Below are 72089 nucleotides of genomic sequence, written 5' to 3' on the forward strand. Positions count from 1 at the left end.
TCAGAGGGATTCATTCACCTGCTAGACTTTCCTCCTCCTACGAGCATGTGACAACCCTGTGAATCTGTTTCTTATCCTTAAAGTGGAGGTCATCCCTACACCATACATACACAGGAGTGTGGTAGGGATTTTAAAGAATGCATGTAAAACGCATAGTCACGGCCAGGCACGTGGCACGTCCGCAAGAGGGAATTTAGTGAATGATAGTTAAGCAGATGCTATGTTTGTGTATGTCTGAATGTTTGTATCCCCCCAAATTTGTATGTTGAAATTCTAATGTCTTATGTGCTGGTATGGGAGGTGGGGCCTTCGGGAGGTGCTCAGGTCGTGAGGGTGGAGCCCACATGAATGGGATTTAATGTTCTTATGAAACAGGCCTCACAGAGTTCTGTAGCCCCTGCCACCATGTGAGGCCACAAGACGTCAGGGACCCAGAAGGGGGCCCTCACCCAACCACGATCATGCTGGCACACTGATCTCCGACTGCTAGCCTCCGGAACGGTGAGAAATGCATTTTTATTTTTTGTAAGCTACGCCATCAGTGGTATTTTGTTACAGCAGTCCAAATGGACAAAGACGCTGAGCATAGCCATTTTTGTTTTCAAAATTCTTTCTGACTAATTTAGATTTTCCTAGAGGTGAACTAGATGCTACTTTGAGTCGTGATGCTTACATTCATTCAAGTAAACTTTAATAAATGTAGGAAGCGATCCCTTTCCTGTAAACAGTAGTTTCAAAACACAGTTTCCAGCTCAAACTAGGAAGAGGATCCAGAGCCGAGGAACCCAGCAGGCTGCCACATGCCGGGCATGTCCCTGGTGTCAAGGACCCTTCTTAACCCCATTCCGCACACATGCACTGCTCTACGGATGCCTGCCATGGGTCACACCTTGGCCGGAGAACTAATGTTTGGAAGATTCCCTGCAAATCGTTCCCCCTGACGGGAAAGACAATAATCATCCTTACAAATGTGCTACACAGCTGCATCATACTCGATCCTTTGTGGGGAGTCATGCACAGTAAAGCACTGAGAGCAAGCTGACAGACCTGAATTGCCCTTCCGGCTCTGCATCTTCAGCTGTGTGACTTCAGACAAGGCACTCGGGGTCTGGATCCCAGCTGACTTACAGTGATAAAGCAGATCTCTGCGGTCTTTCCAGATCTAAAAAGTCTTCTCCATCTGTGGAGTGTCACACACACATGCACTTTAAGGGAACAGGTGACTGACTATATGCTAATCTAAAATGTCTGCTTTCTCATTTGGGGCAAGTTTCTTAGACACTTACACCCTGAGACGTCCCGTATTTCCTATTTTCTGAATTGCTAAGATTTGGCCCTTGCAATTATCTGGTCTCCAGAGGTATGGAACACAATAACTTAGTAGTCCCCAGATGGCGTCTCCTTACTCTCCTCTCCCTATGTAAAGACTCAGAAACAATCCCTTAGTCACCTAGTCTAGAACCTTGCCAGAGGTTGGTGTCATTCTAATTGGTTTACTCTTTACAGAAATCACTTTTATCCCCTCTTTGAAAAGGAGGACAATTGTCACCAGTCTCTAGGCTTTGGTGACCTTGGCTCATGTGCTCTCAGCTCAATTGCTCTCCTGTGCACTCCTCCGGATGATCAGGGGCTGGGATCCTGCCAGTTGTGCTTTCCCAGGCCCTTGAACCCCGGCTTTCCATTGCATGCAGGCTCCGGGGGACCCTGGAGGCTAAGAAGAGGGGAGAAGTGACTCTTTTCCCCCCTTGGTTGTCAGTTTGGGGCGGGAGCAGCAGCAAGGTCAGCCTGTAAAGCAGCAGGGCGCGCACGGGGGTGGGGGAGGCGTGGGGGGAGGGGAGTATCCTGGCAGCGCCCCCGCAAGGGCCTGCTCTGCAGTATCCACTCCTGACGCCTGAGTCTCAGCCGCACGGGTTCAGGGAGGCCCTGGTTTCCTGTGTTGCTCTTTCAGTAACCTGATTTTTTTTTCTTTTGGTCCTCTAGCCTTTCCACCATCCTTATAATGAATTTTTATATTAAGTTCCCTCTGCTTGAAATACCTAAATGGTTTCTCTTTTCCCAAATGGATCCTGACTAATACTATATATAATTTTCAGAGCTTGAATCCTTAAACAAATTTAAAGCCTCTCTGTGATCTTTATTTTGAAATCTGGAGCTTCAAAAGTCTGGATACAACCAGCTGCTCATTTCACAGAATCAAACCAACAGAACGTACGGGGGGAAAAAAAAGCGTTCTTGTCAAACTCCAGTAAACTTCAAAAAAAGGTCCAAATTATTTAATGCATTGAAAAGTGTTCATCACAGCACCTCATCATTTGCTGTTTGACAATATACAGGCTATGGAAATATTTTACTCTGACAATACTCACTATGATGAAATTCATTCTACAAACAACTTTCTTCAGCGTATTTTTTTAAAACTCAGGATTATACAAGACCACCTGATAAAAATAGGCACAATAATTCCTGGGCTTTTAGTTTCAGAGTCTGTTTTCCCATCTGTTAACCAAAGTCTAAGTCTATACAACCAAAGTAAAATGGAAGATTGTGTAATTATCTTCTGACTCAGAGACAAATAAGAATATCAGAGTAAGGAAGGACATCTGTGCTCATTTGATTCAACACCTGTTCAGATATAGGATTCCTTTGAAATACCTAATAACCATGGTTGTGGATATCTAGGCTCTGTTTGAATATCCTCAATGATGGAGAAATCATTACCTTGCCAGACAGCCCATTCATTTGTTAGACAGTTGGAATTTCCAAGAATGTATCCCTTTTATTAAGCCCAAGGATGAGTAGGCATGACTATAGCTTTTACTCATGGGCCCTGGTTATTCCATTTAGGTTTAAAAAGAGTAACTAGATTCCCTATTCTTCTTGAAAGCTATGTAAACCAGTGTAGAGATAGCTATGCTGTTCCTTCATGGAAGCAATTCTAGCATCACAGAGGCAGGTCAGTGACATGGGGAAGTTCTCAGTGTCAGGAGGATCTTCAGATTACAGATTGAAGGCTTACCTCTTCCCTGGAAATGATGAAGTTGAAAACATAACAGGTCTTCCTTTCACACTTCTGAACAGGCTCTTTCAGAAGGCATAGCTCTATCCCTTCCACAAAGAGGCAAACTTTCAGAAAGGTCTTAGCTACAAGTGAGGGCATCATAAGGTACATTGTCTTTAAGGACCCTCCCCTTTATCCAGAAACATGAGGGTCTTACATAACTAAGAAAAACATACTTTTTTGAGAATGTGAGCCAAAAATATTTATTGAAAATATTTCCTGCACATCATTGTGCTAGTGCGAATGGTGGTGGCAGAGCAAACTGGAGATAAAAGGAGAGATGGATGGAAACACATTCTAGAATTTAGACGGGGACTTAATTTTAAATGGTTTTGCATGTCATACCTAGAAGCTTGGCTATTAACTTACTTACAGCAAAGAGGAGCCACTAGAGACTGGTAAACATGATTGTAGTTGTACTATAGAAAGATTTTCCGGGTGGCAAGGTAAAGCACGAATTGGTGGGAGACAAGAGGTGTGGTAGGTCAAGTAATCAGAAGTGATAAACAGGTGAAGAAGATGGTGTCAGTGGGGCTGTTCAGGATGAGGATCAAGTCAAAGGGGTAGAAGAAACAGGATTTAGCAACTGAATGTGGAGGATAAGGAAGAGGAACAAAGAGATGATTCTCAGGTTTCTGGCTTGGGCGACCTGGCAGATGGTGGAGTCATTCACAAAAGAAGGGAACACAGAAGAGGAATAGCAAGTTTAGGAATAGCAAGTTATTGGGGTTAATGAGTTCTGTTTGGGGCAGGTTAATGTGAGTATCTCTAGATCGTGACAACACAGATGTCTCACAGGAAGTTGGGTAAGTGGATCTGGCTCTCAAGAGGGATGGGGCAGGAAGTGTAGATTTTGGAGTCATCAGCATGTGGGTAGTAGCTGAATCTACGGACAGTATGAATTTCTTTCTGTCATTGATTCATGTACTCATTAATCTATCCATGGAATTAATATTTGCTGTTTACTTTATACCAGTAACACTGGACGGGTAGCTGAATGCATATACAGCAGTGAACAAGGGACAAAGTTCTGGCAAAGTTCTCCGAGGGGAAAGGAGAACTAGAATAAAAAAGAAAATACCATACAATGCCAGATAATATTAGTACTCTCAAGAAAAATAAAGGAGAGTAAAGAAACAGAGAGTGTTAAGGGATCAGAGAACTCCTCTCGGAAGAGGTTACATCTGAGCAGAAACCTAACAGAAGAGAGAGTAACCCACAAGAAGACAGGAGGGAGGAGGGTCCTCTGTGGAAGGACATGGATGGACAAAGGCCCTGGGGTATAAGCCTATCAGACCTGTTTGAGAAACACCAGGGATCTTCCAGGAGAGTGTGCAGCATAAGAACAAACAAGGACCAAGAGCAAGGACAGAACTATGGAGGCTATCAACCTTCCAAAATGGGAACAAAAAAAGGAGACTAAGGGAGACCAGTTAGAATTATAGAAGGAAGGGGGTGAATTTTGTATTCTGTGGATTTAACACCATAGTTTCATAGTTCTCTTCCGAGATATCCACCATCCCTATTCATAATGGTGCTTATATGCGTAGCAGTAGACTAAACCAAGAACTCATCTCTCCCTCACTTACTCTTTAGCTACAGAGTCTTTCTATAGTTTGGTGAAGGCCTGCCTCTGAGCCTTTGCATGTTTTGTAGGAAGGGGTGGGGTGGGGACCACCTTCTTCTTCAGCTTCCGGATTCCACTGAATGGTAATGTCCTCAGGGAAGCTTTACCTCAAGCCTGGACACAAAGATTCGTTCTCCAGTTATTCACTACTAAAGTCATTTGTTCTCCTTTGCGACTAAAGACTTGTTTGTTTAATGTTCATCTCCTCCTAGACAATGAACTCGATAAGGGTGGAAAGCACATCTGTGCTGTTCAGCCCATATCCCTGAAGCCTTTGTAGCACCAGATACAAAGTACATGCAGGGATCATTCTAGGTGTACTTGCCCTACAGACAGACCAATTACTCTCACAGCAGGACCCAGAAACCCTTCGTCTACCTCTACATATGTGGAAAACATTGCTTCACTCCCACTGATCCTCAGAGCAGAAATTCAAAAGAAAGGACTATGAGTTTAGTTTAGATTCAGGCCAGATGATATTTGATTGTTTCCCTTTGGTCCACTACTTCTTTAGCAAAATAAATAAGTTCAAATGGTTTATTATTTTTTTAATAAATAAAAAGAAATATTTGTTCTGGTTGCCACTCTGTTAAAAAAAGGGGGGGAGAATGTTTAGTTTTGGTCTGCAATCATCAGCCTCTTGTCATTTGTCTTCATTTTGTACATCGTTTTATTTATTTAAAAGCTCAATTTTAAAAAGAAAAAAATGGACATCAAACTATGGATATAATTAAGGGACTGGATAATATGTCTTCAGTAGCAATCTTTTCTGAGATTGAGAATGCTGGTTTTCATTTAATTCTCTCTCTTTTTAAAGCTTCTAATAATGGACCTTGAAAGTTTGTTTGGAGGTTCCAGCAGGGAGCCCAGCTACTCCTATACTCTTGACAGAAGAATGGTCCTCCTCAATCAGGGTAGGTGGTCCTCTTCCACCCAGCACACAGCCTGGGGAGAGACATACATGGAGTGGTGACGAAGGAAGCAGACACCGGCCTAGTCAGCCAGATCAGTCGAATCAACCCTGGCAATCAACGGGGTGCGACAGATGTCCCAGCCAGATCACCCTCACATCCCATTTAATTCTCTTTGACCTTAAATATCCCAGGGATTGGTCCTAAAACCCATTAACTTTATTTGGATTACATAAACATTATTAACCACAGCTATTCTTCAGCCATATGTGTTTAGGGTTTCCGTTCAGGTCATTACGTAGACTGATGCTACGTGCATCACAGCAGATAGGCACATGCTTTTTCTTTTTTCTTTTCTTTTCTTTCTTTTTTCTTTCTTTCTTTCTTTCTTTCTTTCTTTCTTTCTTTCTTTCTTTCTTTCTTTCTTTCTTTCTTTCTTTCTTTCTTTCTTCCTTCCTTCCTTCCTTCCTTCCTTCCTTTCTTTCTTTCTTTCTTCTTCCTTCTTTCTTTCCCTTTGGTTGTTTTACAAACAACAGCTAATGCAATTTTCAAGTGGTGGGATTTTTATAAATAGCCAAGTTTGATATTAATGACCAAAAATATACTGATAAAATGAATCTTATCTTTTTATTGAATCCAAAAGCATTCATTTTTGCTTATACCCACATATTTTCCAGAGGATCTTCTCAGTGTAAGAATGTGAAACTTATCTATTTAATAATGTTATGCATACGTCAAAATGTATTCTCAGAAGGACCTGGAAGTTATACAAATAAATGTTAATGGTATAGTATCAATTATAGATGTTTTCAGTTTTCTTCTTTTGTTTAACCATGTTCTCTAAGATTTCTACGATAAAACCATATTGCATATCTGAGAAAAATAAAATTACAGTTGCAAAAGAAATAGAAGTTACCTTTGAAAATGTATTTTGTTCCAGATTTTATAATGTATCCCAATTGATCACTAGAATTATAAATTCAACAAAGACCTATATATATTTTTAGCCAAGAAGATTTGATAATTAAATACATTTCTAGGACCTGTGGGATTTTATCAATTATTAAGATGGTAACAATGGGGCTAAATTACCTTTCTAGCCTGCTGGGCTCTTGTCCTAACTTCACTGAATACCATCTTTGGTTTATTGGAAGGAATGGAGGAGATGTTATAACAGCAAATTCTGCCCAGTGGAGAGCAAGTAAGTTGACACCATCTATGACGCTTAGTCAAAGTCGTCCCAGCACAGACAAGAGTTGTGCAAGTGATTGGCTGGTAAGGTACCAATGATCCATGACAAAAAAGGAATTTCCATGTTACCTCCTAATTAAGACAAAGAATTACCTCCTAATTAGAGAACAAAGAAACAAGTTGCTCTGTGCTCTTCTAAGAGGTCATCGTAAACAGCCAAGGAGATGATGAGTCTGAACCCTGCTTCTGGCTACCAGGACAGTTTCCTGGCCTGTGGAAAATGGACTCATTTGAGTGGTTTTGGTGGGTTTGCCTGGACAGAACTCACTTTTCCCACCAACGTGAATGCAAAACTGGCTCAGCCTCGAAACGGCTAAGTTCATCAACTTACTTATTTAGACAAATAACTTTTGAGCACCAGAGTACCAACTATGTGCCAGAGAATGTTCTAGGTGCTGGGGACACTGGAATGAAAGAAAAGCCTAAGACCCTACTCTCACAAAGTGTACATTTAAATGGAGAACCCAGAGAACAAACAATCAGAAACACAACAATGTAAGGCCAGGTATTGTTCGGGATCATAAAAAAATAAATTAAGCAGAACAAAAGGATAGATAATGACAGAGGTTCCTCCATCCAGTAAGGTGTCCAGGGACAGTCTCTCTGGGGAGGCGACAGTTGAATGACTGGAGGAGATAGTCTTGTGAGTCAAACATTCTAGAATGGCCGTAGGCACAGCAAGGGGGAAGACCCTGAAATACAAACACTTTGCCTCGAGGGACTGCAAGGGTGTAGGATGCACCATGTGTGGTGAACAAAGGTGAAATGGGCGGCCTGGGGACAGATCAGGGATGGTCTTGCGCATCATGGTAAGGATTTTGGATTTTACAGTGTGATTAAAAGTTGCTGGAGGGTTAAAACACAAAACACGGATCTGACCATAAAAATTGTTTGACTCTGTTGAGAGATAGGGGCAGGAAGTGCTCACGTGTGTGCAGCAAGATAGGAGAGGGGTGTGGGCAGGCTAACTCCATACATTTCATGAAGAAACCACAGCAGTGCCCAGACCTTGGAAAAAAAAATTGAGAAGCACTACAAGAAAATTTAGAATTAGAGACACAAATATTTTTGAAAAAGATAAAAGAATGTGATGACTTGGAGAGTAGAAAATTGGGAAAGAATGAAAAAAATGGAAGGCTTTCTGGCTCTCAAGGCTATGCACATGTATAAAGTTGATCTTAAAAACTTGAAAAAAATGCAAAACACAAATGATAATATGAAAAGAAGACAGAAAGTATAGGGTAGCACTGTCTAACAGCACTTTCTTCTATGATGGAAATTACATCAATATGGAAGATATTTGAAATGTGACTAGTGTGACTGAGAAATAAATTTAACATTTCATGATGTTCTAATTAACGTACATTTAAATAGCCACATGTGGCTAGTGGCCACCATATGAGTCAGTGCCGCCATATGCAATGGCCAGCTCCTACCTAGGGTCTACTTTGCTTCTACAGTTGACTCTGCTTTCTCCTGTTTCATCTGTTTTTCTATCCCTACTGGATCATTTCCATCTCCTGTGTTAAAATATCCATCTTTTTAAAAAGTGCAGCTCTGAGCCCATCCCTCTGTGGTTGTCCACCCCATTTCTTTGTTCCCTGTATAGCAAAACTCAAGAGTTCTCTATGTCTGTGTTGTCCTACACAGCAGCCACCCAACTAGCCACATGTGGCCATTTAAATTTAAATTAATTAAAATTAAATAAAATGTAAAATTCAGTGCCTTAGTTGCACCAGTCACATTTTAAGTGCTCAATAGCCACATGTGGCAAGCGACCCGTGTATTGAACAGAGACAATACGGGACATCTCCATCATCAAGGACAGCTCTCTTGAGCAGTGCTGAGAAGCACTGGAGGGAGGGCAGAGAAAACAGGTGCGGTTGCTGGTAGTTTAGCAGATTTGGTCTAGAAGGATAAGAAAGTTATCTTATGGCTATTTCTTTTTTCTCAGTGGAATAGGAAGTAAAGTCATCAAGTGAGAGTGAGAAAGGAAGGGGCAGGGGATGTTGCAGGATGGGAAGAAAGGAGACGGTAGGAAATAAACCTTTCCAGACCTCAGGAGAGCAAATGGATAAGGGAAATAAAGAGCAGAGTTTTCTCCAAGGCAAATTGGAATCATTATGTTTTATTTTGATATTCTTGCTTTTCTCAATGTTGGTACTAAGAGGCCATCCTTAAAATTGGCCAGTGTAGGTGGGGATGGAAACATGAGCCAATATTCCAGCTTCCTTCATATTGACTTTGAAATTAGACCAGGCTGAGAAATCTCATTGTCATGGCTGTGACCACAACCTTTACAGCAGGAAGGAAGGGGAGGTCCCTTCCTGGAGATGTTTTGCAGTGATAAGGTATGGGAACTTCCTCCGTTAAGGTTCTTTTAATTTTAAAAGGTAGAAACCAACTCAATCAAACTTAAACAAGAAAAGGAGATGGACTATAATGACACAAGAGTGTCTCTTGGAACCCACGGGAATGCAGCTTGGGATTTAACTAGAGTTAGCCAGGACGAATAGAAAGTTCCCAGAGACCCAGGCAGAATCATATTTCTCTCTCTCTTTCTTTCCCCCCCTTATACTTATGATTTCTTATCTCTTCTTCTGCACAAGAGGCATTTTTTTTTCTTTTCTCTAAAGAAAAGATCAGCTTTCTCTATAGAGTTCTCATCACACTTGATGGGTGAGAGAACGTCAACCCCCACAATACCTTAAGTTCTTATCACCTCAGAACAAGAAACCCTCTCAGATTAACAGGAACATCTTGGCCCCAGTCTCAAATTTCTGATAGAATCTGATTAGGCAAACATAAGACAACTGCCCTACCCTGGTTCAAACAACACACCATGGGTACAAACACAACTTCCCAGGGCCATTCCCAGGCTGTGCAACAGTTCTCAGAACTCCTTGGCGTCTGGGAAATTTTTCCTGTTCTGTTACCTTCCTGGGTCTTACCTGAACTTGGGGTGTTGTCCCTCCATAGGGCTACACAGCTTTCAAGGCCCATTTCCTGCCTGGAAATGAGGTTGGGACCTTGGGCTTTTAAGAACATCCTTATGGTTTCTTTGTCTCTACTGTACAATCCTCTCAAAAATACTGTAGGCTCTGTCTATCTGCTTCCAGCCATTTCCTTGAGCAAGTAACCACACTCAGTGTTCTCTTTGAGGGACTTCTTTTTTTTTTTTTTTTAAGATTTTATTTATTTATTTGTCAGAGAGAGAGAGAGAGAGACAGAGAGCACAAGCAGGGGGAGCAAGAGGCTGAGGGAGAAGCAGGAGGAGCTAAGCGAGGAGCCGATGCGTTACTCAATCCCAGGACCCTGGGATCATGACCTGAGCCAAAGGCAGACGCTTAAACAACTGAGCCACCCAGGCATCCCTGAGGGACTTCTTATACGACCTTTATTTCTTTGCTTTTTTGCAAACCCTCTTCAACTCATTCTGTTTCTCTGTCTCTCTCTCTCTCTCTTTCAATACTTTGCCAACCACAACCAGTAGTAACCACATATAATCTTAAAGTTTTCTTTCCTGACATCTCCCCACTGAACTATAAGTTTGGTAAATGAACTACCTTTAAGATAATCACAAGCAACACCTTTACCAAATGTTTTGACTTCTTCCCACCTCTGAAATCAGTTTTCTCATTGTTACTACCTGATCGCCAAGCCAATATTTTAAGGTTTTTTTCAGCAGCATATCACTTTTGGTACTAATTTTTATATTGATCAAGATAGGATATATACACAACACACACTTATGGAAAGAATTTCAGTGGCCTTGAAACAATAAAGCTTATTTCATATGCACACCAGGTTTGGTATGAGCTAAGTAAGTCTCCAGGGGGGTCTGTCTTTAACCATATCATCTCAACTGAGGGCCTCAGCAACTGGCCAACAAGGAAAAAGCTCACAGGAAAAATTCATATCTGTTTTTCTAAGCTTTGACCCAGAAGTGAGACATATCACTTCAGCTTAAAACCCATTGTCCAGAATTAGTCTTATGGCCCCACCTAACTACTAAGGGGCTAGAAATTTGAGGGAGCATGTGGTAAAATTGTTGAACAGCCAATGTCTCTTCCACAGTCCATGCAGGCCTCATGTTGAGAGGCCTGCATCGAAGCCGTAAGATCAAATTAGCCTGGGCAGTGCAATTGCTACAGAAATGGACCCCTATCCTGGAGACTAGCTGAACTGCACTGTAATTTGTATGCGTGAGAAACAAAATGTTGTTGAATTAATCTACTGAGATTTAAAGATTTAATTATTCTTGCAGCATAGTCCATCCTCGCCTGATTATTTGGGGAGCATAAAAGAAGACGAGTAAATGGAACAACATAGCTTCCTTTCCCTGAAGCAATTGTAATCCAACCCAAATGGCAGCAGGATTTTTTTTTGAGAATCTGATAAAATGATACAAAGCTCGCTTGGAATAATAAAAAAGTGAAAATAGCCAGTACAACTATAAACAGAATAATGAGGGGAGGGAGAACTAATTTTACCCAACATTAAGACATTTTATAGGTAGAGAAAATACAGGAAACCCAGAAAGACATTGCAGAGAAAGTACAGGGAATAACAAAGATATTAGTAGAGAATAGAGATCCCAGAAATAGGCCTAAATACATTTGAGAATTTAGAATATAAATAAAATGATATTTTAAGTCCATGGAAGAGTATAAATAATTCAGAAATGTTGTGACAGATAAGCCACTGGGGGTAAAAATGCTGAAGTACCTCACTTCTTGTACTCAAATCATTTCTAATTTAATCAATAACTTAACTGTAAAACATGAAACTGTAGCAATACTAGAAAAATCATTGGTAATTTTTTTCCCCAATTTTGAACTGGCCAAGGTCAAGAGACATATAATAGAAGATTGACAAAATTACATAACAATTAGTACTTCTGCAAGACAGAGAATACCATACACAAAGTCAAGAGACAAACCACAGGATAGAAAAAAAAAATGTTTGCAATCTATATAACAGGAAGGAGATACATTTCTTTAATACACAAACAGATGTAAAATCAGCAAGGAAAAAAATGGACGTCCAATAAAAAAAAAAAGAGGCCAATGGTAGACAGTTTGCAGCCCCACAAAAGCAAATAGACAATAAACGTATGAAAAGATTTTTTTCAGCTTTTTAAATAATCAAAGAAATGTAAGATAAAACAAGATACTGTTTTTTACTTAGTATATTCACAAAAATTAAATTTTGCTCATTCTCAAGGGTATGGGAAACATGAACTCTCACATATTGTTAATGGAATGCAAATTGTATGACGTCTTTGGAAAGCAATTTGGCAATAACTATTAAAATTTTAAAAGTACATTTTCTTTAACTCAGCAATTTCCCTTCTAGGAATTTTTCCCACAGAAACACTTGCACAAGGAGGCAAATCTATACTGTACAGGGACAGCATGGTAATATTATTTGTAAAAGTAAAAAACTAGACAAAATTTAAATGTCTGTCAAGAGAGGATTAAATGAACTATAATAACGGAAAATAGAATACTACATAGCTGTTGAGAAGAATCAATACATTTATCCATATTGAAATGAAAAATATCCAAACTAAATTAATTTAAGTGAAAAAATAAGGTAGAATATAGTATTATGATAAATGAAACTCCAAGGATCACATATATTTATACACATACAAATTTCTGGGAAAAAAGAAATAATAACTATTAATACGTTCAGCTGCAATTACATTATATATGAGGGTGTAGGTAAAGAGGTCAGCTTTTACATTTCATGTTTTATCCATTTGTATTGTTAGACTTTTTAAAAAAATATTTTATTTGTTTTATTTAGAGAGATGGGGGGCAGACAGAGAGGGAGAGAGAGAATCTCAAGCACGCTCCCCGCTGAGCCTGATGTGGGGCTCGATCTCACCACCTCAAGATTATGACCTGAGCTGAAATCAAAAGTCAAATGCTTAAACTGACTGAGCCACCCAGGCACCCCTGTAGTGTAAGAATTTTTTAAACTTGTGCATGCATTACTTCATGATGAAAAACACAAAAATTTAAACCATTAGTCCTTCCATGGAAATATCAGTTCTATGTTTTTACCTGTGAATCTGGATCTAAAAAGATATCAGCAAATAGAAAGAAGAGAAAGGAGAAGGAGGAGAAGAAGAAAAAGAAGAAGAGGAAAAAGGAAAAGAAGAGGAATGACCAAAGTTAGACATTCACAATATGGCACAAAAGAGTAAACTGAGCTACCAATCATAATGAAAGAGGAGAGCCACACAAACTTTTGGAACTGTCAAGTCCTATTTCCACTGCAAGGAAAAAACAATCCCCAGGCATTATAGTAGTCTCTCTGTATCAATATTTCCAAAAAAAATTTAGTAATAACAGTAGTAGCTCATATTTATTGAGCAAGACCTAATTTGGATTCAGTGCTAAGCACTTTTATATGAATTACCGCGTTAAATTCTCACAAACTCCATATGGTAGGAGCACTGCTATCAGTCCCATTTTATCAACAAGAAAACTAAGCACCAGAGAGAGAAATTAGGGGGGCCCCTGGGTGGCTCACTCAGTTAAGCGCCAGACTTTTTTTTTTTTTAAGATTTATTTATTTATTTTAGTGGGGGAGGGGCAGAGGGAGAGACTCTATGGCAGACTCCCTGCTGAGTGCAGAGCCCATCGTTTCACAACCACCATTTCACAACCCTGAGATCGCGACCCTACCCAAAAATCAAGAGTCAGACGCCTAGCCAACTGAGCCACCCAGGTGCCCCCAAGCGTCAGACTCTTGATTTCAGCTCAGGTCATGATCTCAGGGTTGTTAAGATCCAGCCCCATGTGGGGCTCCACGCTGGGCGTGGAGCCTGCCTAAGATTCTCTCTCTCTCTCTCTCTCTCTCTCTCTGCTCCTCCCCCTTCTAAAAAGAGTGGGAGAGAGAAAAATTAAGAAATATCACAAGAGACCCAGCATTTGTGTTTCAAAACATTTGCAATATGCTTCAATGGGCTTCAATGCTGATTCCACACTTACTCTCCATGCATCCTCAGGAAAGTCACTTAACATTTCCCACCAGTGAGTTGAGGGTAGTGACAGAACCTACCTCACAGGGTTGTCAGGGGGTTAAATGAGAGAACTCAGTGTCTCACACATAGTGAGCTCTCAATAAAGGTGAGCTGCTGCGCCTGTTGTTACAAGGCCTTTAACGATAGGGTCTCTTCCTACTGGTCCAGTCTCGTATCTTTCCATGACCACCCCCGTCCTCCCCGAACTCAATCTCCAGTCCTCCTGATCTCCTTGCACGTGCCCCGTGGCTTCCCAAGGCCTGCAAGCCTCCCTCGGTCCCTCTGCTACAGTGTTCGTTTCCACCTTCCTCCCCTTCTCCCCCTGGCTGACTCACCTCGATCCTTAAAACTCACCTTAGTGAGTACTGGGAGTCAAGTTCTAGATTTTCTTCCCCTGCGTTCCTCCAGGTCTGAGCGCACGAGCCGGCAAAGAATATTTGCCACATGAGTTCAGTGTAACCAAAAGAAGAGTGAGCTACTTGTCCCGCAACCTCTGTGGACCATTCCCAGGAAAGCCAGTCGTAGGTGGGGCAAACGGAGTTATTCATTCCTGAATGATTATTATTATTAGCTCCTGCTATTGTTCTGGTGCTGAGGCCACAGAGTAAGACCAAGTACCCTGTTCCCTGGTGGGTATCGTCTATATGTATGGGAAGGAGATAGAGAACAAATAAAGGGAAAGATCATTTAAATATTGGTACATTTGAGAACAAAAACAGAACAAGGTTAAGCGTAGAGAGTGATGGGGAACGAGGGGCTCATTTAGACTTTGTGGCTAGGGAAGGCCTCTGTGGAGGTGACCTTTGAGCTGAGACCTGGGTGACAGGAAAGACCCAATCATGCCAGTGAGGGAGCAGAGCGAGTTGAGAGCCCCTGCGAGGGGAACGAGTCAGCATTTGCCCCGGCCGGAAGAGGCTCCAGGTGTCTACAGCCCCGGTTCACCAGCAAAGGTCAGAGAGGGGGTCATGACTGGATCCAGTAGGGCCTCTTAGGCCATGATAAGGTATCTCGATTTTGTTCTACCCACAACAGGAAGCCGCTGGAGGGTTTGCACTGGGGAATGAGATGATCTGATCTAGTATTTTGAGACGGCTTTGGCCCCCGTGCAGAGGGCAAGAACAGGCTGTTATCAGGTTATCGCAGTGGTGGGGGGCGGCGGTGGCTGTGGGGCCGGGGATGGGGAAAAGCGGGTGGATTTTGGCCCTTCTTGGGGAGGGGACGACAGGGCTTTTGCTGACGAGTATATAAGGGGACAGATTGTGGTGTCCCTCAGTGAGGTGACGAAGACAGGAGGAGAAACAAGTTTGAGGGACACGGGGTGGGAAGGAACCTACAGTCCCATGTCTGTTGGGGCACGGCAGGCTGGCGATGCTGTCGGGCGTGCGAGCAGAGAGCGTCAGCAGCCGGTGGGCTCTGCAGGCCCGAAGTGGCGGGGAGCTCGGGGTGGGAACTCCCAATCTGCCCATCACCGGCAAGTGAGTGACCTTTAAACAGGGGAACAGAGCAGATAAACGGGGGTGAATGAGTGTGGGAGTCCAGAGGGCGATGGAGGGAGGGGAAGGGCCAGGAGAGGAGAGGAAGGAAGAAGAGGAGAAGGCCCCAGGTCAAATTCAGGACACTCAGAGATAGCAAGTGATGGAGGCAGGAAGCCCACCTTGAAAATCCTCCCAGGAGAGCGTGTGCTGTAGAAGAAGCTGAGCGAATAGAGAGGTTGAGGAAAGTGCTAAGGGTGGCCTCCCATGAGGAAGCAAGTGGCTGGCTCTGGCAAAATCATGGTTGCTCCTCACTGTGGCTAGAACCAGTTCAGGGGCATGGTGGGGTTAGAGGGTCAAGGACAGTGAGTTGAAAGGGGGAGGACTGAGGGAGGCGAGCCAGCGACTGTTGTGGAAAGGACAGAAACATGGTCAAGGAAGCGCAGTCTGCTGTGTAAGAGGCTCTGTGTGCTGATAGAGTCGGGGGGGGGGCTACTTGTCAGGGCGAGGTCCTGCGGAGGTGAATTGGGGGTGGGGGTCCAGACAAAAGTAGAGGGTGAGAGTTGGCCTGAGCCGAAGGGCTGGGTCATCGACCGCACCCACAGGGAGGGCCACATACTTGGCAGAGGCAGGCCACATGGTAGAAGTGACTACGGAACAATCTGGCAGCTTCTGTTTACTCAGTGGAGTCTGACAGAAAGGCGTCAGCCAGAGAGAGGAGAGAAGAAAGCAGGTGTTGGAGTGGAAGGGGAGAGAAGCTGTGAGGTGCTGCCTTGCAGAGCGGGACGGTGACCAACCCGGGGATGTGTGGGCGGGTCGCCTGGCACAGCAGAGAGCCCATCCTTATTTGTGATCCTGAATTAAAGTGCCACTAGTTTCCATACTTTCCTGTTGGCACTTTTAGCTGCTCTCGCTAAGAGTGGGTGATGCCATGGTAGGACATTTGACCAGGTATCTGAGGGAACAGAGCTGGCCCACGGCCATGCTGTGAACTCGGGAAAGCTTATTGTAGGAGTCACTCCATCTTTCCCAGCATCCTGTTCTCCCTTCCTTTTCCATAATAGAATCTGGTTTTGCCTCAAGTGTTCATCCCACTTATGAGATTCACAGGAATAGGAAACTGAGCTCATCTCCTGCTCCAGGAATGGATGCTGATATTCTTTTTTTTTTTTTTAAGATTTTATTTATGTATTTGACAGAGAGAGACACAGCAAGAGAGGGAACACAAGCAGGGGGAGTGGGAGAGGGAGAAGCAGGCTTCCCTCGGAGCAGGGAGCCCGACGCGGGGCTTGATCCCTGGACCCTGGGATCATGACCTGAGCCGAAGGCAGACGCCTAATGACTGAGCCACCCAGGTGCCCGGATGCTGATATTCAAAAGCAGTCAGCACCTACCATTTCTCTGATGATGGTTACTAAGTACTCCGGGGATGGGCATGGGGCCCAGGTTGGGCCAAGCAGATGGAAGGAAAGGACCTGATCCCATGGGTGGATTCCTCTTGTTTCTCTCTCCTTCTTAACCAGAAAAAGGAAACCTGATGCTCCAGGATTGGCCACAGTTGCAAGATGAAGCTGATGCTGTGAACAGCTGTGTGGGGAGATGGAAATAACCTGGGGCCCCGATGACATTGTTAAATCCCCAAATCAACCAGCCTCAAAGCCCATCTTACTTCTAAACTTCCTGTTATTTGAGATAATAAATCTCCTTATTCTTTAAAAACCAGCTCACGTCAGGGATTCTGTCACTCACAGCAAAAGCATCTTCTTGGACACAATTGTTTTTCTCTGAATTTACACTATATTAGAAATCTTCCAAAAGGTGACTGATTCTCGCCTTCTGCTTACTTAAACATACTGTCTCATGGCAGATCCAATGTGTGTGTCCAGGCAGCAGGATTTGGGGTCACCGGGACACTTCTGCTCCCACAGTGTGGGGTTACTAAGAGACACGTATGTTTGTCCACAAACCGGTTTTGCCAGTTGTACTTGTTTTTGTTATTATGCAAACCAATGAAACATGAGTGAAGAAAAGAATCGGTGCATAAAAGCCAAACCGTGTGCTTTTAATAAATAGTAGAGGGAAAGTAGGTTTCCTGCTGGTGTGGATGACACAAATGTAAAATGGTTGGGAAATTTTGTTTCATCTAGAAGATTCCAAACTCAGATTGTTTCCCCAACTGTCTTGGAGCTCTCTACTTTAAAGCTGGTTTTTAAAAGTTTTTAAACGTCTTTTTAAAGGTCAATCGGCTGTCACATACTTAAAGAAGAGGCTTTGTCCCTTCAAAATATTGTTACATGAAGGTACATTTGTATGTTTTACTTCAATAAAATGATCACCTTGTTTTTCATTTTTACTGTCTCCCTACTTTACCTGCGTATCTGCCTTAACTAATTGCTCTCCTAGCTGCGGTCTGGGGGCTTCCCGGGACAGGTGTCCATGGCTCCCCTTCTTCCCCCACTCCCATATGTCTCCCGTAGCTTTGCCCTCCCCCTCCCTCCCCTCTCCAGCTCATCAGCCCCTGTCATTACAAAGTTAAAATTACAAGACGAGAGTACCTTTCCTTTGGATAGAAGGTCTGGAAGGAGCTACGCCCAAGTGTTACCTGCTGTTTCTGCATGGAGAGATTATAGATTTTTTTCTTACGCATGTGAATAATAATGAGGTGAACTAGTATTGATTTGGTAATAAGAAAATAAAAATAAAGTATCCCCCCCCACCCCAAGAACAAAGAATGCCTTGTCTTTCTATGAGAATTCACTCTTTATAAAGAACTTTTCAGTCCATCCTATCAGTGGCACTTCATAATGACTCTATATAAAAACCATTACTCCCACATAAAGATGAGGAAACGAAGATGGGGAGGAGGGACGTGTCTGGCCTCAGGTAACAAAGTGAGGAAGAAGTAGAACCTGTTCAGATGCCTAGGTCCACGATACCCACTTCAAATGGTTTTTGCAGCCCTCTACGTTACTAAAGGTTCCGTGAAAATAGACTGATCATAGCTAAATAAGCTACCTGTGCCGGGATGAAGAGGTACGTTTACATTGCTAAAATAGAGCAATGTAAATAAATGTAGTTACAAAGAATGGAAGCACAGGTCCCAAAAGGAGGCAGGAGGAGAAGGAAGGCCTGCCCAGCACAGGTGGCAGCTCCATACAAGGTCAGTGTCACATGGGCGATGGCATTCATCTTTCTTGTCCAATTCCCGCTTAAGAATTCAGGACAAACTCCACTGGTCTCTACTGGAAAATTGAGGTCCATTGTTTAACCTCTTTGGGCTTTGGCATTGTGTTCTATAAACTGGGAGTGGTAATACTAAATGCCTAAATAATGTTCTCAGGATTCAAATGGTAATGTATGTAAAGCCCTTACAACTGGCAGCTGGTGGAGCGTGCCATCAACACCATCATCTTTATCATCATCATCACTAGGACTACTGGCACTATTACTATATTACTGGTACTACTATCAGATGTAGTCACAGTGTGACTGTTTTCATAAAACGTGAAGGACTTGGCTGGTGCCACCTGGTTGATTGGGCATTAGACCCAGAAATTTATGCATCAGAACAGCACTATCTCTAAGGATTTGTCGGAGCTGTTAGGGCTCATCTCTGCTTCTCTCAGATCTCTTCATTCTCATGCTGAGAATTTGGCCCCTCAAAGTTTTTTGGGCCACCTCCTTATCACCTCCAGGAGCTATCACCTCCACTTTGGCCTCCTGAGCCTTCTGAGAATGGGAAACCTAGGTCTTTGTGGAGGAATGACAAGTTTGCTCAGTTCTCTTCCATTTTGGTAGTTCATTTTGACTTTCGAATGCCTCAGAGGTTCCAGGAAGATGTCACCATGTGTAGACCCACAGAGAAACTGGCAGAGGGGGGTTTCATTTTACAGTTGGCCTGAGCAGCCCTAGTGTGAGCTCTCAGGCTCAACAGCGCCCATGACCTCGGGTCTGTGCCGCCTGCCCAGGATCCTTCCACCCAACGGGCCACACCCACCACATGATGACATGATGATAGTTGGCAAAGTATTTCCCATAGTATGTCACTTGTAGCACAACCTTGTAAGGAGTTATAACTACTCCATGTTACATTTGAAACAACCAAATAGTCTTTGAAAACTGACACTGAAGAAAGCCTTAGAAGTTAACCCAACCCAACCTCTTCCTTTTTCAGATGAGGATGTTGAGGGCTTGAAAGATTAAGTGGCTGGTACAGACTCACAGTAGCAGTGATGATAGCAAGGGTGGCCTGACCAGAGATGGCACTGAGCCCTTCACATCTAGCATCTCATTTTGTGCTCACAACTATCTCACAAGGTAGGACACAGCAGATGAGGAAACAGAGGGCCAGGGGTCAAACGCAGCTCTTCTGATGTGAGCACAGTGCTGGCTCCGTGCCCCAGCATGGCTACCCAAGGTGGGGGCCTCTAGTCCTGATGCCAGGGCCATCCACACAGGGCCCCTGTGCGGGCACAGGAAGAGAAACGGACAAAGGCTGCCTCCACACAAGAAACAACAGACTGCTTCACCCCTGCAGAATGTCTGGAACTATGATCACCCAAGCAGGTCAAAGGTGTGGGCACCATGTTTTGTTCTAGAAGAGACTCAGTACTTTCCCCCTCTGCTTACCAGGGTAATCCATAATCGTTATAGAAACTTAAGAAAATAGACACTAACACAAAGGGAGGAGAAAGAAGTATATTATAACCCCAACCCTCTGAAAGGAGTTTTGTTCTAGAGGACTCCAGATACTAAACTCCACTACTTTGAAAGTGAAGAGGAAGAAGAGAGGGTGGGGTCACTGCACTCCCCTTTTGTTGGTTTTTTTGTTTTTTTTCTTTTTCACTTCCCTGTAGTGCAGCGAAGCTTTACAGACTTTGAGTCAGAAGTAGAGTTCAAACAGTTTTAACTCTGGCTCTTTGACTTTGCACTAGTGTCCTACTGCTTTTTTAAAATTTTTATGTTAAATTGTGGTAAAATACAAATAATGTAAAATGTACTCTTTACCATTTTAAAGTTTAGTAATGTTAAGCTTAGGAAGGTTAAGGATATTCATAGGGTTGTACAACCAATCTCCAGAACATTTGCATCTTACAAAACTGAAACTCTATATCCATTAAATGACTAACTCCCCATTTACTCCTCACCCCCACCTCCAGCCCCTGGCAACCACCATCTACTTTCTGTTTCATGATTTGGACTATTCTAGACATCTCATATACATGGACTCATACAACATTTGTCCTCTTGTGATTGGTTTATTTCACTTAGCGTACTGTCTTCAAGGTTCATCCATGCTGTAGAATGTGTCAGAATTCCTTTCCTTTTGTACGGCTGAATAATATTCTAGCACATGTATAGACCACATGTTATTTATCTACTCATCTGTTGATGGCCACTTAGGTCACTTTCATTCTTTGGTTATTGTGATTCATGCTGCTGTGAACATGGGTGGACAAATATCTCTTAGAGACCCTGATCTCCATACCTTAACCTCTTGATTTTCCCTCTCTCGTGCTATAAAATGGGGCGGAGAAGAACACCTGCCTTGCTCCTCTGCAGAGAGCGTGCTAGAGAAGCAGTAAAGGGCCACCAGCAGCAGGACTGGAGACTGGCCTTCACTGGAACCGCCGGACAGGACTGAGAGGGCCTGGAGAGAAGAGAAAGACAGGCCTGAAGCTGCTCCACATGAGCAGCCAGCTCCATCCCTGCCCGGTGAGTCCCCCAGCCTGGCCCTCCGAGTGCTGGCACTTTCCTCCTGTCTTTGGTTTGGTTGTGTGGTTTCTCCGTGAAGCTCGTTTTCACTCCCTCTGCCTGGAACATGTCTATCCCTTTTCAGGACCTCCTTAAGCAAGTGTCCCGCCTACAGAGCATCTCCCGGAGAACTCCAGCATGTTTTGTTTCACACTGTAAAGTCAAGCCATTCCCACCTGAGGAACAAAAATCAGATGATCTCAGGGTCTAACAATTTCCACAATTTCTTAACCGTAAATTTCAAACTTTAGAAAGATCCTCTTTCCGGAGTATAAGGCTATAAATTTCTACTTCAGGAGGTTAAATCCTACCCTGGTGGCCTGAAGAGACATGTCCCTAAGGTGCCCTGTTTCTGTCCAGCACTGACTCCTAGGAGACTCAGGTCTTTCATCCCCCAGCTCTACACTTTCATAGGCCTGTGACCGCCCCCTGCTCACTGGGACATAATGTGACAACAGTACCTTCCCTGTGGAAGCACGTGATACTGATGTAGGAAAGATGTTATTAGGGTTCGAAGCCGACGGCCAAGAAAGAATTCTTGAGACGTCTTTGGTGCAAAAAGGTGGTTTTATTAAAGCATGGGGACAGGACCCGTGGGCAGGAAGAGCTGCACCGGGGTCATGAGGAGCGGCCCGTCATATGCTTTCAAGTTGGGAGGGGGTTAGGGATAATGTGAGTTTCTGAGGAATTTTGGAAACAAGGTTTCCAGGACCTTGAGCGGGCTAGCTATTGTTGGGAAAAGGTCATTTATTACCGTCTAATAAAACCTTAGTCATGAGACCCTTCAGCCGTATATCGGTGGGCCATCTGCTTGGGGGGTGATTACCATCACATATCTTGGAGGGTTTAGAGATAAAGGAAGTTTCCAAAGGAACTCTTATACGTTAAAGTAGACTTACAGGATCTTGGGGGAGGTGGGGTGTGTCAGGCGAGGATTGCCTTTTGCCCTTAGCAAAGTATTAACATTGAGGCAGTTGAGTCCCTAGGGGAACGTCACTCTGCCTATTTCAAGGACTTGTCGGTGGGTAGTAAGGAGATTTAGTAATTTTTCTTCTGGTTTGTTTCCCACCTCAATAGTACAGACCACGTTCATCCTTACTGCCTCTCTGATTCTCGCAGTCCCACAAGGTGGGCACACAGGGGTTGGTGCATCTATTTCAGATGAAGAATAGGAGCTCAGAGACACAGCCAGGATGTAGAAGAGCACCAAACTGAATCGTTTTCTTCTCCTGATCCTGTGAGCCATACACTCCACCACGTGGAGAAGCGATGGGCCGATGAGTTGGGTGTCACATCCGTGAGCTCCCAAGTCAAAGAGGTAGGGGGGGCTCGGAATGTCTCAGTCTTTTTAGTTACTCAGGATAAAACATAGGTAGACACAGAGAAATCGTAGTGTATGCATATGTGTGCCTATGTGTGCATGAGAACAGAAAGAATGTGAGAAAAAAGATAAACCAGCAATGCCTGATCAATGATAGATCAGGACTGTCAAGAAAATTCTGGAGTTCATTAAATTTGTAGGCATCCCTACTTTAAAGGATCTCTTAAAGATTTATAGCCTAGACTTTGTCAACACGCTTAAACTCTTAGCAAAAGAGAAAGAGTTTTCTGTTTTAAAATGATGCATTGACCTGCTGGAAAAAATTCGTCACCTGAATAGAGCTTGCAGCATAGCCATTAAGCAGAGGAAAGGATAATTACCGTAGCTCTGAAGACGTGACCTTTTAGAATCCCTCTGGAATTGTAGGAGGCTAAAAGATTTGGCCACAGCACTAATGTGCCTGCTGCTGTATTTTCTGTTCTGCTCCATTCACTACTACCAACCTCTCACATGTAAATAAATAGTAATCTAATCAAAGCCTTTGTGCTAGTTTATTAAAATACTTACATAGGAACTAGAGGGTATTATGCTAAGTGAACTAAGTCAGAGAAAGACAATTATATGATCTCACGCATATGTAGAATTTAAGAAAAAAAAACAGAGGAGCATAGGGGAAAGGGAGGAAAAATAAAATAAGCTGAAAACAGGGAGGGAGACAAACCATAAGAGACTCTTAATCATAGGAAACAAACTGAGGGCTGCTGGATGGGAGGCGGGTGGGGAGACAGGGCAACTGGGTGATGGACATTAGGAGGGCACTTGAACTAATGAGCACTGGGTGTTATATGCAACTGATGAATCACTAAATTCTACCCTTAACTAATAAAAAAATACTTACATAATTCTTCACTATCTCTTTAGATCTCTCTCCCACAGCTTTTATGCTGAAGCAGTGAACTGTCTGTGTCTTCACAGAAGCCTCATTTTCCTTCTTTATTGCTCCTGTGGAATGACAAGACCAACACCCTTACCCAAGCGTAACTTCTACAGGTTCCTTTGTCTTCAGACAACGCGCTGTCCAAATTTAAGGAAGATGAAATCCCCACAGTTTTCCTTGAGCATGACTCAGGGTTTCTCTATCTTATGAGAAATCATCAGGGCCTGCAGGATGCCATGAAATTAGCAATGGATGTGCCTCTGATGTCTGAGAGCAACGTCTGCCTCAAGGCCAGAGATAGTCTAGACTGGTTGCCCCACGGGGATACTTGGCCATGTTTGGAGACATCTTGGGTTGCCGCCCCTGGGAGACAGAGTGCTACTGCATCGAGTGGGTAGAGGCCAGGGATGTCCCTAAATGTCCTACAATGCACGAGACAGCCTCTCACAACAAAGACTTATCCACCCTACACGTTTGGTTGCTGGGGCGGCAAGAACAAAGTACTGCAGACGGAGCGCCTGGCACAACAACGCTGTGCTGTCTCACAGTTCTCGCGTCTGTGTCAGCTCCTTCTAAGGGCTGGGAGGGAAGCATCTGTTCCAGCCCTCTCTCCAGGGCTTGCAGATGTCCGTCTTCCTGTGTCTCTTCACCTTGTCTTCCCTGTGTGTGTCTCCGTGTTTCAATTTCCCTTTTTTGTAAAGTCACCGGTCCTACTGGATTGGTTGGCCCTCATGACCTAATTACAGCCTGATTACCTCTGTCAAGACCCTCTCTCTAAATAAGGTTACCTTCTGAGGTATTAAGGGTCAGAATGTCAACATATGAATTTGGGGAGGGACACAAGTCAACCCATAACCCTGCCTAAAATGTCCATAATGCTGAGTTTGAGACACTCTTGCCTAAATGGCCACTTACCTTCCCTGCCTTCTTTCCTTCTCAGGACAATGAGATGATTGGGCTGAATCTTTGGAATAACATTCACCTGGAAAGAAGACAGGAATTCTCATTTATCATCAGGAGATGATCACTAGGCCTTTAGGCATGGATACCTAGAAACGTCACTCCGATTAGGTAAAAATTCCACTTCCGTGCCCCATCTAGCACCAAATATACCTCTTTATTTTGCTGCCTGTTTTCCTTTTCCTCTGGTTTCCTATACAGGTTCTTCCCCTTCGACGGGCTTTCTTTCCTTTTGAGACCACCAGTCTCAAAGCCCATGGGATGCAGCCATCTGGGTCCTATACAAGAAGACTAGTAGAGGAAGCCTTTTGAAATAGTTTCAAGTTATGGTTAACTGAAACTCCTCAGCAGCATAGAGTAATGTGAAAATATGAGCTTCCGGTGAGTCAGACGGGGGCTCCTATCCCACTCGATCATTGTTGCTGTGTAAGCGTGGGAAAGCTAATTAACCTCTCCAAACCTCCAACAATGTCCTTCCCGATAAAAGGGGGTAGAATAAGAGTATCTGCACTCCTGATAGAGCTGCAGTAGGGATTAAAGGAAATAATGCATAAAGCAAGGTTAGCTTAATGCCTGGCACCAATATATAGCCACTACACATTCATTTGCTGTTGGTATTATTATTTTAAAGAGATGGAAATACCTCTGTGAATTCATGCCTTCATGCCATGAAGCTGGTGGAGCACTGTCCATGCAGGAGGCACTGGGGATGCAAATACGGGTAAGCCCCTTGCATTCTAGCAAAGAAGAGAACCAAGTAAATAATAAGAGCCGCCGTGCAAGAAGCACCAGCACAGAACTGTGCATAACCCTTTACAGGAGCATGAAGAAGGATTTCTGGAAAAGGCCTTTGGGAAAACATGCACAAAATATTTATAGAAACCTGAAGTCATCGTCTCGATTTACCCAAAGGCAAGTCGGGATTTACATCAGCAGCTTTTTTAGACCCTATTATGACAAAATCATGCCCCTTTCATCACTACCAGGATTTTAAAATATTAAGTGAAAAATGCAGAAGGGAAGACAGAACATTTTTCACGTTAATAATTTGTTTCTGTGATGAGAGAAAAGAGAAAACATCTCATTTGATGATGATGAATTATTTCCAATATTCATGGATGAACGAAGAAGTTAAAAATTTGTAGTGTGTTTATTTCAGCACTAAATACGAGAGATCGTTGGGGAAATCCCACTCATGGTACAAAGACAGTAGGAGTGAAAATTAGAGCAACAGCTATTTCCAAAAAAATTGCTTTTAGAAAGAAAATATTTAGAACAAAAGAAATTACTGAATACAATAGTTATGAAATAGAGTGCCTGTTTTATTCACAACTGTCTCCTATTGCTTAGAACCATGGCACAAAGCAGATTTAGAAGGAGCTGTTGAGTAAATTGGTTGCTTATCAGCCAAATGATAATAACTAATAAGTTAAGATGAATGGAAAGAAGTCACCCTTAAAAATCTCTACATTAAAAAGGAGTTTGGAATGTCACACTGGAAACACCATGCCCAGAGAATTTCCTTCTGCTCTTTGGAGGCTCACTGCAGATCATGAAATAATTAGTTAGACTAACATGGGTTAAGGACCCACTTCTGCTGAGTCTGGGGAGGCACGCACGAGGGCCGTGGACAGGGACACCACAGCTATATTTGCCACAATAGAGGGAAATACAAGAATGTGGAATCCTGCTGGAAAGAGTTGGGAATTAACTCCTGGAGAAATAACACATTTCTTAAAATAAAAAATCTTTCCCACGTCTATCCATTCATTCAAGAATCACTATTTAAGCACTTAGGGTATGCTAAGCCTCAGCCTTGGGGCCAGAGAGGAAAAGCTGGGTAAGGCATTGCCTCTGTCCAAGAGCAGCTTCAAGGTATGGTTGAAGGACACCGACATGTCAATTACAAGAGCAATCAAGTGTCTGAGATGTGCTAGAAGCATGCTGGTGATGGGCAGGGGACCACGGAGGGAGAGATTTGCTGGCAGGAAAGGACCAGACCTCTGCCGTGGGAAAGCCCCTGACCAGATCACAGACACCAGAGCAAGAGCCACCAAGTGAGAGGAGAGAACTCAGAGCCATCCTGGCCTCCGCTTCTAGTCCCCCGGAGCAGCCTGGCACCCCCGCTGGAAACCCCACTCACCAAGCAAAGCAGAGCAGGGTACTGAAGCTCAAGTAACCGAGAGCCGGGACTGCCAAAAAGTAATTTGTAAAATCATCAATTCATCAAATTTACCATTTTACCAAAAAAAACCCAAAACCAAAAAACTTGCTTCTCTGCATTATTTATAAACTTTCATAGTAATCTGTTGCCAATGAAACAGCTTTAGTAGTTTGGGAGGATGTCTGTAGTTTTTGTTGACAAGATTTCATTTTTTCTTCATAGAGGCATTTAGAGAAACTTGATGTGTTTTTAAACTGTATTAAAAATTCAGAAATCATTCCATAACCAAAATATCAGTGCTTGTTTCCCACAAGAATTTTTCAGTTGCTGCTGGTTTCTCTCATGCCATTTTGGTTTCGCCAACATTTTAGCAGATTTGTGATGGTTCTGCCAATTTCTCAAGTGCATCGTCCACCCAACTTCTCTAACAATTTCATCGTTCAAATTTACTGTGTGATATGATTGTTCCTATAGCTTCCAGTTATTTCTCACTTTACCAGTCTCTCTAGCATTTTAGGATTTTGTATTTTGTATTTAAAATCAATAAATGCCTCAAAGTTGAGGAATTGGTCATAGAAGTCATTATAATACAATCTTCTGGGCAGCCTCACTTCCTTTCTGCTGCCTTGCTTTGTTTTATCTCAGTTGGTTCTTGTTAGAAATTTAAAATGCCATCATTTTTTTGTAGGGCGGGTTGGACTGCCACTAATTTTTTCAGGTGCTCTTGAATTTAAATCTTAAATTTAAATTTAACGACAACTGTATCTGCTGTTTCCTCCCAAAAATCCCCAGTTAAAACTTCCCCCTTTATCGTAAGCCTTTACAGTTTTAATCTAATTTGACTTAATGTAACATAATTAAGTTTTAATTGCTGGAAGTTCAAAATTAACATTCACCTGCTATTTGAGGAATTGGCAAAGAATACTAAGCACTGAAGAATAGAAAAATGACAAATCATTAAAAGAGCCAATCTTTTGAATATCAGTAAAATTTTTAAAAGTTAGATAAATTGATCATTGGGAAAGTGAAATGCAATGAATTGATCTCAAGCCAATTTCGTATAAGATGGCCTTGGGGATGTCATTTAGTTCTTAGTCGATAGTCAGCTCTTTCTCTCAATCTTCTACTAGGGATTAAAGGTGGGGGTGGGGAGCATAACAGAACATAATCCCAAATATGTCCATGTCCTAATCCCCAGAACCTGTGAATGTTGCCTTACAGGTCAAAGGGACTTTATGGATGTGATTAAATTCAGAACCTTGAGATAGGGAGATTATCCTGGATTATCCGGATGGGCCCGCTGTCATCACAATGGTTCTCATAAGGGGGAGGCAGGAAGGTTGGGGTCAAAGCAGAAGCCAATATAATGAAAGAAGCAGAGATTGGAGCCATGTGCTCTGAAGACAGAGGAAAAGCCACCGGCCAAGGAATCCAGGTGACCCCTAGAAACTGGACAAAGCAAGGAAACAGATTCTCCCCTCAGAGCCCCCTGAAGGAACCAGTGCTGTCGATACCTTGACCTTAGCCTCGTGAAACAACTGAGGACCTCTGACCTCCAGAACGATGGGAGAACAAATTAATGTTGTTTTAAGTCACTAAATTTGTTGTGATTTGTTATAGCAGCAATAGAAAGCTAACACAGGGTGCTGTTGCCTCCCCATCTCCTTGGTTCTTTGTCCTGTTTGCACACAGGGTCCTACAGCCAGGCACTTGGCCACCAAGGATGTTGTTCATCTCCAGGGAGAAGACCAAAAGAGCCCTGCCTGGACCTTTGTGAGACCATTTTCCCCAACCCCTATCCTGGCTTCTGTAGATCTACCTGGAACCAAGGTGCAGAGCCATTTATGTTGGTTTAATGTTGTCCTAGGAAGTCACCAAAACACATTATAAAATTATCTCAATTAACTTCACCCAGAGAACACACTGTACACTAACCTTCCCATCCTATTTTTCATCTCCATCCATGCCTGGCTACATCTTCCCATAAATCTTACCAGCCAGTATGTGGCCCAGATAAAAGTGCTAAATGATTCAGATACAATATGGTCAGCATTACAAAAAGCACCCAATTTGCACACACACCCCTGCAAAGCTTAGTTCTAGAGATTTCCCCATTTTTCCTAAAATAGTCCGTGCTGGCTACCAGCAATCCCATGAGGCAGGCAGACCTTGTCTCGCCCCAGAAGATCCATGAAGCTAAATGACATCCCCAAGGCCTCACTGATAGTTAGACACAGACCAGGGTCTCAAACTCAGGTCTTATGACTAGCTCTGGCTTAGCATCTGTGACTTTCAGAGCGGGCACCAACGCGCAGGTGGCATAGGTAAAAGTCAGCGGCGCTGCTACCGGAAGAAATACAACCCCACCTGCTGGTTCCAGTCTGAAATGCCTTGGTTAGAAGTTGATCCCCTCTTCAAAGGCAAATGCCTTGGAAGGCCTTTTGGGGCACTTGAGCTCACACCAGGCCCAGTACCCACAGGCTATTTAAGGACTCAGGTGACTTGTTGCACCTGATCCTCCCAGAAAATCCTGGTAAAGTCCAGGTTTTGCAGTAATAGCCACTGGCCTGTCAGTCAGGCTACAGCAGCCTCCTGTTCGGGGAACTGGCCACTGCACGGTGGACATACATTATTTGGGCGTTCCTTAAAGTTTGAGGATGTGAGAGGAAGAACTGTGTCTGAATCTTGCCCAGAAGTACCTCCTCAGAGAGAAGATGCTGGAGAATAGCAAGACCTGGGTCTCCCCAGCATCTTCAACTTTCAGAGAAGCTGTGATTTCTAAATTGCGAGAACCCTGAGTCCTGTTTTCCCCAAGAGCTAGGAGAGTTCCTAATACTGACTGATGGAGCCTTAGCATGGTTAGCATTTTCTTGTCTGCTGCCTGGGACAACCCTGAGACCAAGGAGTGGTTGGCTTCAGAATGCACACTGCGGTGGATGTGGAGAGCCCTTTGGAGGATCCCTTGGAGACAGAAGCTGCTTTAAAAGACAGCAGAGGGGAAAGAGAAGGAAAAGCCCCTACTCATCACTTCCAGCAAAGTGGAGATGGAGCAGGGAAAATCCCACCAGAGAAAGAGTATATATAAGAAATTATATTAGAGGGGCGCCTGGGTGGCTCAGTCAGTTAAGCAGCTGCCTTCTGCTCAGGGCATGATCCCAGGGTCCTGGGATTGAGCCCCAGGCCCCACACATCATCAAATCAGGCTCCCTGCTCAGCGGGGAGCCTGATTCTCTTCTTCTGTCCCTCCCCACTGCTCATTCTCTTTCTCTCTCTCAAATAAATAAATAAAATCTTAAAAAAAAAAAAAGAAATGGTACTAGAGAAAAATGCCAGAATTTCAAAAGAAGGATTCTATAAAACTTTCTATACTGTTTTTTTAAACTGCGGTAAAATATATATAATAAAATTTACCACTTTAATCATTTTTAAAGTGTGCTGTTCAGTAACATTGAATGATTGAGTACATTCGCACTGCAGTGCGACCATCACCACTGTCCATCTCTGGAATTCTTTTATCTTCCCTATTCCTCCCACTTTCTAGCCCCTGGCAACCACCGTTCCACTTTCTGTCTCCATGAATTTGACTACTGTAGGTAGCGCATGTAAGTGGAATCATACGGTATTTGTCCTTTTGTGTCTGGCTTATTTCACTTAACATAATGCCCTCAAGGTTCAACCATGTTGTAGCAGGTGTGAGAATTTCCTTCCTTTTTAGGGCTGAATAATTTTCAATTAGATATACACACCACATTTTGCTTATCCACTCATCTGTCAATGTACATTAGGGTTGTTTTCACCTTTTGACTATTGTGAATAATGCTGCTATAAACAGGGGCCTACATCTATAAGACTTTTAAATGTAAACCCCCAACTATTAGAAAATATCAAAGTTTGGAAAAGTGAAGAAATCTTATTCACATGGTGAGTGTGGAAAATCATGCCAGAAAAGTTCCATCATTACATGCATTCAAGGATACATACCTACATGTGTCAGGAGTGTGGGCAAGTTTTTATAAGAACTCAGTCCTTACTCAACATCAAAAAACAAACTCTGGGGAGACACTAATTATATGTGATCGTCATGGAAACCCCTTTAGAAGAAACTTATTGGAAATCAGAGAACTCTCAGGACAGAGAATCCATTTAAATGTGTAAACGGGGAAAATGGTCAACTACAAGCCCCACCTTACTCAACATAGGGGACTAGACAGTGGAGCAATATCTTATTCCTGTGAAGATGGTGGCAACCCTAGTAACCATAGGGCAGGCCGTAATGCACATGTAGTAAATGTGAGGAAGTCTTTGATCACACAGATGAATCTACACATGACCCAGGGGACAAAACCACGCCCTAGCACGTGTCGCAGTAGATACCACGAAATCCACAACAAAGACGAACCTTTAAAAATACAGCAGGTCAGGGAAATCCCTTTTTGGGGATTCAAATTTTATTACATATCAGAGTATATTAAAGTGGTGGTCTGTGTGAGAAAACAAGGGGTCTTCCATGTGGCTTACATAGTAGTAAATCTCATAATGAGGAAAATATGCAGACAGACATACAAGCAAGCAAGCAGGAAGAGAAAAAGGGAGAAAGGAAGGAAGAAAGAGAGAGGGAAGGAGGGAGGAAGGGAGGGAGAGAGGGAAGGAGGAAGGAAGGAAGGAAGGAAGGAAGGAAGGAAGGAAGGAAGGAAGGAAGGAAAAGAATGACAGAGAGAAGGGGGGGTGAGGAAGAAAGAAAGGAGAAAAAAAGAAAAGAAAAAGAAGAAAGGAAGATGAAAGGGAGAAAATAGACCTTCCAACAGGACAAAACTCAAAGCTGTTCTCTGTCCTCTACTCCAAAGGTGCTCCTAAAAGATGCCCAGGGGCCAGCATCAGAGATTGTATCATGGACACCAGAGCCCCAAGGGAGAGAGAAGGTTGGAGAGAGGGGATGCTGGACCATCTCCTCCCACATTTGAGGGTCTCTGATGGAGAGGTAGCTGCAGGATATGTTAAGATCAGGGCCCAGGGCTGAGCCAATAACTGGTCCCTCCGCTGGGGGCCTTTGCTGATGTGTCACCCCTTGTGGATGGTACTTATACACCCACACCCTGGCAGAAGGTGCTCCCCAGCAAAAGCGCAGGAGGTCAGCCACTGTTCTAGTCACACTGAGGACTGAAACCACAGAAGGTTCAAGGGATGTGAGTTTCCCAAAGTCTAACGAGGAACCCTGCACCATGTCTGTCATCTTGATTTAAAGAAGGATAACTGTTCTTTCAGGCCAGCTTCTAGCAAAACAACCCCATTTTTCTCTCCTCCTCACTCTCATCTATATGCAGGGAGGTGCTGGGCATAGCGCGATGACCCAGGGCATGAATTTGGCCTTCCTTTCCTCCTTCCTCTGTTCCTGCCACAGTTGTCCTTCTACTTCCTATTCAACCTGTCCCACCTTCTTAGGATTGGGTTCTCTAACAAAGCTAGTCTGATGAACAAGCCAGGGCTCCCTGGCAACCATACATCTAGGTTTTAGCAGGAGTCCTCAAGAAGTGGCTAAAATTGTCAGTCCCTGACTGGGTTAGAGGGCAAGGAGTGTCCAAATATGGAGTCAGAACTCCTAACCCCACCACTTGGAAGAGGCCTGACTTAGACAAGTTTTCTCTGAGCCTCAGTTGCCTAATCTGTTAAATGGGCATCTGTTAAACCATGCCCCCTTTCCAGGGTTGTTATGAGAACCATGGAGAGAAGACATGAACAGACATTTCTCCAAAGATGATATATAAATGGTCAACAGACACATAAAAACATGCTCCACATCACTCAGCATTAGGGAAATAGAAAAATCAAAACCACAGTGAGATACCACCTCACACCAGCCAGAGTGACTAAAATTAACAAGTCAGGAGACAACAAATTCTGGTGAGGATGCAGAGAAAGGGGAACCCTCCTACATTGTTGGTGGCAGCGCAAGCTGGTTGCAGCCACTCTGGAAAACAGTGTGGAGGTTCCTCAAGAAGTTAAAAATAGAGCTACCCTATGACCCAGCAATTGCACTACTAGGTATTTACTCCAAAGATACAAATGGAATGATCCAAAGGGGTACGTGCACCCCAATGTTTATAGCAGCAATGTCCACAATAGCCAAACTATGGAAAGAGCCCAGATGTCCATCAACAGATGAACGGATAAAGACGGTGTGGTGTATATATATATATATATATATATACATATATATGCAGCCATCAGAAAGAATAAAATCTTGCCATTTGCAATGACGTGGATGGAACTAGAGGGTGTATGCTAAGTGAAATAAGTCAATCAGAGAAAGACAAGTATCATATGATCTCACTGATATGAGGAATTTAAGAAACAGGACAGAGGAGCATAGGGGAAGGGAGGAAAAAATGAAACAAGATGAAACCAGAGAGGGAGACTAACCATAAGAGACTCTTAATCTCAGGAAACGAACTGAGGGTTGCTGGAGGGGAGGAGGGAGGGAGGGAGGGATGGGGTGGTTGGGTGATGGGCAGTAAGGAGGGCATGTGATGTGATGAGCAGTGGTTGTTATATGCAACTGATGAATCACTGAGCTCTACCTCTGAAACTAATAATACACTATACCTTAATTAATTGAATTTAAAGAAAAAAAGAAATTTTAGTCACTGAAACAGAGCAGGTGGGAGACGTATTTTAGGGCATATGACTTCCTAAATCTCATCAGATCACTCATTCTATGAAGCATCACTTGGTCCCCATCTGTGAGTAAAACTTATCCTGTTTCCACCCATCCTATGTCTTTGGGTCCCAAGAGAGCCCCAAAGGTTAAAAACATACATGTGCATTCCCTGCAAAGAAGGTCCTGCCCCTGTCTTAATGTTTAGCAATCACCTTGCTTAGGTCCTCATCGACTTGTCAATTTGTTATTTTACTAAGCAGAATACAGAGTTTCTTTCTTTAATGTGGTCTTCTTTCTCCCTCTGTCCTGAAGAAACATGAAAATACTAGTTGTACAAGAGAAAGAGAAGTAACCATCTGGGCGGAGATGGGGAAAAGAGGAGGGACTCAAGTCAGGCCACTGCAGGGGGACCGGAAGAGAAGGGAGGCAGGCGGAAGTGAGCGGAGCAGTGGGCTGGCAGCGGGCCAAGGTGCATGCTCCCGGGGAGTCTGTCTGCACACCGCGCCATTGGTTTGCATTTCTGTTTCTTCTTAAGGCAATGATGCATATTTCATCTCATCTTTTATTTTCTTTATGGTTTAATTATGAGAAGAAGAGGAATCTAGGCATGAAGGAAGAGTTATGTCCTCCCCCCCCCCCCCCCGGCGCTGCATCTGTTAGAGGTTGCATGTAAGTGAATTAATCACCAAAAATATCTGAGGGGGAAGGCACATGTTTGTTCTTGAGTTTAGTCACCAAGAATTGCCAGGGCTTCATTCCAGCATCCTATCCTTGGTTGAAAACTAAGTACTGGCCAGCAATGGATGCCAACACCTAAGCAATGAAGAGGGAGAGGGAGTTTCATCTGACATGATTCTTTTTCTACTCCCAAATACCACTGCTTACACAATGTAGGAGCCTACTTATGACTCCTTAAGTTACACACACACACACACACACACACACACACACACACACACACACACTGGCCCAGTAAATATTTAGCCTACTACAGTTGAATTGTTAAATATTGGAATAAATATATAGATAAGCAATTTAGTCCTTTTGACAAGGAGAAAATTTATCCAACGAATATATTTTGCTAAACTATTTGGTTTACAGTATAGTGAAATTCTCTTGGAACACAGGGAGAAATTTCCTGCTTTCAAGAAAATTCTGGGGATAATTCATGTATATGAGTATGTAATAAAAATACGGTGGGCCAGAATATATGAGTACACCTACCAGTACGAATTGGTATGTGTCCTGAGGCTTTCTTCCTCCTTTTTGTCAAGAAGAGTTTTCCAACAACCAGACCCACCGCCCTCCTCCCTAACCTTCCACCTTCCCCCTTTCTCAAGAAAATTTCCTCTTCCTCAATTATTTGGGCTTTTGTGATACCAAACAAGGGAAGGGTTGGGGGAGGAGAGGAACCAAAGGGGCTGGAGGCCAAGGGGAGGACTGGGACCTCGGGCTGAGTGGATATACTCTGCAAGGCGAGCGCAGTATACGGAGGAGGTTGATGGGCTAGAAGAGAAAGACACCATGTTGCTTGCTGTTCAGTTCATTTCTCAGTCCCTCACCAGGTGACACAAACACTGTTCCCCTCCCCCCATAGAGTTAAAAACCATCTTCATTCTAACGATTCCTAAATGTGTAACTCGAGCTTTGACTGCTCCCCACCCCCCGCCTACCCGCTCCAGACCCACTTGGATTTTGTTTAAGAAGTATCTCAAAACCTACCATACCCAAAACAAAACAGTTGATTAACACTCCCGCAAATATTGTGTCCCCCTCCCCCACTCTTCCCCAACTCAGTAATTAGCAACAACCCAGTTTTCAAGTGAGACCTAAAGGGTCATGCTGATGCCTCCCTTTGCCTCTCCATGCTTGTAATCACCCCTTCAGGGAGTCCTCCCCAGTGTCCCTTCAAATATAATCAAAATGACACTGAGTCAGTGGTTGAGAGGAGTAGAATGGGGAGTTTGCATCCGTGCATATCTGGGTTCTTCTTCCATTCTTTGTTTCTGCCTGAGGCCACCATCTGCCTGACCCCAGGTCTACCAGCTTTTAGACCAGAATGCCGGTCCTTTCTTCTTTTCCACCTCCCTTGGTGTCAGGTCCAGAACTTTGTCTTTATAAATAAATTGTTGGGCAAAAGAGTCCAGGCACAGAAGAGTGCATACCACGTACCTCTATTCCTGTCAAGTTCCCAAGCAGGCAAAGGTGCTACCATCATGGTGGTGATTGGTGGTGGTGGTTGGGGGGCTTGGGGGGGTGTGCCCAGTGACCTGGTCATTTTGTTTCTTGATCCGGACACTGTCACACGAATGTGTTCACTTTATGAAAAGTCATGAGCACTGGGCATTTGAGCTCATTTCTGAATGTATGTTGTACTTCAATAAAAAGTTTACTTCGACAAACATGTTATCTAGACATTTGGAAAAGATTAAGCAATTATTTCTGGACTGAGAGTGTTTGTCAAACATCAAAGCGTTTGCATATTGAAAATATATGATCTAATCCTGGGTGCCCAAAGAGATTCAAAATGCATCCTCTTTCAACAAATGGACCTTTCCTCCCATAGTACAAGATCACTCCTGTTTTTAATTCAACTACAAGAAAAATACGAATTAATCATGGCTAAACTTCGGAGACTTGTGAGAACATCTGAAATGTGAGCAATGATACAAAAACTTGGGTAGAGACTGTCTGGGGCAGATATCGTGAGGCGTGGAACAGAAGCCAGTGCCCTGCTCAGCCTGTCAAAATTATCCAAAGACTCCGCTGAATGAGATTGTCCTCTTTCTTCAAAGACCACAGCAGAGCAACCGTGTCTTACCATATGTCCTCCTTTTATTTCCCTGATTGTCTAAAATGGGAAGGGTGGGACCCAGAGAGACCCTAACCAGCTGTTCCCTGTCCTCCTTGCAGACAGCTCCTGCTGACTTCCCGAGGCTGGTCTGCCAAAGGTTCGGGAAACTGCCTGAGGGTCCAAGGCTGGCTGGGTTGCCAGTGACAAAATGGAACCAGGTTTTCTGGCCCCACTGCCAGCAGACGTGCTAAACAGTTGCCTATGTGGTGCAGTTTGAAAAGGCCAGGACCATGCCCCATATAAATAGCCCCCCAACAGCCTGCATCAGGTACTGAGATCCCACCATTAGTACGTACTGCCTCTGCAGCACCTCTCCGCACACCCCCCCCCCACCAGCACTCACTAGATCTTCTAGTCCTGGCTCAGAAGGGCCCTGCCACCAGTCCTCAGGACCCACTGTGGCCAGAGGCAGTGCCAAGTTACCTGACTTGGAACCCACACTGTTTTTACAGCAAAAGCAAAGCAGAGAGGGGAAAAAAGGGGGGAGAGAGTGATTCGTTCACTCAGTAAGTATGGAGCACGACTTTGCCAGGTACTATTCTAGGCACTGGAAACACAACAGTGAGTTTGTCCCATTAAATTTTAATGATGTGAGACAGACAATTAGCAAGATAAAGAAACACGTTATATAGTACATGAGAAAGTGATGAAGTGTAATGAGAAAGAGGCTGGAGAAAGTGCAGTAGGAGGAAGCTAGAAACTGTAGAGTGGTCAGAAACAACTTTGCTGATTTTTTTTTTAAAGCACGTGGTCATCATGGGAAAATCAGAATTTTGTCGGACCTCCGCATGCTTATGATAAGGTTCAGTATTGTTATATTTTGAATTCCACGGAGGAGTAGAAAAAGTGAGCATCTGGAGTTCCTAATCTGTCCCCTACCTGAGGCAAGGGTATTAGGTGCTCTAGCCCCAGTCTGGGCTCAGCGTGGTCACTGCTGTCCACGTCGGCCCTTGCATTCGAGTTCTGACCATTGGTGCCCACCATCTACCTGAGCCCAGACCACAGCCCTCCACCATGGCCCCGTGATTCAAGTGGATCTTCAAATGCCCTGACTCTGGACACCTGTTCTGATGACCTTTCTGAGTCCAGTCCTCCCCTGGTGCTCCAAATCTTACAGCTGGGTTTCTGCCTTGGTCCCTCTTTTCAGCTAGCCTCGTTTCCTATTCAAAGGAAACCTGGGGCCAGGGTTGTGCCTTGTCCTTGACAGTCCCCACCTCCAAAATCCTCCTGAGTCCAGTCCAGAGTGAGGCACCTTGCGATGCACAGCCCAACCCCAAGTTGGCGGCAACTTCAAGATGGCAGCTGCTGGATCATCTGTGGGATTATGTGGGCTCTGGGGCTAGTTCCACCACTCAAGAGCCAAGATACTCCGTGCAATTCATTCTGCCTTTCTCCATCTGTCTAAAGAGCTGTGTATCTCACAGGATTATTGGGTGAATCTGGTAGGTAAATGTAGATTGTGGAGTTTTAAAATTATAAGATAATATCTAAATATATGCAATTACTATGCATTGCTATTCCTCCACTCTTCAAAATAAATCTTTGCAGTCCTAGAATTGCACTTACAATAATTTTATTACTTAGAAAAATTATAAAAATAATTGCTTGCATTAGCATCATATTTAGACTCTTCAAAGTACTTTCATGTCCATTATTTCATTTGATCTTCATAAATAAGACGGGAAAAGTAGCAATTAGCATCTCCATTTTATAATTAGTGAAACTAAGACCCAGAGATGAGGCAATTTGCCCATAAGAAGCTATTATAAGCTTTAGAGGAGGGACTGGATCTTCCACTTCCTAATTAGGTTCTGCAGGTGCCGTATCAGACTTCTAAGGGTTTCAACCCTGAAAAGTTCCATCTCCCACAACCCCAAACAACACACCACCCACACATATGCACACGCACACACTCCAACCCCTAGGTAGTCATTGTCAGGTTCACAGAAAATTCCATCCAAGAAAAATCCAGGGAGGTTTAGACAGAAACACGTCTCAGACTCCCCAGCAGCTGGGCAAAGCATAACACTTAGTTCTAAATAAAACGAAACCTCTCATTTCAGGAGCCAATGGGGGGAAAAATCAACCAAGATTCTGCACTGAGATAATAAAAATATCTTTTGTTATCCCCCCAAGACAGATTATGGATGTGCTACATGTTAATTTACTGTCAGTTTATTCATTTTTATATAATCTCCTCCAACCAAGGTAGATTTCATTCCATTTTCATCTTGTATACTTCCTTTCAAAGCTTGGTAATTTCTTTTCTATTTTTATTCATTCCACTTTTGCTTCCTGTCAATTTTTATATCAAAATCTGCTCCGGTTCCATTTGGCAAGGTGTAGTAATGAAAATATTCCTCATGCTTTAATGCTTAAATTTGCCATTGCACTTTAAAGTGCTTGTCTGCCTGTGCCAAGAGCCCAAGGGCGGCTCTGCACCTGGCACAGCTCCCGGACCCGCAGAAGGCAGGAGCACCGCATCCCTGCCGGCTCTTCATCATTGTCTGAAATTCTCTTCTGTTCTTTTCTGTTTCTTGCACACCTATGTGTGCTAGGCACTGTATGTGCGCGGGGTAACACAAGTCAGACGCGAGGTGAAAGAAGCCAGTCACGGACTCAAAGCTGGGCTGCAACGGCTGCACAGGTGTCCCCAGGAAGGCGCCCCTGCTGTGTGTGGAGGAGGTGGTAGATGCAGGAGGTGGGGGGACCCGGACAGACACCAGCCCGAGAAACCCAAGAAACCCGTGTGCGTTCCCACTCACCTGGAACAGGAAGGCAAATGCAGTGTGTGGCAGATTGCGACTGGTCGGCAGCCACTGGGCCATGGGTCCTAGGGAATCTTCTAGAAATAAGCCTCTCCAGTGGGCCTGACTAGAAGCCCGGCTGAGCAGTGAGTCCTGGGGATGTTAAGGCGGGGGCAAGAGGTGCTAAGGCACCATTTGAGACCACAGACATGGGTTACTTTTCATCTTCCCAGCTTTTCAGACCACCTCTCATGTCTCATGGCCTGGGGTCTGAAGAGAGCAGGGTGGTTAAGAGGAAGGCTTCTGGAGACCAAATGCTCTGGTTCAAACCCCAGCTCTGCCACTCACCACCCATTTGCCACTGGGTGAGTTACTTGACCCCTGTACCTGAGTTCCCCCGGCTGTGCAGTAAGGTGGGAGGGATCCTCATGAGGACTAACCAAGTTAGTTGATACGGGTAATGCTTGGAAGAGCACCTGGCACACGGTAAGCCCTCGGTGAGTATTTGTTATCATGATGATCCCTGGCTTTGGTTTTTCAGGAAGCAGAACCCTCAGCTTTTCTGGGATGCCCTGGTGGTTGAAGCCACGGCAGGTGGGATGCAGCTAGGAATTTTTGCAGGTGCTGACCTAACTGCACCACCTGGTGGCTGCCCCCCACCTCTAACTGGCTTACAACCTCCCCATCACCACCCAAGCCCCTTCTTTCTCCCATGGGGAAGGGAAACAACATTTAACTGAGTAAGTTTCTAGTTCATGTATTTACTAAGCACAGGACAGGGTAACTGCCTCATAGAAAACACTCATGACCAAGTCTTGAGGTCACGGTGCTGGTGATTTTAAAACAATTTGACTCAAATATCATACAGCTGGCAAGAGCCAGAAGAGAAATTTGGTTCCAGACCTGCCCTATTTCAAATGTCTGCTCTCCCCGTGCTTCACCACACTTCAGGTGTTCCAAGAAGACACACACATTTGTCCCTGCAACCCAGGACTAGACTTCAAGTTCACTGTGATCACATTGCACCTGTATATGATGCAGGAGTGGTGAGAGGTGTTTGGGGGATCATTACCCCAGGCACAACTAGAAAAGGGCCACTAAATATCATTATTTCCTACTTTGTCACCCACCCACAAACCATAAGTGCTCTTTTCAGATTTAATGATCTAAGTGAACAAATTCATTCCCTCATTCAGTCAGCAAGCAAGTTTTAGCACCTATTATGTGCCGGGCATTATTTTAGACACTCGGCTGTGTCGCAGTGAACAAAAGAGGCAAAATAATCACAGGAGTTTACATTTTATTGGTGTGCAGGTATAGGAGACAGATGATAGACAAGTAAATACATAAACAGGCAAGTTAATTTCAGATTATGCTGTGTGCTATTAAAAAGATAAAATAGGGCAATGACATAGAATCATTCATGACTCACTTAAAAATGGATATCAGCTCATTTCATACCCTCGCTTCAAACCTGTCAATTTTGTTGTACTTGAAATAAAATCCAAACTCCTTTCCATGTCCTTCAAGGCTCTACTTGATCTGGCCTCCCTCCAACTTTATCTCCTACCATTCTGTCCCTCCTTCAATAATCTCCAGTCATGGATGTGAGGGCAATCTGGCTGCGACACCTGTCACTGCACTGATCACCAGGGTTGATTCGGCTGATCTGGCTGGCTAGGCTGCGACACCTGTCACTGCACTGATCACCAGGGTTGATTCGGCTGATCTGGCTGGCTAGGCGGGTATCTTCTTCCTCCCCCACTGCTCCATGTGCGTCCCTCCTGAAGCTGTTTGCTCAGTTGAAGAGGACGACCTTCCCAGACACAGGAGTACTATTCGTTGGTCAAGCGTGTTTGAATAGCTGCTCTCCCCTGCTAGAACCTCCAAACAAGCTCTCAGGGTCCATTTGTAGGAGAACATAGAGTAGTCATGCTTCCATACTCCAGACACATCCAAATGAGGTGCTGCATGTGACGGTCTGCCTTTCTTAAAAAATCGTCATCATCTTCATCATCATCATCATCTCCATCTGGCCTTCTTCTGTCCTTCAAAAATATAATGCTCCATTTCTGCTCCAGGCTTTGCACTTGTTCCTTCCCCTTTCTGGAACATTTTCCCCCTCCAAGCCCCTTTCCATGCCCCTCAGCTCTTTGATAAATGGCTCACTCATTTCCATCTTTCTGCTAAAAACACCTCAACCATGTCATTCTAATGATCTTTCCCTTATTTTGCTGGTTTTTTTCTTTATATCTGAAAGTACCTGATTTATTTCCTTATCTGTTTATTGTCTCCCTCTCCTACTCATGCATGCAGATTGTAAACTTCATGAGGGCAGAGACTCTCATTCACAGCTGTACCCCCAGGGCCCAGAACAGTATCTGGCACATAGTAGGTGCTCATTCAATGTGGATTGAAGAAATGAAAGTGTGTCCACACACAACAGCCAAGAGAGAATCCTGACAATCAACAAAGGAGATATGCTTCAAAAGACGGTCCTCGGACACCAAAAATCAAACACTGGGAAGGGGGGTGTATGTGAGAATACCAGATACAAACTGTGTATTAAGTTTTTGGATTCCAAAGACTCTGAAATTGGTAATAATTTGGAAAGCAACTATCACAGGGCTTATAAAGAGATGTTTGCAAACTACTTATCCGTCCTTGAGACCAGAAGCTGGGTTAGCACCCAACAAACCATTGCTATAGATGTCAAAATAAACACAAAACAACATCAAAAGCCAGGGGCAGCTTTTCTAACATGGTTTCTTTATGTGCTTTTTCTCTTCCCTAAAAGAAAAGTAACATGAAATTAAAACTGATTATTCAAAGCAGTCCATGGATTTTGAGAAGAGCCACAGAATTCCAGAGATGAAAGGAATTTTTTCAAAAACAATGTTTTTTAGTAGCAGCACCTTTTGTTCAAACAAAGTATTAAGCAGAAAGAACATATAAGAGAGATACATACGAGAGATGACTGCAGCGGCGGCCTGCTTGAAGTCAGGGCGGCCGCCTCACCCACCTGCACATCTCCCTCGTACCCAGACAGGAGCATAGGGTGAAAGCTACCCAGCTGGCCTAACCCTCTTATTTTACAGGCCGTGAGAAGGAAAACACCAGCCCATATCACAAGGGCAAAAAAGGAAACCTCAGAGCTGACACCCAAACCTCTTGATACCTGTTCATCCTTTCAACTAAACCATTGCAAACTTTCTTTCTTCTTTTTTCTTTAAGATTTTATTTATTTATTTGTCAGAGAGAGAGAGAGGGCACACAAGCAGGTGGAACGGCAGGCAGAGGGAGAAGCAGTCTCCCCGCTGAGCAAGGTGCCTGATGCAGGATTCGATCCCAGGACCCTGGGATCATGACCTGAGTCAGACACTTAAAGGACTGAGCCACCCAAGCATCCCCATAGCAACCTTTCAAAAAGGATTGACTAATATAGTTAAAGAGAGTTCCCCTGCGCTTCTTCTAAGTACAATCCCATCTTGAAAGAAACATTGCCCCTTCCGCTAGCCATCCTGTCACATTCACTGCCGTGTGGCTGGTTGACACAGCCCGCCTCATTCTGGGCCGTCCCACCATCCCTGTGCTTTCCTCTTCTGACCACTCACATATCCATGAAGTTCGGAGCGAGCGTTAGACTTCTTTTTTCAACTGGCCTGATTAAAAATTGCTGTACAAAACATACTCTGGACCACATAGCTTGCAGGATTCCATTGTTTCCTAAAAGCAGTGAGGAGAGACATGACCCAGAGATTTGTAAAGCTGTGAAAAAGCAGACAGAGCTTAGGGGAGAGGCACTTCTTTCTGTACATTTTGACACCTCACAGTGGGCACAGGAAGGAAGCTGTGTAAAAATGAGAGAAATCAAGGTAATAGCTGGTTCTCATGGTTCCATCTTTAGTTCTCCCAGTGAGGACTGGAGTATGTTACTCAACGTGTTTATCCCTTCATTCATTTATCCAGTGGGTATTTGTGCACTGGCCAGGTACTATGCTAGGCTCTGAGGATATTTAAGTACAACTGTAACCAATGGCACCTCCAGTCTGGGAATAAACTAGCAATTACAGAGCAGAGTGATGTAACTGAAGGATGAACAGAGAGCCACTGCGGTAGACCTATACTTGGGTCATGCTTCCCATATTTACACTAAGCTCTTGCACATGTAGGCCTTTCCATCATGTAAAGAAGCCCAAGCTAACCACACAGAGAAAGCCACATGGAGAGAAAGAGAGACAGAGAGAGAAATTTCAGCCTTCCAACTGTCCTCACCAAGTTTCCAGACACATGAGGGTAGCCATCTTGAATGTTTGGGCCCCCCTCCAACACCTGACTGCAATGGCATGAACTACCCCAAGTGAGACAACAGAAGGGCCATTACAGAATCATGGAACAAACAAAACGGTGGTTGTTTTAAGGCATCAAGTTTTGGGGGTGCTTGCCACATAGCAATAAAAATATAGCCATGTATATATTTTTTAAAGATATCCTCTTTTGTTAAAATTGATAACAGGTTTAAATTTTGACTGATTCCTTTTTTTCACAGCAATTCTTCTTTTAAAATTATGTTTTATAAGTGATTATTGATATGGCATAGTAGTTCGTTGTAAGCATGTAAATTTACTCGTAAGAGTAAGAATGAAAGATAGGCTATCGTCAAGGAAGGAAGGCAAAAAAAAGTCAGAATTTATAGGAGAAAGAGGAGAGAACAAGCCTGGGAGAGGGAATCTTGTTTGCACATTTTCTGGGTAAACTGATTAACTCGTGTCTAGCAAAGGAGTCCGTCTGGACAGTCTGTTCTTAAGTAGGCTGATGAGGGTTATCAAAGGAAAGAATTTAAATGCTTATGGATTCTTCCCTGAAGTTTATCAGGGAGCTTCCAGGACAGGCTGTCTCCGGGCAATGGCTCATGACGTCCCCCCATTAGACCTCATCCTGGTTGCGCCAAGTCTGCACCATTTTCCTCTTCACAGTTTTACGCGTTGATCCGAGTATATTCAGCCACCGCGTTCTAACCTTTTAATTAATTCTTTTAGGTTCTCTCAGAGAAAATCAGATCATCTGAACATGATCATTGTGTCTCTTCCTTTTATTGTTATAGAGTCACAGACAGACCATGGCTCTCGCAGATAAAAGCAGAAACTGTGAAGCACTCAGAGTCCACGGCCAGTTGGTGCCAGTCCCTCACGAGGATCCCTTCTACTAGGAAGTATGTGATCAGCGCGGCTGAGGAAGCTCTAATTTGGAGCGGGGGGTGCTGGCAGATGGGTCATTCAGTTAATTCTCACCATAAGAATTCTTCTGAAATCATCTGACCCCACAGGAAGCTCTGTCTTAGAATCTGGGCAGTAACGATCCTTGCTTAGCTGTTCAGCAGATGGCTAATTCTTACCACACAGTATCACTCCACAGTCACCCACCACAATGGAATGCTGGCTTTATTTCCCGTAAAATCAAAGTGAGACAAGCACTATTTGGCTGAAAATGGTTGTAATGATATACAACAAAAGAGAATGGGGGGGTGCGGTTAGAGCCAAATTTTATAGGTAAATATTCCACTGTCTCGCTCTTCCTTCCACCTCACATGGGTGCACAAGGACGCATGTGCGCATGCGCATGTGCACTCACACCCCCTACCATCATCCGTGCGCGCGTGCGCGCACACACCCCGCCCCCAACCATTACCGTCACGGCAACGCCACCCACCCTGCGTTATACACCAAACAGTCTTTGTATGGGAACGAGATCTATACCATGTAAATATTCACCCAAGTTTCTACCACGTAGTTCTAAAAATTATATATTTAGTCGAGGACATTTGATGTGGTGCCAGGCGAAGAGCTGAAGTTTCCTGTGGAAAGGCTTAAAGCTAACTTCCTCCTTTGGAAGAGGGTCGAAGTTTATTCCACAGGTCAATGGTTAAATCTCTAGGGAAAGCACTTTTTTTTCCCCCCAACTCACATTTCTACATGTCAGGAGAGTCTGAATCTTCCTTCCATTCAGCGAATCCTGTGACAAGTTACTTGGGACCACAAAGCAGGCACCCACCTGCCTGTGTGGTACAATTGGCAATGCCAAGAGGGACCCCCACCTTTCCTGAATACCTGAATAATTGTGACTTACCTTTGTACCGTTCCGTTTGCAAAAAAATAGAAATTTCCTCTGTTGAAGATTCTTAGGTGATTCTGAAACAAACTTTTGGAATTCAGAATCAACCACCGGCACAGGATGTTCAAGATCACAGACCTGGGTCTCACGGGAGGCATTTGACTTGAAACCCCTTCTCTCTCTACTTTGTTTCATTTCCTCCAACTCATTGGAAAGGGTGTCTGTGCTGTTAGCCCTGGGCTAAATTTTATTGGAAAATCATGTAAAAAGGATTCAGTCTGCTTTGGTAGAGACGATCAAGTCTAACCCTTGCCTTTACAATCAGATTGCAAAGCTAACAACATAATTATAAATTGTTCTGGGGAGGGGGGGAAGAAAAACAGAGGGAAAAAGACAAGGATTGATGTATTTTGAATGGGAGGTGGGAGCAGAGGTTAAAGACTGGGGCTGGGGATGGGTTCCTCGGGGACTTTGGGCACCCCGGGGTAAAAATCTAGACACACTGTGGTACAGAGGGAAGAAGGAAGTCAGGCAAGTGCAGAAACAGGAGCGATGGCAAGAAAAGACCAACTTGGCTCCACTTTTCCATTTGTCTGGCTCCTAATCCTCACGGAGTCAACCGCCTCTCCCTGCACGCTTGGGCAGCAGGCCCAGGGAGCTCTTTGCATGCATCATCTCGGTCGGTCTTTACATCTCCTAGTAGGTTCAAGCCCGGCTTGTAGTGAAAGGACCACTGGAAAGATACTCAAGTTTACAGGATTATAAGGAAATATGAGATGAATGAGCCTTTTGCAAGCTATAAAGCATCACAGAGTCAGTCAAGCGGTCTTTATGTCTACTGTCTTTCCATCATTTCACCTCTGTGAGAGAGAAGGAGGTTTTCTGTTCCCATCATTCTCACTCCCCACCAGGCAGACTGTACTCAGTAAAAGAGGCAAGGCACAGACGAAAGCAATTAGGACCACGGATATAATCAATCGATCGTATGCCATTAAAAATACGATAGATTACCATCAATGCCTGGGATGAGCTTAACACATAAAAGATGGATATTCAGTACTTGTTAGTTGACTAAACGTCAGACTGAGTTATTTTGTGTGCCTGGAGGAGGGAGCGATTTCAGACTGGCTCACCTAACACCCTCTTCCAGGTGACCTTCTTATACCATAGGTAGTAACTCTATTTTTAATTGTAAAACTCTGTTCTTCTTCTTGCGTTTTCACTCCTTCCTTTGGGCCCACACACCCTGCCTCACCCCTATTGGAGGGTGACTTCAAATGGGCAGGAGGTCCTTGTTTGGCTGTTGGTATTTGAGTGGTTCAACGAAAAGCTGATTTGGAGCTCTGTCGATGTGGGAAATGGCCTATAAATTGCTGGTCTACTTTAGGCTATCAGGTGGAAAATCATCCTTGACCCAGGGAGACCCCAGTGCTAAAATGTTGTAAGTCTTTTACCAAAATCCATCCAACTTCCCCCAGAAGAAATGCCAGTCTTCCAGCCTGGGGGAGCTACCTCACTGTCCACACCAGCCGGGTAGGGAGAAAGCAGGGTTGACTCTTCCATACCCAGACTGTCAACTAACCCCACACCCCTGCCCCCCGTTTTGGGCTCCAAGCTTCATTTCTGCCCTCCACTATATCCAGCATCTCCAATTCAACACTTCCTCATGGTTTTGTGTGGCAAACTGTCTAGATGCTTCTTTATGAACAAATGCAGAATCCCAATTATGGCTTCCTCAATCCATTTCACGTGCTGCGTTCACATCACACCTTTCAGACTTTTGTTCAAATAGCTCTTCTACTGAGCCTGCCTCCCATTCTCTTTGCTGTTGGAGATTCAACTTTTTGTGTGTCTTCCTTACATCTCTCCAGTAGACTCTCTGAAGGAAGATAAGCATGTGTGTTTGGTCTTTAATCGGAAAACCATCTTTAATCAGAAAACCTCTCAATGTGCATTTAGATTTGCGTCGGTCACGGAAGATCATCTGTCTTGCGTGTTTCAGGGGTGGAGGGCAGAGGAGGAGTTTCTCATTGAGGAACTATGAGCGTGCTAAGGTGGATTGTTTTGCCTTGGACTGGAAGCGAGGAGCAGAGGGGCTGAGGACCCTCCTTCCACAGATTTTTCACTATTGGAGGACGAGCACATGGGAGCCTGCTAGGAACTAGGCATAGATCCTCAAGTTTTTATTTGGGGCCCAAAGGCCTCCAGATCGAACATTCCCCAACATTCAGGAAAAGTTAACATCCTTGTCTGGACCTACTCTGCTTGGGAACATTCAGACTGTGGACTCTATTGACACATGAAATGACAATGGGACAGAAAACAGCCTTGAGGAGTAATTTCAGAGACAGTCTGAGAAGCCCAGGAGAATACCAGACAATATATTCCTGGTGGTGGGTACCAGCAACTACCAGGATGAAGTCAAGGGACATTACACCCTAGAAGTCACTTGGGGAGGGGACCCAAGGAGAAAAATTGAACTCGTCAATCTGGGAGTATTTTTTTCATTGTTATGTTTCAACATTAAAATAAATATAATCTTATTTTATGCCTCCAACTGTGGATATGAAACACATTCGTTGGAAATATTAAAATCTGTTTTTACTTTATTACAGACAATCATTGTTTACCTCAACGTTCTAGTTTGCATTTAGCCTGAAGGACATGCTTGAGTCATTTTTTTCGATAAGAATTTCAAAGCTAAAAGGGAAAAGGGTAATTGTTTAGTTGTTTGCATTTGCTTTGCCCTCCTCAGTGACATCTGGGGGTGTTAATCAGTGTCACACAGGGCATGTGGCTCCGTGGGGCGGATGCCACCAGTCCCTGACCTCTGCCTGAGGCTGGTTGCAAATGAAAACCAATGGGGTGGGGTAACTATGGAAACCATGAAGGAGGATTTTTTTTTTTTTAAATCCACATGAATTAGAATAAAATGACTGTCTTCCCTTTTTCTCTTTCCATTTGTGACAAAAGTTGTGTCCTGGTTTCTACCTTCCCTTAGAGTAAATTCTGAGGAAAAGAACATCATAAAGACTTGTGACTCTCACAGGGGCATTTCCTCTTTCCATCTTTCTCTGGATTCATTTTAAAAACCATCAGATAGAGTTAACCATAAGTCAGCCCCATTTGCCCTGAGAATGCTCACCTTTGCACAGGTGATTTTGTAGAGAGGAGCTTCTCCAGGGAGCCTCCTTCAATGCCATGGACATCCGAGAATGTCACTGTCAAGATGAGGAGGCTGAAGTCTGGAAAGACATAGTCCCTTTCTCAGAGGCCTCTTAGCCCACCCACAGGCAAGAGTGCCCACAACCACATTTGTCTCCATAGCACAACATGTGAGACTTTTATGAAGTCATTTGGCCTCAGTCTGTTTCCCTTTGTATATGGGCTGTTTTTGCCTCAATCAAAAATACACATTTTATGATTTCCTGGCATTTATAACCTACCCATCTTAGTGGACGCTTTCTGCCTTTTGTCCTTTTGTCGACAACATATTAGCTCTTGGAGTCTGAATTTTTAAACAGTGTAATTTTCGTTTAGCTCCAGGCCATGGTAGCTCTACTTTGTGCCCAAGCCTCCCATCATCAGCTGTCACTCTGTGCCCCTTTGTTCTATTAAAGTGTCATCAGGAAGGCCCACAATTAATCCAGGGTGAAAAATCCTGCTCCAGGAGCAGCTGAATCATCCAAACTTGTGTGTCCACTGGGGGGAGAAAAAAAGAACTCCATGCAGCATATTCATTTTCTTAATCACTCTTATTATGCACTACCTTAAAGAGAGATGGTTATTAATTCACTCTCCCCAGAGATGCCCCCAATCCATTTCAAAGACTGCAATACTAATTACCGTAGATCTTATACTCACTTTTTTACTCCATTCTACCTTCTAAATTAAAGTATATCCTGGTCTATTCACACGTTTTCCCATCGACATTCATGCCAGTGATGAAGGAAGTTGGTCAGCACAAGTACACTCCCTAAAATTCTTATGGATGACATAAAACAAGCTCAAGAGGCAATAGGGAGAATATCCTCCAATAACACATGGGCCCCGGAGGCTGGCATCTTACTGACTAGAACAAAGCAAAAGAACAAAGTGACTGGGCTCCAGTACCTCTTTGGATCTTACTCAGTTAAGAATTGAGGTTGTACTCCCCAACAGACATGAATATTTTAGTTCTAAGTACAATGGTCCCCCATTACCTGTGGGGGATATGTTCCAAGATCCTCCCTGGATGCCTGAAACCACAGATAGTACTGAACCCTATGTACACTATGATTTTTTTCCTATATATCGATTCCTATGATAAAATTTCACTTATAAATTAGGCATAGTAAGAATAATGAATAATAAAAGAGAACAATTTTAACAATATACTCTAATAAAAGTTATATGAATGTGGCCCCCCCCCTCAAAATATCCTATTGTTGTTCTGCACTTACCTTTCTTCTTGTGATGATGTGAGTTGACAAATACCTGTGTGATGAGATGAACCACGTGAATGATGTAGGCGTGGTGTTGTAGCCCTCGGCTACTAATGACCTTCTGACTATGAGTCAGAAGGAGGATCCTGGGCTTCCACACTGCAGTTGACCCTGGCAGCTGAACCCACAAAGAAGGGGGACTACTATCAATGATGCTGAGGAAGAGGAAACCAGCCTAATTTGACAGACATTTTGAAACATGCTTTTGTGTTTTGGAAAAGCTTCAGTGGATTAGGTAGAGTATTCAGAAACAAAAGTTATTGTACATTTGTACCGTTGGTCAGAAAGAGCAGCCCACATCCCATATTCTCAGGTAAGGCTGTGGCATATATATGGCACCACAAGTAACAACTTATAGAATAAGTTGGTAATTAGATTCCTTGCTCTTTTATTCATTTGGCTATAAAGCACTAGGCAGAAGAGGCAGTGACCAAGAGTACAGACTTTGCAATCAAATATGTTGGGGCTTCATTTGAGCTTAAATATGCACTAGCTAATTGATGCTAGGTGTGTCACCTAACTTTTCCAGCTCTCAACTTCATACTCTCGAGAATGGGGATGATAATAATACCAATTGCACTGGGGTATTTTATATGCCGGTGCCTGGCACATGGTAAGTACTCAGTAGTAGCTTTTTGCTCTGGGATACTGCTGAAGTATACAAAACTGTATTTTTCCCACAGACTCTAGGCAGCCCAACTCTCCTCAATGCTCTCTGCAAATTCCCCAGAGATGTATATTTTCGTGTCCTTGACTCAGGAGACATCTTTCTTACACTCTTTACAAGATAATGTATTTCAAAATAAAGAATCTGGAAGATCTCACTGCTACTAAGGACAGAATACTGGATCTTCCTCAGTACTGAAATTAAATTTTCCATTATGCATTTTAAAATCTATTTTTAAAAGCCTCATTCTATATTCAACTGTTGACATTTTCAGGGCTCACTTATGTGGAATAAGGACAGCATAAATGCAAAATGAAGGATAGATCTCTAGTGTGTATAACTTTTGAGTTTTCTAAGGGAAATGCCATGAAATGTGCCCCAGGATGTCATGAGAGTTTGCAAGCCAGCTAGGGACACAAGCACCTCAGAGATGACAACCCAAGGTAGGAATGGGGGCTACGGGAGGCAGCAATGGTATGGTGTGGGAAGAGAGCATAGTGAGGCACCTGGAAGACCCCGGGGGAACTGCATCTAGTTCTGCAAGTGTTAACAAATTTTGTGACGATGTTGTGCCATTATTCCTCCTCCTTACTAGCTCGGTCAGAACATTCTGAATAATAACAGCAAGAGAAATGCAAAGACAGCCACACTTTATCCTCAGCCATTTCCCAAGAAGGTGACAGGTATTCACTAGGAGTTTCTCACAGTCCTGATTAGGTATTCCATGGGCCCACTCCTTGTAAGATCCAGAAACACCGACATGTTCTAACTGCTTCAGTTATCTGCCAGGATTTGGGTATTTTATACACTGGTGGATTAGAGAGCATGGGAGTATGATTTTGGAGCCAGACTCAGCTTTTTTTTTTTCAATTTTTTAGAGAATTTAATTTTCTAGAGAATTCTAGAGAGAGAAAGAGAGTGAGTGGAGGGAGGGGTAGAGGGAGAGAGGGGAGAATTCCTAAGCAGACACCCTGCTGAATACAGAACCCCAGACCCATGAGATCATGACCCAAGCCAAACCAAGAGTCAGAAGCTCAACTGACTGAGCCACTCAGGCACCCCTGGACTCATCATTTTATAACGCCTTAAGACCAAAAGCTCACTGAAAATAAGCACCTCCTCTAGACTTTTAAAACTCTTTTTTTTGTACCCCACACAAACCCTGACACAGTGTCCTGCTCTTACTAGGTGCTCAGAATAGTTGGTTGACAGCTGAAACTCCTCCTCTGACCTTACGGTCCTTTTGACACTGGAAGAGACCACACTCACAGCTGGCTGAGTGCCTCTCTCACGGTGAGCGTTTCACAACTGAATGACTGTTGAGTTATTACATGGAGCGGTGCTGGGGTCTCTTTCCTTCATTCTTTGTTTTCAAATTGTGCTTTTTGGGGGTCTGAGACAATAAAAAATGGGCTTAGGGCCAACCACATGACTGTTAAAGACAACCCCTTTCACATAGAGATTTGCCAGTGTTTTGAGTTTATTGACTAAAAGGACTCTTAATTTTTTACCCAAAGGGTTTTATCTTTATCTGTTTCTGCCTGAGGGGAGGGAAGTGGGTTGGGGTGTATATATTTTTCAGTTGTCCTGGTCTTCCAGTTAGCTAATCACAAGTCAGGTGGTCCCTGTCCTTTGAGATGCTGACTTAGAGTGATATCATGCAGTTAAGGACAAAATAAACCCAAAGAAAGAAAGAAGGAAGGAATAAAGATAAGAGCAGAAATCAATGAGGTTGAAACAGAAAAAGAATAGAGAAGTTCCTGAAACAAAAGTTGGTTCTTTGAAAAGATCAATAAAATTGACAACCATCTAACAAGACTAAGAAAGGGAATAAAGGAAAAAGAAAGGAAGTACCAATGTCAGGAGTGAAAGGGAATGTTGCTCAGAACCTGTAGACATCAAAAGGGTAATAAAAGAATACAGTGAGCAAATCTATATGACAGCTTAGATACTATGGATCAATTCCTCAAAAACACAGACTACTGCAACTTATCCACTATGAAGTAGATAATTTGAATAGTCCTATGACTATTAAGAAAACGAGTTAGTAATTTTAAAACTCCCCCCAAAAGAAAGCTCTAGGCCCAGATAATTTCATTGGAGAATTCTACCAAATTCTATACAATCTCGTGTAGAAAATAAAAGATAAAAGGAAAACGTCTCAATTCACTTTATGAAGCTAGTATTACCCTAAAGACAAAGCTGGACAAAGACAATACCAAGAGAGAGAGAATTACAGACCAATTAGCCTTCATTAGTATAGATGCAAAAAAATCTAACAAAATATTAGCAAGCAGAATTCAGCAATATATAAAAAGAATTATATACTATGCCTAAGTGAGGTTTATTCCAGGAATGCAAGGCTGGCTAAATATTCAAAAATAAATCAAAGTGACTCACCATATTAACAGGCTAAAAGAGAAAAGTCACATAATCTTATCAATAAATGCAAAAAAAAGCACTTGAAAAAATTCAACAGCCGTTTATGGCAAAAGCTTTCTGAAAACTAGGAAAGGATGGGAACTTCCCCAACTTAATAAAGAACATCTACCAAAAAAACTATAGCTAACATTACAGTTAATAATAAAAGAATAAATGCTTTCTTCATGCAATAAAGAATAAGGCAAAAAATGTCCACTCTTACCACTGCTATTCAACATAGAGTTGGAAGATCAGTCCAATACAATAAGGCAAGAAAGGGAAATAAAGTGCATACATATTGGGAAGGAAGAAATAAAATTGCCTGTGTTTGAAGACGCCATGATAGTCTACACGGAAAATCCCAAGGAATCTATACAAAACTCCCAGAACATATAAGTTCAGCAAGGTCACAAAATATAAAATCAACATGCAAAAATCAAGTCTATTTCTATATACTAGCAATGAGCATCTGGAAACTGGATTAAAAATACAAACCCATTTACAGCTGCCGAAAAAAAGTGAAATACATGTTAGGGACTCGTATGTTAAAAACTACACAGCACTGGTGAAAAAAATCAAAGAAGATCAAAATAAATAGTGAGATATTCTGTGTTTCTGGATCAGGAGACTCAACATAATAAAGATGTCCACTCTTCAAAAGTGATATACAGTTTAACACTATCCCTATCAAAATCCCAGCAAGATTTTCTATAGATACAGCAAGATTATTATAAAGTTTACAAGGAGAAGCAAAGGAACTAGAGTGGCTAAAACATTTCTGGAAAAGAAGAAAAAAGTGAGAAGAATCAGCCTACCTGATTTTAAGGCTTGTTATATACCTCTAGTAGTCAGGACTGTATGTTATTAGCAGAAGGATAGACACATAAATCAATAGAATAAAGCGGGAACCAAGAAATCACTTCATATAAATATGGCTCCCTGATTTTTAGTAAAAGTGCAAAAGCATTTTGATGGAGGAAGGATAGCATTGTCAAGAAATGTGCTAGAGCAATCTGATGTCCATAGGACCAAAAAACAAAAATAAAAAGGTTGACCTACATCTTGTCTCATATAAAAAGTTAACTCCCCAAATAGTTCCATAGGTTTAAATGCAAAATGTACAACTATAAAAATTTTAGAAGATAATACAGAAGAGAATCTTAGAGGGCAGTAAAGAGTTCTTTGACATGACACCATAAAAGAAAATGTTAATAAATTGGACTTCACTGAGATTTAAAACTTGTGTTCTGTGAAAAACCTTGATGAAAAGACAAGGTACGGAGTGGGAGACAAAAATGTCAAGCCACATACTGAACAAAAGACTCACACCTAGAAAATATAAAGAACTCTCGAAACTTCACATTTAAAAAAAAAAAAACTGCAATTAGAAAATGGGCAAAAGACATGAAGAGACATTTGCCTGAAGAGGATACAGAGATGGCCAGGGAGTACATGAAAGGATTTTCGACATCACTAGCCATTAAGGAGATACAAAGACCATGATGGGATATTAAAACAGCTAATATCAAATGTAGTGGCAATACCAAATGCTGGTAAGGTTGGAGAGAAACACAATCTCTCATACATTGCTGGTGAGACTGTAAAATGATACAGCTACTCTGGAAAATAGTTTGGCAGATTTTTAAAAAATTAAACATGCAGCTTATCACATGACCCACCGATTGCACAGCTGGGCATTTATCCCAAAGGAATGAAAACTTATGTCCACCCAAAAACCTTCACCATTGCAGCTTTATTCATGATAGCTAAAAACAGGGAATAATCAAAACATCCTTCTATAGGTAAATGGTTAAATAAACAATGGTATTTCTAAACCATGGAATACTACTCAGCAGTAAGAAGTAATTTTGGTTCTGTTTTGTTTTGTTTCATTTTTAAGGCATATCTGATTATGTCTCACCCCACACTCAAACATTTCATGGTTTTCCATTATCACAAAGGTAAAGATGTGCATCCGTAACATGGCCCAAATGCCCAGAGGGTTGTAGCCCAGCTGTCCAGGCTCATCGAAAACTGGTCTCTCCACGGCTCCCTCACTTCCAGTGCCACTCAACACGTTCACTTCACGGTACATCTACCTATGTTTGGGAGACAACCAACAGTCTCCACCACAGTGGTATTCTCAAGGTAATAGCATTCAGAACAAAACAAAACTTCCTCTCCATCTTTTCATTCCTTCTCCTTTATTAAATGGGAAAAAATCCACGTTCAAGTCATTCACCAACAGCAAGTCTTGTAAATTCTCTGAGACTCAATATTCCCATTCGAAAATTAGGGATTAATAATACTCATCTGGCTAGAGTCATGTGATGCCCACATGAAATTATGCATCTGAAATTACTTTAGTATACCATAAAGAACTATCCTGAACAACCAAAAAGTCATCCCTCAATGAAATCTCTGAGGCAAGAGCAGGGAAGTGGGGAAGAAGGGGCCATCTTTGGAAACAACCAGAACATTTGCCACCCAAAGCTATGGGGGGAAAGGAAAGATAGCTAAGCCCCTCCTGTGCACCAGTGCCGGTTCTAGATGTTTTGACCTCTGACTAGCATGTTTCATGAATCACATTTAATCTAAGAACAGGTCTTTGAAGCTTGAAATAGTGAAAAACTGTCTGATTTTGTAGAAATGTCAATAGAAATGGATTGCTATGAGCATCCTGTGGGATGGCACATATATTATGTCGGTTCTTGCAGAGTTCCTTGGACTGGCATAACTTCTGCTGATGTCACATCGGTCTCAAACCATGGATGAACCAACATCCTTCACAGGGTTTACGCTGGCTTTTACCCAGCCCTCCTGTGTCACTACTGTCTTGTCTCCTGAAATGTCAATCAATCCAGGAAGGACTAATTGATTAGTTACTTCTTACAAGGGGCCATACTGCCTGCTGGCAGACAAGGAGGTGGCCGCCCGAGGAGTAGCCCGAGGCTAGGAGGACAAAGAAGGTTAGAGCATGGGCCCCGTTCTGAAAATTCTGAAAACTTTGGCAGTCATTTGAAGTAGTGTCTATTCAGATCAGATGCTAAGTGATGATGCCCCAAATAAATAATAGCATAATAAATGCCTAATGGACTTAGGAGAAATTAGACCAAATGTGCTATTGGAGTTTAGAGTATGTCTGACAAGAACTGGGGCAGTCTGTAAAATTTTTATGGAAAAGATGATATTTGAACTAAGCCTTAAAACATAGTCTCAACATTATATGTGAGGAGAAAAGAAGGAAAGACAAGGCAGGTGAGGTGACAGTAGGCTAGGCATGATCAGAACTGGAAAATATGAATAAAAGACCTGGAATAGACTGAAATGGCTAAAGAGAGGGATGGAAGACAGTAAAAATTAGAGTTAAAACTAAGAGAGGTTAGAGTTTACTAGTGAAGGAATAAAATAGATTTTTTTTTCCTCTATGAGATTAAACAGAACATTTTGGGTTCATTTTGTTTGTCGGTTTTATGAAATTCATTATTACTGTGTTTTTATTACCCAAACTTAAGATCTGGGTCTTTCCTTCTTCTATTTGGACAAGGATGAAAGAAACATGTGAAATGTCATGAACGGCAAGATTTTTATGGCCAAACCCAGCAATCAAACTGACATCATTCCAATTAGGTTTAGGCAACCACTGCTGGTTCAAAGCTGGATTTTCTTGATTGCCTGAATGTTGACGTATGTCCTAAAGGCAAAATTTGCAGTTTGGAGTCAATGCTTACTTCTTCTAGCATAATTTCTTTGCTGGAAAATGCCTTCAAAGAAAAGCGAGTGCAAAAAAGTTGGCCTTTAGAGCTGTGCTCAACTGGGTTTCCTTTTACTGTTTATCATTCTATTCCTCAGTGGCAGTGCAAAGGTCTTGCACTTGCCTGGACTAACCCTCTAAACTGGAAGCCTCTTGGCCTTGGCCTATGGTCTACCACTTTTTGGTTATGGCCTATAACCATGAACCCACAGACACCCCCTGGTGTCTTCTGCCTTTTCTTTTCTTTTTTTTTTTTTTTAAAGATGTTATTTATTTATTCGACAGAGAGAGAGAGCTCAAGCAGGGGGAGCGGCAGGCAGAAGGAGAGGGAGAAGCAGGCTCCCTGTTGAGCAGGGAGCCCCATGCGGGGCTCGATCCCAGGACCCGGGGATCATGACCTGAGCTGAAGGCAGCCGCTTAACCGACTGAGCCACCCAGGTGCCCCTTCTGGCTTTTCTTAACAGAATGGGATGCCATGACAACCTCTAGAGCATAGCCCAATCTGATCCTGATTTCCCCCATAATTATTAATAAATATTTGCCTATATTTTCTCTGGATAACTTTATATTTTTTTAATCTCAAAATTTAATTCATCTGGGGCGCCTGGGTGGCTCAGTTGGTTAAGCGACTGCCTTCGGCTCAGGTCATGATCCTGGAGTCCCTGGATCGAGTCCCACATCGGGCTCCCTGCTCAGCGGGGAGTCTGCTTCTCCCTCTGACCCTCTTCCCTCTCGTGCTCTCTCTCATTCTCTCTCTCTCAAATAAATAAATAAAATCTTTAAAAAAAATAAATAAAAAAAATTTAATTCATCTGGAATGCATTTGGGATCTGGCATGAGATGGGAATCTAAACTTTGTGTTTTATTTTTCTTTTTCTTTTACCAAATTTGTAGCCAGTTGTTAAGGCATAATTCTATACAATTTTAAATGTCTTGATATTTCTAAATTTCTTGATATGGTCTTCAAGTGCTTCATGTTAAAAGTATAAGCTATGCAAGATTTTAAAATCTTCCTGAGTCTTTTATCTAAAAAGCATGGTCCTTTGTAGAGGCTAGGACATTTAGTACCTTGGCCAGATGGGGGCACAACTCTCAATTTGAAGGAAACCATGTATGAAGCTCTCTCTCTGAATTTCATTCCATTAAGTTTGGCACTCAATCTTCCCTCCTTCTGTTTCCATATTTTCCAATGGCTTCCCAGAGGCTCTCCTTCCACACCAAACCCTGAGAAATAGACCTTCACTGGAAAAAACAACAACTTTATTCTCTCAGAATTCTGTGAAATGGCCATTGAACTAATCAATAAGCCAATTCAAGATAAAGTATCAGTGCTTGATAACGGTTTGATGCCTCTATCCCAACCCAATATCTCTCCCCCCAAATAGCATTTATGTCTTGATTCAAAGAGGATGGTGCCCCTCAACTAAAAAGATTGAGTTGGTCCCAGCACCACCTGTGCATAACCACAACCAAACCCCATTGCCTGTGAGTGTCTGAATTGTCATGACAATACAGAAAAGGTATTTATCAGTTAAGAACACTTAATCTAGATTCAGACAAAACTGCCAATTATGGGATAAGTTACCTTGAGTAGGTGTATAACATAATCTCTCAAAACTCCAATTCTCTGACATGCAAAGAAGGATAATAAGACTCATTTCCAAGGGTGTTATATGAATTCAGTGAGATTGTATGTAAAGAAAAGCACTTGGCCTCATATCCGGCATATGGTACATGCTCAAGAGACAATGGCTGGCTTACTATTTTTGATTCTTCTTCTTTTTACTATTTTTTATTCTTTTTTTAAAATTTTTATTGTTATGTTAATCACCATACATTACATCATTAGTTTTTGATGTAGTGTTCCATGATTCATTGTTTGTGCAGAACACCCAGTGCTCCACGCAGAACGTGCCCTCTTTAATACCCATCACCAGGCTAAACCATCCCCCCACCCCCCTCCCCTCTAGAACCCTCAGTTTGTTTTTCAGAGTCCATCGTCTCTAATAGTTCGTCTCCCCCTCCGACTTACTCCCCTTCATTCTTCCCCTCCTGCGAACTTCTTCTTTTTTTTTTCTTAACATATATTGCATTATTTGTTTCAGAAGTACATATCCATGATTCATCAGTCTTGTACAATTCACAGTGCTCACCATAGCACATACCCTCCCCAATGTCTATCACAGAGCCACCCAATCCCTCCCACCCCCCACCACTCCAGCAACCCTCAGTTTGTTTCCTGAGATTAAGAATTCCTCATATCAGTGAGGTCATATGATACATGTCTTTCTCTGACTGACTTATTTCACTCAGCATAACACCCTCCAGTTCCATCCACGTCGTTGCAAATCGCAAGATCTCATTCCTTTTGATGGCTGCATAATATTCCATTGTGTATATATACACCACCTCTTCTTTATCCATTCATCTGTCGATGGACATCTTGGCTCTTTCCACAGTTTGGTTATTGTGGACATTGCTGCTATAAACACTGGGGTGCATGTACCGCTTCGGATCCCTACATTTGTATCTTTGGGGTAAATACCCAGTAGTGCAATTGCTGGATCGTATGGTAGCTCTATTTTCAACTGTTTGAGGAACCTCCATACTGTTTTCCAGGGGGGTTGCACCAGCTTGCATTCCCACCAACAGTGTAGGAGGGTTCCCCTTTCTCCACATCCCCGCCAACATCTGTCGTTCCCTGACTTGTTGATTTTAGCCATTCTGACGGGTGTGAGGTGGTATCTCATTGAGGTTTTGATTTGGATTTCCCTGATGCCGAGCGATGTTGAGCACTTTTTCATGTGCCTGTTGGCCATTTGGATGTCTTCTTTGGGAAATGTCTGTTCATGTCTTCTGCCCATTTCTTGATTGGATTATTTGTTCTTTGGGTGTTGAGTTTGATAAGTTCTTTATAGATTTTGGATACTAGCCCTTTATCTGATATGTCATTTGCAAATATTTTCTCCCATTCTGTCGGTTGTCTTTTGGTTTTGTGGACTGTTTCTTTTGCTATGCAAAAGCTTTTTATCTTGATGAAGTCCCAATAGTTCATTTTTGCCCTGGCTTCCCGTGCCTTTGGTGATGTTTCTAGGAAGAAGTTGCTGTGGCTGAGGTCGAAGAGGTTGCTACCTGTGTTCTCCTTTAGGATTTTGATGGACTCCTGTCTCATGTTTAGGTCTTTCAACCATTTGGAGTTTATTTTTGTGTGTGGTGTAAGGAAATGGTCCAGTTTCATTCTTCTGCATGTGGCTGTCCAATTTTCCCAACACCATTTGTTGAAGAGACCGTCTTTTTTCCATTGGACATTCTTTCCTGCTTTGTCAAAGATAAGTTGACCACAGAGTTGAGGGTCCATTTCTGGGCTCTCATTTCTGTTCCATTGATCTATGTGTCTGTTTTTCTGCCAGTACCATACGGTCTTGATGATGACAGCTTTGTAATAGAGCTGGAAGTCCGGAATTGTGATGCCGCCAGCTTTGCTTTTCTTTTTCAATATTCCTCTGGCTATTCGGGGTCTCTTCTTGTTCCATACAAATTTTAGGATTATTTGTTCCATTTCTTTAAAAAAAGTGGATGGTATTTTGATGGGGATTGCATTGAATGTGTAGATTGCTCTAGGTAGCATTGACATCTTCACAATGTTTGTTCTTCCAATCCATGAGCATGGAACGTTTTTCCATTTCTTTGTGTCTTCTTCAGTTTCTTTCCTGAGTATTTTATAGTTTTCTGAGTACAGATCCTTTGCCTCTTTGGTTAAATTTGTTCCTAGGTATCTTATGGTTTTGGGTGCAATTGTAAATGGGATCGACTCCTTGATTTGTCTCTCTTCTGTCTTGTTGTTGGTGTATAGGAATGCCACTGATTTCTGTGCATTGATTTTATAGCCTGCTACTTGACTGAATTCCTGTATGAGTTCTAGCAGTTTTGGGGTGGAGTCTTTTGGGTTTTCCACATACAGTATCATATCATCTGCAAAGAGTGAGAGTTTGACTTCCTCTTTGCCGATTTGGATGCCTTTGATTTCTTTTTGTTGTCTGATTGCTGTGGCTAGGACTTCTAATACTATGTTGAATAGCAGTGGTGAGAGTGGACATCCCTGCCGCGTTCCTGACCTTACGGGAAAAGCTCTCAGCTTTTCCCCATTGAGAATGATATTCGCTGTAGGTTTTTCATAGATGGCTTTTATGATATTGAGGTATGTACCCTCTATCCCTATACTCTGAAGAGTTTTGATCAAGAAAGGATGCTGTACTTTGTCAAATGCTTTTTCTGCATCTATTGAGAGGATCATATGATTCTTGTTCTTTCTTTTGTTAATGTATTATATCACGTTGATTGATTTGCGGATGTTGAACCAGCCTTGCAGCCCAGGGATAAATCCCACTTGGTCGTGGTGAATAATCCTTTTCATGTACTGTTGGATCCTATTGGCTAGTATTTTGGTGAGAATTTTTGCATCCATGTTCATCAAGGATATTGGTCTGTAATTCTCCTTTTTGATGGGGTCTTTGTCTGGTTTTGGGATCAAGGTAATGGTGGCCTCATAAAATGAATTTGGAAGTTTTCTTTCCATTTCTATTTTTTGGAACAGTTTCAGGAGAATAGGTATTAATTCTTCTTTAAATGTCTGATAGAATTCCCCTGGGAAGCCATCTGGCCCTGGGCTTTTGTTTCTTGGGAGATTTTTGATGACTGCTTCAATTTCCTTAGTGGTTATAGGTCTGTTCAGGTTTTCTATTTCTTCCTGGTTCAGTTTTGGTAGTTGACACATCTCTAGGAATGCACCCATTTCTTCCAGGTTATCTAATTTGTTGGCATAGAGTTGTTCATAATATGTTCTTATAATTGTTTGTATTTCTTTGGTGTTGGTTGTGATCTCTCCTCTTTCATTCATGATTTTGTTGATTTGGGTCATTTCTCTTTTCTTTTTGATAAGTCTGGCCAGGGGTTTATCAATCTTGTTAATTCTTTCAAAGAACCAGCTCCTAGTTTCGTTGATCTGTTCTCCTGTTCTTTTGGTTTCTATTTCATTGATTTCTGCTCTGATCTTTATTATTTCTCTTCTCCTGCTAGGTTTAGGCTTTATTTGCTGTTCTTTCTCCAGCTCCTTTAGGTGTAGGGTTAGGTTGTGTATTTGAGACCTTTCTTGTTTCTTGAGAATGCTTGTATTGCTATATACTTTCCTCTCAGGACTGCCTTTGCTGTATCCCAAAAATTTTGGACAGTTGTGTTTTCATTTTCATTGGTTTCCATGAAATTTCTTAATTCTTCTTTAATTTCCTGGTTGACCCATTCATTCTTTAGTAGGATGCTCTTTAGCCTCTATGTATTTGAGTTCTTTCCGACTTTCCTCTTGTGATTGAGTTCTAGTTTCAAAACATTGTGGTCTGAAAATATGCAGGGAATAATCCCAATCTTTTGGTACCGGTTGAGACCTGATCTGTGACCTAGGATGTGATCAATTCTGGAGAATGTTCCATGGGCACTGGAGAAGAATGTGTATTCTCTTGCTTTGGGATGGAATATTCTGAATATGTCTATAAAGTCCATTTGATCCAGTGTTTCATTTAAAGTCTTTATTTCCTTGTTGATCTTTTGCTTAGATGATGGGTCCATTTCAGTGAGGGGGGTGTTAAAGTCCCCCACTATTATTGTATTGTTGTCAATGTGTTTCTTTGCTTTTGTTATTAATTGCCTTATATAATCGGCTGCTCCCACGTTAGGGGCATAGATATTTACAATTGTTAGATCTTCTTGTTGGATAGACCCTTTAAGTAGGATATAGTGTCCTTCTTCATCTCTTATTACACTCTTTGTTTTAAAATCTAATTTGTCTGATATAAGGATTGCCACCCCAGCTTACTTTTGGTGTCCATTAGCATGGTAAATGGTTTTCCACCCCCTCACTTTCAATCCGGGGGTGTCTTTGGGTCTAAAATGAGTCTCTTGCAGACAGCATATTGATGGGTCTTGTTTTTTAATCCAATCTGATAGCCTGTGTCTTTTGATTGGGGCATTGAGCCCATTTACATTCAGGGTAACTATTGAAAGGTATGAATTTAGTGCCATTGTATTGCCTGTAAGGTGACTGTTACTGTATATTGTCTGTGTTCCTTTCTGATCTATGCTGCTTTTAGGCTCTCTTTTTGCTTAGAGGACCTCTTTCAATATTTCTTGTAGGGCTGGTTTTGTGTTTGCCAATTCCTTTAGTTTTTGTTTGTCCTGGAAGCTTTTTATCTCTCCTTCTATTTTCAATGATAGCCTAGCTGGATATAGTATTCTTGGCTGCATATTTTTCTCGTTTAGTGCTCTGAAGATATCATGCCAGTCCTTTCTGGCCTGCCAGGTCTCTGTGGATAGGTCTGTTGAAAAGACAAGGAATTATTATTTATCTCTCTTTCCTCCCCATTTTCTAAGGAGGTTGGGTTCCTATGAGGAGAAGACATTTTTAGTTGATTCTAGAGATGGGCTGAGGTGTGTAATCCAAGGGAGAAGGTAGACAAGTGCTAAATGTCATGCAAAGAAAAAGGGGATCGGATCATTGGATTGGAGATGAGGGACCAAGGGAAAGGAGCTAAGACCCAGAGGGGGCTTTGCTGTGGAGAGGTGCCAAGGAGAACAATCCACCACACTGTGCAGATTCACTGGGTAAGGAAGAATCTTGAGAGCAAATGGGTTCGTTGAGAATCGTCCACAGCTTGCTGTGAAGTGTGTACTAAAATCCTGCTACTCTATCCCTGCCATAAAGTCTTTAGTGAAATCTGCACTGCTCACTAATCATTGGTGCCAGTAGATTTCTTTGTAGGGAATGTGGAGAGGTTTTGTGTTCCGCATCAGTGTTGACAAGGAGTGAAAACAGACTGTATATGATAACAGATTACCAACATACATGCAATTTTAAAAGATTCAAAATAATTGGGTAAAGAAAGCAAGTCAAAGAAATCTAAAAGAGTACTATGCTGGTGTGGTTCGTTCAGGATGCACAGCCAGGCAAGCTTCAGATAGGGACTTCTGTCTGGAAACATTATAGTGTAAGACCTTAGGCTTTGGCACAAGGTAAATCCAGATTCCAGACCAGGCTCTTCCACTCACCAGTCTTGTGACCTTCTGAATGCTCATCACTAAAAGGAGAAGAGCAATAAAGGGTTAAATGAGAGAGCATAAATAATGCAGTTCACACAATAAATAATTCAATATTGGCAGTTACCATTTCATGATAATCAATCAAAAGTACTTGGCCTTCCTGGGGTCCCTGCTGCTGGCTGTTCTGGTGGCTGTCCTAGCATCTCTAATTCCTTCTCTTTATTATTATAAACAACAGCTGTCATATATTAATTACCTATATGTAAAAGCCAGGTGTGATGCTAGCCCTAGTTGTATAATACTTCTAGTGCTCACGACAACCCACAAGATGATCATTACTCTTATTTTTCAAATGAGGAAACTGAGGCTCGATACCATTAAACTAATTGGTCTCAAGGCACACGAGCTTGTATAACTTCACTGCCCAGGTTCCTATCAGAAGCATTTTAGGGTTGAAGGGGAACTCCAATCACATCATCTAACTCATGTAATAAATATGGAAAAGGATTTATTCCAATAAATTCTGTTCTCCATTTTAAGTTGTATCCCTATTAGAATCTTGAATGACCCTGGCTCTCCTATCTGTGTTCTCTTGTCTTTCTCTTCTTGGTCCTTCTCTTCCCAATCATTGGAGGAAATGGCACAAGGTAATAGGAGAGATCCAGAGGCTAGAGAGGAATGCCAGAAGGAGTGCCAGGCATGTGGAGTGTCCTTTGTGGTTTGCTTCAGGCAGGTGGAGTGGCCTTTGTGGTTTGCAACTGTGATGGGTCAGTTGTGGAAATATCATCCTTCTTGTCAATGCTTGGCTCAAGAATGGCCCATTCTGACCAACAACATGAGGAGAAGTCTGCAGGAGGATTTCTAGAAAAGGCTTCCTCCCTTCTAAGAAGGAGACATAACAAGAAGTAACCACTCTTCTCCCTCTGATTTTTGTATCCTGGACTTGAACAGCCATCCCGCTACCTGTCTGAGATGGAAACAAGCTCTGAAGTTGGTCAAGGGAACATAGAAAGACCTGCATGCTCGAGGATATTCTCCAGCCACCAAATCAAACCAGTCCAAAACCCACACACCCTCTGACCGGCTGATATGGAGGTGATAAGTTTTCTGACTGTTTAAGTCCATTTGAATTAAGGCTTCTGTTAGGTGAGGCCAAAAGCATTCCCATAAAAGATGTGGGTTTATGGATGGTGGTGTTCAGGTTTGGAGGAGGCAAAGGGCTTTGGTGGAAGCACGAGGGACATGCTTTGAGAAGATATGAGAAAGAAGTTCCAGAGGGTTAGTATATACAAAATGAGTTAATGGTAGAGATTTCTTTTCTAGGCCTCTAAAAATAGGATAGATTCTCATTCTTCTGGTATGATTTCAGTTACTCCTGATGAAAAGCAGAGGAAAGGGCTAGAATACTTTATATCTAAAAGGTCAAATTTTGAGAGGTCAAAATGCCTGCTTTAATAACACTTGAAGCCTGAATTTTATCTTTTTCATCTTTTAGCAGTAAATCTATCTTGAAATAGCTTTTTTTAAAGATGCCAAGACAGAAAAACAAAACAATGATGATCATATTCTTAGTATTACGTAATCTAGTGTCAAGGAAATATTAAAATATTTTCTAGTGGAATGTACTTAAATGCCAGAATCTGATTTTGTTGTGCTATTCATAAATCTCCTCAATAAAGTATTTCAACTCCAAGCAAATGGAGTCTACTCCTCTTCCCTCCCTATATCTTATTCTAGATGGGTTATGGCTAGGTTGGATAAGGTATTTTCTTTAAAAAATTATATTAATAAAAATGTGGAGTCTTAACAGAGTAAATTTTCTTATGTCTCAAGGTATACTCTCTGTAGCTGGAGGGACTTTGACAAATACTGGCTCATATTGAAGCAACACAGTTCTGAGCTTTCAATAAATGGGATGAGTGGGTTCTTTTCCTAATATTTGGAACCAAATGTCTGACTCACAGTTGTGAGCCCCTGAAGAAATGCTCAGTAATATACCCTGATGAATCACAAAACAGAACAATCAGCAGTTGCCCAAATCTGGGAGTACTTGGGCAGTCTATTCACCTAGAACATTCAGGTAAGAGCCAGGTGAGTAATTAGCCATGACTCTTAATAAGTGACTAATCCCCTGAGAGAAAGCTTTGCTGAAGTACAGTCAATATGAAAATGCAGATTATTATGAAGTCTTTGAGGTCTTAGTCATTCAGTGGATACTTGTGGAGCTTCTCATAGGAATCAAATGCTATACATGACATTAGGGACATTAAAAAAGAAGGCATGGTCCCTACTCTTAAGCAATTCATGGTTTAACGGGAGCATCTAGTATCATAATATTCATAAAAAGCAGCTATAATACACATGGGATGCTATAATCCAGGTATCTATGGCAAGTTATTGGATGGTAAGATGGACAACACCCAGTCTGTTTAGAGAAAGTCAGGGAAGACTTTAGAGAGGAGATAACTGTAGAACTGAGATCTAGATACATTGAAAAGTGTTAGGGGGACAAGGTGGGGAAAAGCATTTTAGTCAGAGGGAACAGAACCAGCCAGAAGGAATTGCATGGAAGTTAAAAAGAAAAGCAGGGCATATTAGAAGTGATTTACTAGGAATAGAGCACAGGATGTGTAGGAAATGGAGCTGGTGGCGGACGAGTCAAGTTCCAGGAGGGAAAGAGCCTCCTAGGACATATTAAGGAACTAAGATTACATTCTGTGGGTCACAGGGAGCTGTTGCAGTTTTAAGTCAGGGTGTGACATAATGGTGCTGCAGTTTAGAGAGATTACCCACTCTGGGGATAGAACACAGCATGGACTATATAAAGCTGAGTCAAGAGGCGAGGAGATCCCATGAGAGGCTGTTGTATTTATGATCTTACTTTTGTTGTATTTATGAATTTATGTTGTATTTATGTCTTTAGGAGAGCAGTCATGGGGCTGGGGAGGAAGAACCATATTCAGAAAACACATAGGGAACGAATCTGCAGGACTTCACTGATAATCAGCAGCATGTGACCAGTATCTGTCTCTCCTTGAAGCACTCCTCTTGTTTTTCATCCTGGACGCTAATCTCATATTTTCCTTGTTATTTCACTGACTGTTCCCTCTTCAGTCTCCTGTGCCAGCTCCTTGTCCTTTACCTGACCTCTAAATGTTGGCAGACCCTTGGGCCCGGTCCTGGGCCTCTCCTCTTCTCCACCTCCCTCTCTGGAACATCTCATTCAGTTCCATAGTGTTAGGAATTATCTATCCCCTGATAACTCCCAAAATTCTATCTCCAGTCCCTTCTTTCAACTCCAGTCTTGGGTATCCGGCGGCATAGTCAACCTCTCAAACCTCACATCCCCACAGAAGAATTCTTGGCTTCCCCCAAAGCTAGCTCATTCTTCCCTGGTATTTTGCATCTCACTAAATGGTACCACCATCCACCCAGCTGCTCAGAGAAATAAACAAAAAGCCTGTATGTCTATGTAGAGAAGATTCTTAGAGTTTTTCCCAATTGGGTACTACTTTCATTGCAATCTATGCCAATGACACCACTTTTTCTTGGGTACTGCAGTCACCCTACCATGCTTCTCTTCATCCTCTTTGCTAAAAAAACTAGAGAAAAAATTTTAAGTGAAATTCAACACCCCAACATTTTCCTAAAATTTCATCTTTCACACAAGGTAAATATCACCTGACAGAGCGCAATCAACGTTTACCTTCCACGTGTACTTCATGAAAACTGAAACCCCCAGTAGTTGTTAGCCAATGTTTTGTACTGATTTTTGCTAAGGACCAGAATATAGGACTCTGCTTCTGCTGGCATTCCAATAAATATTGAGGGATTGGCTCTTATATCCCAGGCCACAGTCTCATCCAGTTAGTGAGAAATATCTTCTTTCCTTTCCACATAATATTGTTCCAATTTATCTCTATTCAATTTCTATCTATTGAGGGCTTGCCTCTCCATTATTATGAAAGATTCTACTAGTCTTAACCGCAACAGAGAGCCACAGACACAAACATTAAAATACTTCTAGGACACAAACATGAAAAATACTAAACTTACAAGTACAGGCAAAAATATGCCAGGCCCCGTGGTTGATTGACAAGTGACGCAGCATTGCTAAGTATATAACTGTCTGGCATAAGATTCAGGCCCACTCAAGTTTGCATCTCAGCTCCAGCCCTAGGGCTACATGTCCTGGGCAAGTTCATCTCCAGAACAAGTTCCTTCATCTGAAAATAAGATCAAATGCACAGATGCACAAATGCAGATTAAATGAGGTCAAGATACACAAAATGCCTGGAATCTAGCAGATACTTAATAAATGATAGCAGTCTTATTGAATTATTATTGTTTCTTTTCTCTGCCTGATTTGAGATTCTCAGGCCACCTAATAAATCAGAAGTGGTTCTATCACAGCTGATCTTCATGGAACATCTTATTCTGGAACACTTAGACTGAGAAATGGTCAAGCTCCAGCTCTCCACGTCTAGATTTTGTGATCTGTTTTCAAGAGAAACTGTGTATGACTCAGGAATTAATCTGCAGAAGTAGATAATGAAGTTGTTCCCAGTTGGAGAATAAATCTACACAGGAAATGGAAAACTGAGCCAGCCTGGAGTAAATGTAGAGACATGTGTTGCTACAAAATATGAAACACAGAGTGTGCATCCATTTGGGCTCCTTGTCTCAGTCCTTCCCAAAGAGCAGGGACAGTGTATGCTTCAGAACAAAGCGTGTTTTCTCTTCTTGTCAGAGCACCAGGAGCATTCCACAGTGAGAAATCAAACTGGCATTTCTAAAATAGACTAACAGTTAGCCACCTGTGACACAGCCCCAGGTCATCAAGTCTTGAACAGCTCTGAATGGAGATGTCCCTCTTCTCCTGGCATTCAAAACAAAGTGCTTCGGTTCAAAATGATGAGTAGTTTCAGCACATCCATTTCTTTATAATAAGATATATTTCCTATCACAGTGCCTTGACACAATCTCTGCCAGGATTTCCAAACCAAACCATAGGGTGGTTTAGCCTCTTGGTTCTTTCAAACGTAACAGGCACAAGGAGATTGAGCTTGGTAAGGTTGGCAATTGCCTTTGACCCACCAGAAAATGTTCCCTTCCAGAGTTTATCATTCTGCCATGCTCCAGAAAACAGGTAGTACTCTGGAACTTTTACAATGATCTATACATTATGGGCTGAGGGGCGGGGAATAACATTGTACGCGCCTTACGTAGTTTATCCCTCTAGTTTGGGTGCCGGTGAAAGCTCTTCCCGGCTGTAATAGCCCTAGTACCAGGGATGCATTTGGGGGCTTCTATTTATTTCTATTTATTCTCTTACAAAGCTGGTGTACAGAGTTCTGTTTGAGAACCTAGACTCCAAAGTATGAAACTGTAGGTGCCCTGGATCTTCACTACTCCAGTGCCAGCCCCCAAATGTCGCTCGGGAGCCTCTAGAGATGCCCTGTGGTAACTGAGTCCTAGCAGATGGCACAACTCCGAAAACACCCAGGTTGGAGTTACAGAAGACGAAGGAAACAGAACAACAATAAGAACACAAATGGCTTTGAAGCCCTCAGGGAAAACCTAAAATGTTACTTCATTTCTGCTCACAGCAGAAAATACAATAACAACTGGTGTATAAAAAAAACCCCAAAACTGACAGTTGAATTAGCATGTGTGGGGAGACCTGGCATCTCCCTGTTGTCATGACAACACCGAGGCCTCCTCTCAGCTCGCAGGCCCCTTCAGGTGCGGTGTCCAATTTAGGATTTGACTTGTAAGCTGACAGAAAGACTTGGAGACGGCGAAAGACCTACCCGTTTTTTCAATTAAGATGACATGCACATGCCAGGAAAGCATTCACCGGTTTCTCTAGAGATGCTATTCCCAGGCCCGTGTGGCCAAAAATAAATGTGTGCTCTCAGAGAACGGCAAAAAGAGGGGATTTCTGAAGTGCAGGTGTGAACTGGGGCACCAGTGATGGAAAATTTTGTTTCTTTCTTGTCTGTTTGCCAATTTTTCATTCATGCCCAATGGAACTACAAGTAATGAAGTATATTTTTCAGTCGAGAGATGGGATTGAGAATCAGTGATTGGCATGCAAATGTTGAGGAGGAAGGAAATATAAATGAACTTCAGGCCCTTAGTTTTTGGAGGGGGACCCTAAATGAGGCCAGGAGACTAGTCCCTGTCATTAACAGCATGCTGGGGTTCAGCCCGAGTGGAACTCGTTCTCCCGGCACCCTGTGGGATCTCTCCTGCCCTCACCCCCACAGTGCCTCTGCACCCTCCCTTCCAGCCACTTGAGCAAAAGCTGCAGGTAAAGGAACTGCCAAAGGTCTCCTTAAAAATGAGTAACTCCACCTAGGGGGAAAAAAAGTCCCTTCTCTTGAACCATTTAGAAAAATTAAAGCTGACTCTGAATAGTGGCAAATTTTCCTAATTTCGAATGTGAGTTCAGGCACCCTCCAACTATATACACAGTGATGAATATGCAAGACGAATTAAACAGGATACATATGAGAAAACATGTTTTGTAATGCAATTTCTATTACAAAAGTATTTTTTCCTCCTCTTCATCCAAGTCCTAGGACATAAATCATTTGTAGCTGATATTATAAAAAAGCAATATTCATGAGAAAGATTTTATTTATATATTTTTCTAACCTCTGGTTAATTAACCAGGTACCTCAACATTTATTAATGTGAAGGAAAAATAATATAATTAACTTCTCACTTGGAAGATTTCTCTGCTTTAACAATCTTCTTTTTTAAAAAAATAAAAATTCTCCCAATAAGATTTTGTATAACTTAATGAATAGAAAGACCTTTAGTATCTTTTTTCAAGTAGGCTCTGCACCCACTGTGGGGCTCAAACTCATGACCCCAAGATGAAGAGTCACAAGCTCTCCCAACTGAGCCAGCCAGGCACCTCAGACCCTTAGTATCTTAGTAAGAAATTGATCTCATTCCAAGTGTTTGCATATATTAGTTACTTTTATGTCAAAAATACTTAGATGTGCAGATTTAAAGACAATAACTATTCCATCTAAAGGTGCTCATTTCTTTGACTGACCACATAATGTTACAGTTGTTGATTTCATGTTGGAACCTTTGAGCTGGCCTTAACTCCTTAATGAGATACAACTTGGGGCAAGGCTTTATTAAGGCTTTATTTTTGTTATGACCAGAATTTCAGAGCACACATCAGACAGAAAAGTCAAGGTTACACATGTGGCCAAACTGGGGAAAAGAGAGAGAAGGAAGGAGAAGAGACCCAGCACATGTTGGGTACTCATTAGGGGTAAAAGCATAGCCTTAGGTAAGTCCTTCCTATACTGTAGAAAATATTTGAAATTTGGGGAGGTGACTTGGCATGGAAATCCTCAGCCTTTTGGGAAGAATCCTCCAACTGTTTCAGTCTTAGTAAGAGAGAAGCCACTTCTTGCTGTAATTGAAAAGGCCAGTCGCTCCCTCTCCCCATCCCCTTGCAGCTGATGTGCAGCCATGTGTCCCAGACTTGGCCGATTAGGTGCCCATGCCCAGCATTTTAGTATTTAAGGCAGCAGTGTGCTGAGAAACTGGGTCTCTGGGGAAAGCAAACCAAGACAAAACAAAACAAAACCCAGCCCTGATCTTTATCATTTGCCAATTTCTGGGGTGTCAATTATGGTGGCTGATTTCAAACTACAAATATTTTAATTCCCAGCTTGCAAAACTCCTGAATGTTTAACAGTTATCTCTGCAAGCAGGGTCGATGCAGGTCCAGTCCATCTCTGACAGAGGACGATGTCTAGACATGGTGGGGGGAGAGTCTGGATCCATGTCTGACCGGCCTGGGTAGGAGCCACAGGAGGAACCAGGGTCAAGTGGTAGAGGAGCCTGTGGGGGGGGTTCCCAACCAACCATACCTGGTGTTGACTTGGGCTCTTCTCTTTTGCCCAACTTTCCCTAAGGCCTGCTCATTTTCTGACCCTGGTTCTTTCCCCTTTCTGTCAACTCTGTGAGCAGCTCAATAGCCTCCAATCATCATCCCTTTCCTGCTGATGTCAGCTAGAATTTGTTCCTAGTGCTTGCAACAGAGAATCACCACACACTTTTAATTAAGCCTAGCAAGAATCCTGTGAGTAAGGGTCTGTGATTATTATCTCTGGCTTACAGATGAGGAACGAGGCTCAGAGAAGTCCAGTAACTTGCCTAAGGTCATACACAGCTAGTAAGCAACAGAACCCAAACACTCTCTCCACTTTGGAAAGTGGAAAAGTTCCTCTCACAGACCATGGCCACTTCTTCTATATCTATAGTACGTGCCCTTGGTTTAGGTCTCCGTTGTGCCTGCCTTACCCTAGAAACATTATTTGGGGCATAAAATTTTTGAACAAACTAAATAACTTCTCCACGCATGAGGCCCAAGTAGCCATTGCCCTCCAGAGCCAACAGGATAAAATGTGAGATACCCATTTGTAAAGAGTAGTTGATTTTTTTGTTGTTGTTGCAGTCTATCTGTGAAGGAATTTATCTCCTTTAGTAAATCATACCCCAGAACCTTCTGGGTTAACTTAGGAAGCATTCCCCGGTGTGGAGGGGCAGCAGAATGAATGGCCCTGCCTCAGTTTCCTGAAATGGACCTTCCCCTCTTCCCCCCCCCCCCTTGGGGTTCTCCCACCAAAATCACGATGTCTTCCAAGTGTGTTCTGTTCTAGCTTTAATGTTCAGGCACAATATGGACAGAACTTTTCATTTGCACATTTTCAGCACAGTGTTGATTCTGGGTGGAATAAGAAAATGTGAAGGATGTGTTTCAGGAACATACAAAACAA

General features: G+C 42.7%; 1 protein-coding gene and 3 long non-coding RNA genes across 4 annotated transcripts; 2 read left to right on the forward strand and 2 right to left on the reverse strand.

The window, feature by feature from the left end:
• Window positions 1–5268: 5268 nt before the first annotated feature.
• LOC148163738 (uncharacterized) lies at window positions 5269–16998 on the reverse strand. Its single transcript, XM_088026022.1, has 4 exons — window positions 16753–16998; window positions 15221–15370; window positions 14241–14526; window positions 5269–5630 (listed from the first exon to the last, which is right to left on the reverse strand). Exons 1-4 carry the CDS (start codon window positions 16841–16843, stop codon window positions 5591–5593), a joined length of 567 nt encoding a protein of 188 aa, XP_087882148.1. The 5' UTR covers window positions 16844–16998; the 3' UTR covers window positions 5269–5590.
• Window positions 14622–17080, forward strand: LOC114224044 (uncharacterized). Its single transcript, XR_015768846.1, has 2 exons — window positions 14622–14889; window positions 16536–17080. It is a non-coding gene; the product is annotated as an uncharacterized LOC114224044 (long non-coding RNA).
• Window positions 17081–20596: 3516 nt separating this feature from the next.
• LOC148163739 (uncharacterized) lies at window positions 20597–24749 on the reverse strand. Its single transcript, XR_015768770.1, has 4 exons — window positions 24484–24749; window positions 24286–24352; window positions 23332–23435; window positions 20597–21288 (listed from the first exon to the last, which is right to left on the reverse strand). It is a non-coding gene; the product is annotated as an uncharacterized LOC148163739 (long non-coding RNA).
• On the forward strand, window positions 20949–24815 carry LOC114224046 (uncharacterized). The gene is made up of 3 exons (XR_003612304.2): window positions 20949–21073; window positions 24311–24441; window positions 24532–24815. It is a non-coding gene; the product is annotated as an uncharacterized LOC114224046 (long non-coding RNA).
• Window positions 24816–72089: the final 47274 nt, after the last annotated feature.

Source organism: Eumetopias jubatus, unplaced genomic scaffold (genome assembly GCF_037043125.1).
Source record: "Eumetopias jubatus isolate StellerSeaLion01/CBP00866 unplaced genomic scaffold, mEumJub1_p1.0 scaffold_8, whole genome shotgun sequence".
Classification (NCBI taxonomy): domain Eukaryota; kingdom Metazoa; phylum Chordata; class Mammalia; order Carnivora; family Otariidae; genus Eumetopias; species Eumetopias jubatus.

Excerpts from the sequence above, each read along its gene's own strand:
- LOC148163738 (XM_088026022.1), bottom strand. The coding sequence starts at position 16,843 with ATGGGATCAGGTCCTTTCCTTCCATCTGCTTGGCCCAACCTGGGCCCC. Across the intron at positions 15,371-16,752 it reads TAACCATCATCAGAGAAATG|GTCACTCACTTGCCGGTGAT; the intron begins GTAGGTGCTGAC and ends CCCTGTTTAAAG. Across the intron at positions 5,631-14,240 it reads GACTCCCAGTACTCACTAAG|GCTGTGTGCTGGGTGGAAGA; the intron begins GTGAGTTTTAAG and ends GTCTCTCCCCAG.